A 72089-nucleotide genomic window follows, 5' to 3' on the forward strand; every position below is an offset into this window, starting at 1 on the left:
CCCACTGAGAAAGCAAGCATAGTGTTGCAGCCTTTAAAAAAAAATCAGTAAATTACCTAGGTTTTCTTTCACTAGATGATATTCAGACAACTGGAATGAGAAACTAAAATCCCCACCTTGGCATAATTGTCATTTATATTTAAAAGAGAAAAGAAAGGAAATTTCTCAATTGTTTGAAAGATGTAGCAAGTGCAGCCTGATGTTTTTATGTGGAAATGTCTGGGCTATAGTGTGGACATTTGCTAAAAGTTACACTCTGTTTATTAAGATGGCAGAGAGCCAACCGTATTCTGAAAGCTTTAACTATTCGATTTCATCCAAGTTATTGAACTTGGCTGATCTTTGAGTGGATTGGATGGTTCCTTAGATTTAAAGCCTTAACATAGAAAAATTCTCACACTACTGTTCTATGATGGTATTGGGTAAACCAACACCACCCAGAATGCCAAGAGAATACTTTGAATGACAGTGTTATGCCTTGTGTTTAGATGTTCCCTCAAAGCTTCACGCAGTCATATGTGGGGCTTTTTCAGAGGTAGCTGGATCTAGAGTGTGTGATGCTGGATTATTCGTGGTGCAATGCTAGGATCATGGGCACTAGGATTAAGGGTGTGAGTGCTAACCGCCTTAAGTAGCCTGAATAAGTTAGAAGGGATAGAAAGAGCTGTGGTCGTCCCTTGTTGCTTTGCTACTTTCTTCCTGCCACAAACTGTTTCTCCTCTGGGATGCCTGTCTGCCACACCACCCTGCCTTGGAGCCAGCTGATGATGGACTGAAGCCTCTACAAACTGTAAGCTAAGTAAACCTTTGCTTCTTTTACTTTGGGTGTCAGGTATTTTGTCTCAGGAATGAGAGAAAAATAACTATGACAGATAGATTGCAAAAAAAATGGTAATATTCCATTAACAAGCCTTCATTAAGTGCCTTCTGTGTGCCAGGCACTGCACTCTTATGGCAGCAGTGGAAGCCAGATACTGTGACCATTTTGAAAATGAGAGAACTGAGATCCATGAATTTCCTTTTGGAAGATTCCACTTCCAAAATATCATGGACAGTAAAAGGCGGGACTATGACTTAAACATAGAGTTCTGTGGTGCCAAAGCCTGTGTCCTTCCATTCTACCAATCCACCTTTATCGGCACAGAACTTGGGCCCACAGTAAGATGCCATTTCCAGGTCTTCCCTGTATCTGGATGGAGATCCATGTCCACATTTGCTAATGGAATGTGGCCAGAGTTGACTTTATACTTTTCACAGACCTGACCACAGAAGGGCCATCTGACCTCTTCCTCTCTTTCCCCAGCTTGTGTGATAGACACCAAGGGTTTCAAGGTGGTGGCATCACTCAGTAGAAGGAGTCTGGCTCTTTTATTTCACTGCTCAGCAGAAAACTGTCCAAGAAAGTCACTTACCAAGAGGATCCACGTCAGATCCGTGTTTCGTGAATGAGAAATAAATCTTGATTCTATTAGGCTTCTGAGATTTTGATGCTGAGGATTTCAGCAGCTATTGAGAGAACCTCCAAATTGTGTGTGTGTGTGTGTGTTTAGTGAAGAAACCAAATTCATTTTTGCCTTTCAAAAAAGAGCCAAAACTGCCATATGAATTAGCATCTCATGGAATTGCCAAACTTAGCAAATAAAAATACAAGACTATCACTTCAGTTTGAATTTTAGACAAGCAACAAACACTTTTATAGTATTAACATGGTCTGTGCAATACTTGGGACTTTCTTACACTAAAAATTATTCATTGTTTACCTGACATTCAAATTAAATTAAAGCAAGAAGTTAAATACAAGTAGGAAGTGCCTGCTTTTATCTATCTATCCATCTATCTATCTATCTATATTAACAACCACTTTATCAAATAGTTGACATATAAAAAGCTATATGTGAGGCCGGATGATCATGTGTTCCAGGCTGCTTGGGCAATTTAGTGAGACCTTGTTTCAAAATAAAACAAAAAAGACTTGGGGGGCTGGAGGTTTAGCTCAGTGGTTTCACGTCCTGCCTCGCAAGTGCAAGGACCCGAGTTCGATCCCTGGTAACCAAAAAAAAAAAAAGACTGGGGATGTCTAGACCACTTGCCTTGAGTTTCAATCCCTTGGGGTTAAAAATAATAGATTTGCTTCTCTGTATTTGGCCTATTTCAACCAGCATAATGTCCTCGAGTAACAGGAATTCAGGAAAGGCTTTTAAATTGGGCTCAGGGACTGCTCCTCTCAGTGAGTGATGTTTATTATGCTGGGAACAGAAAGCAATGAGAGTAAACCACATGATAAGTCAAGAAATTTCCAGGAAGATGCTAAGTTAGGAGAACATTTGGTTTGTTTTGTTTGAGGAACTGAAAGGAGGCCTGTACCGTATTAGCAAGGCTTGGAGTGAGTAATCCCCTGCATGGGAGGGGGAACAGGGCTGGGCCATCCAGCTGTATCTCCTAAGTCTGGACTTTATCCCAAGTGAAGGAGTCTGAGTGATCTACTGTTAGATGCTTTTCCAGGCTGTTGCGAGTACCACATGGAAGGAAGTACAGAAGCAGAAGTAGCAAGGTGAGCTAAGAAGACATTACAGCAATTCAGGAGAAAGAAATGTTTCAGGATCTATATCTGAAGGGTGCTTACACAGGGTTTCCAGTCCCACACATTTTTCAGAATGCTGTCACTCCCCATCAAGAGGTGGAGTCTAATTACCTCTTAAACTTGGGTGAGACTGAACTTCTCTGACAGGTACAACATGGGGAAGAAGCAGCATGATTTTCAAAGCTAGGTGATGAAAGGCAAGATGGCTCTTGCTCAGCTCTCTCTTGCAGCTCTAAGCCCATGTGGAGAGAGCCCCAGGATCCCCTCCAGAGAGGAACCAGGGTTGCCAAACAGCAGCCACCACCAACTGCCACATACCTGTGAGATTTTAGCTTTCAGATCTTCCAACCAAGTCTTCAGTCATTGGGAAGAAGGGATGAGCCATCTGTGCTCTATCTTGTCTGAGTTCCTGATGCAGAGAGAATCCACAAGCATATTTGTTTCACATGGTTAGATTCTGTGGTAATTTGTTGTGCACGCATAGTAATCAGAAAAGGAAGACAGTGGCTGGAACTTGTGTGGTAACAGTGGACTTGGAGAAAGTGGACTTATTGGAAATGTGAATGGAATGAGAATTAACAAGATGTCATCATGAAAAGGACAGAAACAGTCTTAATTATGAAGATACAGAAGGCCAAAATAGAATACATTTTTGAAAATCTCACATTTTTAATGATGCACGAACATCATCTTGAGAACTTTATTCTTTTTCACAAATATAATTTGACCTCTATTAAGATGTAGATAATTAAGGATCCATCATTAACATGTTAGCATGGATAAATATTGAAATCAAGTTTTCTTTTAGATACAGAAAATGGAGGCTCCTGAGGGATAACAAGGCATCACCAAAGTGGGAAGGAGAAAAAAAAATTAAGAATACAAAATATTGGTCTGGGGATTTAGCTCAGCAGCACAGAGCCTGCCTGGCAAGTGCAAGGTCCTGAGTTCAATCCCTGGTACCAAAAAAAAAAAGACTACAAAATATGAACAGTGCCTTTGTAACTACTTTCTGTAGTTGAGCTCTTCTTCTTGATCTTGGGCTCTGTTGACTGCTATGACTTTCATCTTTGACAACTCAATCTTCTACTACTACTACTACTACTACTACTATTATTATTATTATTATTATTATTATTATTGGTACCAGGGATCGAACTCAGGACTTTACAACTGCCAGGCAGGTGTGGTGCCACTGAGATAAATCCCCAGCCCTCAATCTATTATGAAACCAAAGAAACTCAACTGGTTCTGCTGTGTTGAATGATAGCAATGTTATGTGCTGTTTTCTATGTGTTAAGTGTCATATGTATTAATTCATTTAACCTTCCCAATAAATATAGGAAGGGCCATTGTTACCCCACATTTACTAGGAAACAGAGGTAGGAAATGTACCTTATACAAGGTCACCAGCTGGGTAGTAATAGTGTGGGGATTCACACCTGGCTCTCTGTGGGTACCCAGCTTTTTCTCAGGCCCCAATACCATCTTCATACATTGCTTTTAATGTTCCTTACAACTTAAAGTCTATCAACCGATTATCCTCTGGGTCTTTAAAACTGGAGGTTATTAAACATTGAGGGAGGGCAAGGAGTTGTGATTCCTAATATAAGAAATACAAAAGTGAAACACTGAGATTTTACATATTTCATAGACACTAACTTTGGTGATGGTATAGAGGAATTGAACACTTTCCTATACAGTAGACTTGGGTAGGAATGTGGGCAATAGTGCACATGACTGGATGTTTGTGTAACTCAAGATCTCCCACCTCCCCTTATATGATTTCTCACATTGCAGAAGAAGGAAAGTTATAAGCTACATTTCCCAGGCTCCCTTAGAATTAGTTTTCTGGATATAAGTTATATTCTGCTAAGTATTGTATCCTTATTTGGGAAGCCAGATGAGGAAGCCATACTTCTGCTGCCTCAGCCAGCAAACACTGTCATGAATGTGATTGTTTTTTCCATGCAGGCTTCCTGATTGTTTTGGCTTCCCAACTAGCAGAGATAGCATGTTTTTGCAGTAGGAAGTTGAGGCCTCCACTTCCTCGTTTTTCAAGGATGTTCCTGATTAAAAAGGCAGATCTTTTTGAGGCCCAGGCCTGTGTATGGCTCTTGAAGTTTCTAAAAGTGCAACCTAGATTTGTTCTTAGGACTTTTCATACCTTTGTTTTCTGTCCAGTGCCCTCCAGCAAAGTTCCTTCTACTTTCACTGGCTGGAATGTATTGTTCTCTGCTAACAACTGTGGCTGATATAGCAACAGAAAAAAATGCATATATCCTTTGATCTACTTCTAGGAATTTATCTTCCACAAAGATATGTTCAATGCACCATTGTTTGCAAAAACTTTAAAAACCCTAGAAACATTCTAAATGTCCATAAATAGGAAGTAGCTTAGACAAAATGTGGGGTATTTGAATAATGGAATGTTTGAAAAAAGACACTACTGTGGGACATTAAAAAGAATCAGGTAAATCTTTCTTTTTGGTTCCGGGGATCGAGCTCCGGACTTTGTGCTTGTGAGGCAGGTGGCAGAACCACTGAGCTAAATCCCCAGTCCAAATCTTTCTTTTCTTGAGACAAGGTTTCACTACATAGTCCAGACCAGTCTTGAACTCACTTTATAGCCCAGGTTGGCTGGGAGCTCTGTATTGTCCTGTCTCCGCCTCCTGAGTTCTGGGATTACAGGTATGTGGCACCACATCCAGTTCAAGAATGAAGTAAATCTTTAAGAACTAATGAAAAACAATGTCCAAGATGCCCCGTTAAAGTAAATAGTTGCACAAGTAGGTAATATGTTCCTATTTGAATAGACAGACAATTTTGGTGTTATTTGAAACTTTTACCATGAGAAACTATGAAGTTAAATAAAGCATGAGGGTTTTATTATATATAACTGTTTTCAAATCCACAAGTAATTCCTTGAAAGTATATGTGTAGGTGCTGTATACCTACTGTACTGGCTTGCACCATATGGTATTGTGAAGGGCTTTTGTGGTTTCTAAGTAAGAAATAGTCACTGTCCTCCAGGGCTGCACAATTTGATCTTGACTACTACATACATAAATAGTTCTAACATAAGACACATGTGATAATTGCTACAAAATGCAAAGCAGGAAGAAGGGAGGAGAATCTGTAAGAGGCTCTGCTGGGCTTAGACGGACAAAGTTTATGTCAAGAGCTAATTTTTATTGGATACTCTATATTCCTCTGGTCTTTGAGAATTGTTATCACTTATTATTTACTGTATACCAGATGCTGGGCTACATGGCTTAGATGCAGCGTCTTATTTAAAACTCCCAAGAACTATATGAGGAGTTATTATTATTCCATTTTATAGATGAAGAAACTAAAGCACAGAGATGCTAAGAAACCAGCTCAAGGTCATTTACAGCTGGACTCATGTCTGCAGCAGTTTAAAGCTTAAAGCCTGGGCTTTAAACCATTTGTTGTTTAGTCATATAGGAGGATACTTGTACCTGTGTTGGAAGATTGGGTTGTAGGGTTGGTGCCAGATAATAACGGATGTTTTTGAGCATAGACTACATCCTAGACATGGTGTAAAAGAATTCTTTTGCTCTGCTTCCCTGGCAAAGGGCCCATCTTGATGAAATATAACTCCACCTACTCTGTACCTGAGCAGCTGACTATGGTGAAGAACACAGGACAGTGGACTTCATCTGACCCTTGTGCTGCCTTGAAACCCAGTGGTACTTCCCTACCCCAGTGTTTCTCCAAATGTGGGTTACCTATGGGCAGCTTTCAGGTCAGCATCACCTGCGAACTTGGGGGAAGAGGGTGGAGCGCAAATTTCCAGAGGAGCAGATAGGGGGCTGCTGTTTAACAGGAACAGGTTCAGTTGTGCAAGATGAATAAGTGCTAGACATCTGTTCACAGCAGTGTCTTTAGTTAAGGAGGTACTGTGCATCTAACAATGAGTAAAAAGAGTAGATCTTGTATTAAAAGTCCATACCACAGGGCTGGGGATTTAGCTCAGTGGCGCTGGGGCCTGCCTCGAAAGCGCAAGGTCCTGAGTTTGATCCCTGTCCCTGGTACCAAGAAAAAAAAAAGTCCACACAGAAAAAAAAACAAAACAGGGGCTGAGAGTATAGCTCAGTGGTGCAGTACTTGCCTAGCATTCTTGAGCCCTTGAGTTTAATCTTCAGAACCACAAAAACAAAATAAAAGATGCACAAAGAAACTTCTGGAGGTGAGGGATAGGTTTATTACCTTGACTATGATGATGGCTTCATGGATGTACGCCATGTCCAAACTCATCAGCTTATGTGTACATGGAGTATGTGCAGCTTTCTGTGTACTAATTATGCTTCAGTAATTTGTTAGTACATGTTTGTGGTACACATTTACATTCCTGTGTGGAGTTGGTACATGTACATAACACATCTTAATTCCTTTTTTCATCCCCTTTCCCTCCCCTCCCTCCAACTCTTGATCATCTTCTCATTTGAGAAAGACTCCACCCCAGACCTACTGATTCAGCCCTCTGGCCCCAGCAACCTGTGCTCAATGAGCTTCCCATGAGTCTAAGAACCACTACCCAGGCCTTAGTTCTCCTTTTTCATTCCTCAAACCTCCACACCTAGTCCTCACTTTCAGATGACCACAGAAAATGGAAGTGATCTGAAGACCATTTCTCCCAGAACCTCATCTCTACAATGCCTGCTCTGTGCTCTTCTATTCTGCTTCCTTTCTTCTTACTGGGCAGGAGCTGTTAACAATAACTATCCCTTGTGCAATGGAAGTGACTCAAAATGTGGTCTGCAGAGCAGCAGCAGTGGTGGCGACGGCATCCCCTGGGAACTTGCTGGAAAGGTAAATCAGAATCTGCAGTTAACAAGACTCGAGGTGCTTCCTATGACGTTCAGTTTAATAAGTATTACTAGATCCTGTTTCTTCTTTCTTCCTTTCAGACCTTACCCACCCCCTATGGTGCCTCTTTCTTCCTCATCACTCCCCACCCCCACTCATTGGATCCTTCTCCCTGCATTCAAGCTGCGAACTGTAATCTGCTCCATCAAAGAAAATATGATCCCACATGCTGACCCGCAGCCCTCTCTGCTGCTTTATTTTTTTGGCTCCAGTTTCAGTCTGCCCATTCTCTCTGGAACCTGTTCCAATCACACTTTTGTCCACCATATCACCAAATGGGCCCCAGCAGACATGCTGGGAAGTCAGTCAGTTCTGACCACCCCCTTCACTGGCCTGTGCAGGGTTGGCCAGCTGAACATACGTCCTCCTGTATGTCAAGACTTCCCTCCCACATTTCTGCTACTGTGTCTCTTTGGGGTCCTCCCTATCTTCTGGGGCCATGTGTTGCAATGTCCAGGAGTCAGTTGCAGAGCAGCTTATCTTTGCTCATGCCTTTGGTGATCTCATCCATTTATGCCATCTTGCCCTGATTCACAGAGATGCATCTTCTGCTGGACCTCTCCTCTGAGCTCCAGCCTCTCTTCTCCAGCTGCCTCCTGGACTCCTCTGCTTGGATATTTAGTGAACAGTTCACAGTCCATGAATCTCCAAGCCCACACTCTTGACTTCCTCCATTCCAGTCTTTCAGTAAGTGGCAGTTTTACCCTCCCATTTGCTCAGGTCAAAGGCTTAACCCTTTCCATTCCTTTTATCCTACATCCAACTCATTAGTAAATTTTGTTGACTCTATTTTAAGAGCACATTATAAAGCCAGGCATGCTGGCACATGCCTGTAACACCAGCACTCTGGAAGGCTGAGACAGTAGTATTGTTAAGTTTGAGCCTAGCCCAGGCAAGTTGGTGATATAGTGAGACCTTGTCTCAAAAAAAAAAAAAAAAAAAAAAAAAAAAGACTGGGATTGTAGCTTAGTGCCAAGGTCCTTGTTCCATCTCTAGTACTACAAACAAAACAAAACAACAAAACACAAGTGGTAAAACTTCAGACTCCTCCATTCCATCACTCTTGGTCCAAGCTACTATTCTGTCTCTCAAAAGCTATTGTTACTATAGCCTCCTAACTGGGTTCTTTGCTTCTACCTACACTACCTACACAGAATGATACTACTGTCTTAGCTACTCTTCTTGTTGCTGAAACAAAATACCCAACACCCAGAAGCTGAGGGAGGAAAGGTTTATTTAGCTCAGTTTGTAGAGGTTTCAGTTCATCAGCTGGCTCCAAGGCAGGGTGGCATAGCAGAGGAGAAACAGTTCATGGAGGAAAGAAGGTAGCAAAGCAAGGAAGGGATGACTGCAGCTCTTTCTATCCCTTATATCTTATCCAGGCTACTTAGGGAGGGTAGCACTCACACTCTTAATCCTAGTGCCCTTGATCCTAGCATTGTACCATGAATCAATTGTAGTGTCACACATTCCAGCCACCTTTGAAAAAGCCCCACCTATGATGGCACAAGGCTTCAGGGGATATTTAGACACAAGCGTAACATTTACTCAAAAAAGAGGTCAGATTTAATCACTCATCTGTTCAAAACCCTCAAACAGCTTTCTTCCTCTCAGCAGAGGAAAATGGCCTACAGAGCCTATATGATCTAACTCATCTCTTTCCACCTTCTCTCTGCTTACTCATTTCTGCCACTCTGGCTTCCTTCCCTTTCTGCTAACATGGCAGACAGCCTCCTCTGGGCTCAGGTAGCCACTGCTGGCTCTGGCCAGGATGTTTTCTTACAGCTTACAGGGCTCTCTGCTCAGAAGTCTCTGGTACTTCCCATTCCTTTCCTGCTTAATTTTCTTGCTAGCACTTTTCAACACTTGATGTATCATATGTTTCACCAGGTTTTGGTTTTCAGGCTGAATCTCTCAACCACAATGAGTCAGAAATCTTCATCTAGCACTGAGTCCTCCAGGCCTGCCACACAGTAGGCACTCACAGTATTGAGTGAACATAGATGATCCCATTCAATTGCAGTCACAGGCACATGTGCCATGGAACTACACTTTCATCTTGGAGTTGAGGCAGCTGAGGTTTAGAGACAGTGGAGCAGATTTCTCAAGACCAACTGTAGTGCATGAAAAAGCTACCATTTGAGTGCACAGCTCATACTGGTAACTAAGCTACGTGGATTCTTTCCCATTCTGTGAAAATCTCTAAAAAAGTAAAACCCTGTAGTAAAATAAATTACCTTTGCTGGTTGTTTTTTTTTACAGTGTTTCAAATGTTTTCATGGACCACTCCCCCTTGAAGATGCTTTGAGGCTTTTAAGAGACTGGGAGGAAGGAGAAAGAGATCTAGCTCACAGAGGGCACTGAGCTGGTGGAAATACTTAAATTGAAGTGTTCAGGCCAGAAAATGCACAGAGGCAGAAGCTGGGCAGCTGACTAATGGAATTATTCCCTATTGTTTCCTTGGGAATGCTAGGTCTGTCTTCATTGTTAAGTCAATTACCTTCCTGAGGGATGGTGAAAGAAGTTAGGATTCTGTAAATGCTGAATGATGGGCCTAGTCACATGTGCATATTTTTACTGTCCCAGCTAATGTCAGAGGCCAGGCTCCACCTCTATCTCATTTTCTTTTCAATAAAACTATACCACTCTCTCTAATTGAATCTTGACCCCCTCTACATGTTGCTGTTTTATGAAAACAACTTTAAAAATAAAGACTATAAAAGTGTTACTTTATTATTTATGAGCGTAGAAAATGTAAAATACATACAGTATTCATGACTTACAATGAGGTGCATTCATGACCCTCAATGTGTGTTCTACCCTTAACTTTCTCATCTTCCTGAGGCTTTCTTCTTTTCTAAAGATCTCTGAGCAAGAAATATTCCATGTTTGGAGCCCTCCCAAGGCCTTCTGACCCCATTTCCCCCACCTGTTGCAGAACCTTGCTCAGGCAATGGGCCTCACTCTCTCACTGCTTGTTCCTTCCCTCTGACTATAAATATGCTGAACTCTTGCTCTCTGAAAAAAATCAACCATTGTGTCCAACTGTGTTCTTACTTTTTTCCTTTTTTTTACTACTCAACACATTCAAAGGAGCACAAGTTTGCTCAAGCCCCTTTGTGGCCTCGATTATCCCCCCACTACTTACTGAGCCCCGACCTTCTCGTGAGCAAGTCCAATGGCCTTTTCCCTCCTCCCCGTTAGTCGAATTTGACAAAGCTTTACTGATTACCCTGTCTATATCCTATCTTTAAAAGAAACAAAAACAACTAAACAAATCAATATAGATAATATATTGATTAAAAGCAAAGTTCAGAAACTTTTTAAGAGCATTAGTATTTGTTTGGAGTATTTCTTTTCTAGGGGGAAAACTGCATATATGGCATCATGTTAACCATGTGCATTTAGACACACCAAGAGAAAGTAAGAATGGTTACAACTAGATGGTTGAACATATAGGGTAATTTTATCTTTTCTTTTACTACTGTCTGTATTTTCTGCATTTTACAATAAGCCTTTAAACAAGTCTGGGAGAATAAAAGGGAGATTTTTCTGATTTGCCATCTGCTGGTGAAGTCTAGCAATATGCCAAGATTAAATTAAACTTTGTGCCTGCTCTTTTCCTATTACCCCGGCTCCCTTCACTTACTTATTTCTTTAGCCTGAGTTTTGCCATTTTTAATTTTTTAATCCTTTTTCCATTTTATTTTGTAAATACTCTCTTATCATTGGGGGGGGTTAATATGTTAGGTCTTAACTATTTTCAAGTGATCAAAATCCTTACCTATTTGGATGTCTTTCTGGCAATTTCTGCCCTGATAGTTTAGTAACACATACAGTGGAGGGTGTGCTTTCAGGACCAGCTAATAGCCCTCATGGAACTGGGTCTTAGCTGAGGGGTCAGAAGGTGTGGTGAAAGTATAGCACGTTCTCTGGGAGGAGAGACACATTGGGCCAACGTGGCAATCAGTGCCCATGGCTGAATTAGCAAGGGCTTATGTGGAAGACATGACTAGCATAGGCAGGAGCAGTTAAGAGGCTGCTGTAGCAATGGTCTGGGATGAGAATACAAGAGCTTGGGAAGGGATTCATAGCAGACAGGGAGTAGATTAGACAGACTGGAGAGATATCCAACAGGTGGGAACTGGCTGGGAATTCCCATAGAGGGAGGAGTCACAAGTGACTCCAGGTTTCTAACTTGGGCGGCCTGAAGAATTATGATGACTTAACCAAGGCCAAAAATTTAGCAATGTATGTAAGTGGGTTTGGGGGAAACTAGGTATTGAATGAACTGAAAACATTCATGCAGAATTCTTTAGAAGGCAGTAGAAAATAGAGGTTAAAAAGAGAGTAGAGAGCTGATACAGTACTAGGGTACAGCTGAGACCAGAATGGATAAATTGCTTCCAGAGAAAACACAGAACAAGGAAGACTAAAAACTAAAACTAGAGGTTCCATTTGATCTAGATATTCCCCTTCTTGGTATCTTCCCCAAAGAATTTAAAGTATCATACCACAGTGATATATGCACACCCATATTTATAGCAGCACAATCTGTAATAGCTAAATCTTGAAAACAGCCCAAATGCCCATCAACTGATGAATGGATAAAGATGATATGGTTCTTTTTTTTAAAAAAAACCAAAATGGATCACTACTCTGTCATAAAGAAGGACAAACTTGAGACATTTCTAGGTAAATGGATGCACTTTGAGACCATACTGTTAAGTGAAATAAACCAGACACACATGTTCAAATATTGCATGGCTTCTCTTGTGTGAGAAACCAAAAGTGTAAATAAGGACAAAAATGTTTAATAGATAATTGTGAAATAGGAAGAAAATATTCAAATGGGAAGGGGAACTAAGGAGGGGAAAGGGGGAAAGAAAAGAAGGAAAAAGGATGAAATATAGAAAGAAAATAGAAACAAAGCTTTTGTAAATAAGGAGGGGAAGAGAGGTTGAAGGGAGGCGAAGGAAAGGGGTAAAAAAGAAAAATCAAGACATATCACATACAGGTACAAATATGATGAATGTTATCATTATATATACCTAAAATGTACCAATAAAATTAATTTTTTAAAAAAGAAATTATGTACTAAAGAACAGATCACCAAAAGTATATGACACAAAAACTGACAGAAATGAAAGGAGAAATAGATAATTGAAAATAGCTAGGAATCATATTATCCCATGTTCAGTCATAGAGCAAACAATGAAATGGAAAATCAGCAAGGAAATGGAAGGTTTAACATTATCAACCACTTAGATCTGACAGAAACCTAGAGATCTATCTATGCAAAACAGCAGAATACACATTCTTCTCATATGCATATGAAATATTCTTCAGGAAAGACTTTATGCTATCTTATAAAAAAGCTTTAAAAAATTGAAAGGAATTTAAATCACAAAGTATTTTCTCCAACCACAGTGAAATAAAACCAAAAACAGTAACAGAAGGAAATTTGGGAAATACACAAATATGCAGAAATTAAACAACACATGCTTAAGTAAGCAATGGGCCAAAGAAGAAACACAAGGCAAATTAGAAAAATAGAAGAAAAACAAAAAGACAGCATTTTGAAATTTATGGGACGTGTGGAGAGGAGTTTATAGTTGTAATCATCTATATTAGAAAAGAAGAGATATCTCTAATACATAACCTGACATTTCACTTTAACAAACTAGAAAAATAAGAGCATTCTAAACGTGAACCAAGCACGAGGACAGAAATAATATAATTAAAATGTAAACAGAGTACAGAAAACTCATAGAAAAAAATCAACAAAACCAATGGTTGGTTCTCTGAAAAGATTAACAAAATTGACTTGTCAGCTAGACTGACAAAAAAAAAGGATGATTTAAGGTACAACTCTCAGAAGTTATAGAGGGAATATCATTACCGGATTCACTGAAAACAAAGGGATTATGAAAGAATACTATGAACAATTCATGGCAACAGACTGGCTAACCTGGATTAAATAGACAAGTTTCTAAAGAGATATAAATTACTAAAACTAACTCAAGAAGAAATAGAAGCTGGGTGTGTTGTTGCACACTTATGACCACAGCACTGTGAGAGGCGGAGGCAGGAGGATTGCAAATTCAAATCTAGGCTGGACAATTTAGCTATGTAATGTGAACCTATCTGAAAAAATTTTGTTTTTAAAGGCTGGGGATGTAGTTTAGTGCAAAAGTCCTGAGTTCAATTCCCAGAAGTAGGAAAGGAAGGAAGGAAGGAAGGAAGTAGGGAGGGAGGGAAGGAAGAAAGGAAAGAAGGAAGGAAGGAAGGGAAGGAGAAAGAAAGAAAAAATAAAAAAGAAAGAAAAAGGGAGAGAGAAAGGAAATCTGAATAAACTTACAGTAAGGTGGAGATTAACATAGTAATTCAAAACTTCACACAAAGAAAACCCCTGGCTCAGATGGCTTCACTGGTTAATTGTATCAAAGGTTCAAAGAATTGTTAACATCAGTGGTTCACAAACTCTTTCAGAAAAGTAGAAGATGAGGTGATAACTCCAAAATAATCCTGAGTCTATTACTATCCTGATACCAAAATTATCAAATGTAACAAGAAAACTACAGACTAACATTTTGTATGAATGTAGATGCAAAAAATCCTTGAAAAAGAAAAATAACAGCAAAATGAAACCAGTGACATATAAAAAGTTATAAAATGAAATATTATGAACAAATGCCATTCATTCCAGGATTGTCAGGGTGTTTTAACATTTGAAATCAACCTCTATAATATAGTACACAAACTCCATGCTCATCACAAAAGATACAAAAATGTATTTGACAAAAATCTTCTTATGATTTAAAAAACCAGCAGAAGGGAGGTTCCTCAGACTAATAGAGATATTAATGCTAGACTTAATGGTGAAACACTGAATGTTTTCTCCCTAAGATCAAGAACAAGACAAGATGTCCACAAGAAATGAGTAGGCAATTGCTGGCCATATAAGAAATGCAAATGAGCTGGGTGTAGTGGCTCACACCTATAATCCCAGCACTCAGAAAGTTGAGGCAGGAGAGTTGTAGTGAGTTCAAAGCCAACCTGGGCTACATAGTGAGTTCAAGACCAGCCTACATAGTGCCAACTACACAGTGAGGCCCTGTCTCAAAACAAATTAGAACAAAACAAAACAAAACAGATCCAAACAGAAATGTGAATTAAAACAACATTGAGATTCCATTTCACTCCAGAAAAAATGGATATTTTCAAGAGATCAAATAATAACAAATGCTGAAGAGGCTGTGAGGGAAAAGAAACATTTCTCCATTGTTGGTGAGAATATAAATTGGCACACCCATATGGAAGTCAGTATAGAGATTTCTCAAAAAACTAAAAATAGAAATCCCATCTGTCCCAGTTATTCTCCTTTTAATTATTTTCCTGAAAGAGTTGAAGACATCATATTACAGGGATACATGAATACCCATGTGTCTTAGTTATTTTTCTCACTGCTAAGACAAAATACCCCACACCCATAAATTAAAGGTTTATTTTGAGCTCACAGTTTATAGGGGTTTCAGTCCATAGTTGACTGGCTCCAAGGCAGGGTGGCATGGCAAAAGGCATGACAGAAGAGAAACAGTCGATTATGGGGCAGGCAGAAGGCAGCAAGCAACAAGCATCTCTTTCCCTTTTATACATCCAGGCCTTTTGGATGATGCTACCATACTCCCATTACCCACACCCAGAACTTTGATAAACTAATCAATGGACTAATCCAGTACCACAGACCCTTAATCCCAGTATCACACCCTGAATCCACATTCACACACCTTTGATTCAGCCTCCTCGGAAAAGCTCCACCCATAAGCACATGAGGCTTCAAAGGGACATTTAGATACAAGCCCTGACACCATGTTTATAGCAGCACAATTCATAATAATAAATAGCTAAATCTTGGAAGTAGCTTATATGTCCATCAGCAGAGGAATGAATAAAGAAAATGTGGTATCTACACACAGTGGGGTACTACTCTGCCATAAAGAAGGATAAACTTTAGTCATTTGTAGAAAAATGCATACATCCTGAGACCATCATGCCATGTGAAGGAAATCAGGCACACAAGCTTAAAGTATCACATGGTTTCTCTTTATGAGATACCCATTAAATAAATAAAGTGCAAAATAAAAGACAGATGAAAAAGAGAGAGAAAAATTATTGTAATCCAGCATGGCCAATATATGTAAAAGTGTACCTTGATTTAGTATAACTGTTTTATGTATTTTATATGTTTTTTGGTCTGCTAGTCTGGCTGTTAGTCTGTCTTTATGATAATTAACTTGATAAAGATTTAAACATAAATAAATCTGATACTGGCAAAAAAAAAAAAAGAGGGGAGGGGAGAGGGGGGATTAGGCAAGAAAATGGATCCAGATGCATCCATATTGGACAGGAAGAAGTAATTTTAATTTCTGTATTTGTAAACAATACAATATATATTGACATACACACACAAACACACATACTCGGAACTAAGGAACTAAGAAATGAGTTCAACACAGTTGCAGTATGAGATCAATATATAAAAATCATTTATCAATTGTATTTCTATACTTGGACTGAATGATCCAAAATAAATTTAAGAAAGGAATGTAATTTATAATAGCATGAAAAATATAATACTTAGCAGTGAATTTAACAAAAGCTGCTGAGGATGTGTACTGTATTCTGAAAACTACAAAACATTTTGAAATACATTAGAATTGATGCAAATAAATGGCAAGTCATTTCATGTTTACAGACAAGAAGATTTAATAGTTAAGAAGGCAATACTTCTCAAACTGATCTACAGTTTTAATGGATTCTCTATGAAAATTTCAAGTGCTGGTTTTCAGAAATTAAAACCTAATTTTAAAATTCATGTTAATACAAAGGCTTCAGAATAGCCAAAACAGTCTTATAAGAGAAAGACAAAGTGAAAGACTCATTTCTTGGTATCAAAATTTACTACAAACAAGGCTGGGGATGTAGCTCAGCGGCACCATGCCTGCCTGGCAAGGGCAAGATCCTGAGTTCAATCCCTGGTACTGGAAAAAAAAGAAAAGAAAAGAAAAGAAAAAAGAAAAACTAGCAAAATTTACTACAAAGTATAGTAACCAAAGCATGGTGCAGGCATGGGAATAGATACAGGAAGCAATGGAATAGAATTCGGATTCCAGAAATAAACTCTTGGATTTATGGTTAAATAATTTTTCACAAGGATAGAAAGACAAATAATTTGGAAATAACATTGGTCTTTTCAAATCAGTGTTATTGGAACAATTGGATAAATACATGAAAAAAGAATGAATTTGAAACTCTACCTCACACCATATACAGAAATTAACTCAAAATGAATCATAGCTCTAAATATAAATATGAATATTATAAACTCTTAGAAAAAACCATAGAAGTAAATCTTCACAGCATTGCATTAGGTAATATTTTATTAGATGTAAGAAAACTACTAATGACAAAAGAAGGCAGGAAAGGAGGAGAAAAACACTAAGAACAAAGGAAACAAATAGAAAAAGAGTAAACCCAACTATATCACTAAATGTGTTGAATATATATGTACTAAATACATTACTTAAAAGATGAAGACTGTCAAGCCCAAGTATATGCTAAGTAAGGGGAACATTCTTCAAATATAAAAATTTAGATAGGCTTAAGGCAAAAGTTTTGAAAGTATATATCTGAAAACACTAGGCTTAAGAGAGCCGAAATGGTTACATTTGTGTTGAATAATGTAGATGATCCAGCAAAAAAAAATATTACTACAAATAAAGAGGGACATTTAACAATGATCAAAGAGTTCATATCAAAAAGATACAGTCTTAGCCATGCATACATTTATTAAGAGAGCTTTAATAAGCATAGGACAAAATCTGACACCTGCACAAGAAAAAACAGATCCATATTAATATCTATAAATTGGAGGGGCATGGTGGTGCATGCCTGTAATCCTAGCCCTGAGGCAGGGATTACACCAGTTGAGGCAGGAGGATCACTGCAAGTTCAAGGCCAGCCTGGGGTACATAGTGAGTTCAAGGTTGACCTGAACTACATAATGAGACCCTGTCTCAAAAAAAAAAAAAAGAAAATTCTGTAAATTGACCTTTCTTCCTCAGGAACTGATGAAGTAGACAGAAAATTTAAACATTGTCAAACAATTTGACCTAACTGAAGTTTATAGGAACTTTATCATCAATGTCTGACAAACATATATTCTATTATTGTGTACACAAAACATTTGATAAACTAGATTATATGCTGCATCATAATATAATCATTAATAAATTTTAAAGGATTTAAATAGAGTATGTTTTATGTACATTTTATATTAAATTAGAAATCAACAGCAAACTATTTGGAAAATTTCCAAATACAGTAAAACCTTGGATTGCAAGTACATTTTTTTTTCCCTTGGCACCAGGGATTGAACTCAGGACTTTGTGCTTGCCAGGCAGGCATGGGGCCACTGAGCTAAGTCCCCAGCCCACGACAGGTAACTTGTTATACAAGTGTTCTGCAAGACAAGCAAACATATCTAATAATTTTAACTTGATAAATGAGTCTTGCAATATGAGTAGCATATGACCCTGAATGACATGTCACAACTGAGCCATTGGCCTTTCTCTCTCTGTCTCTCTCTCTGTCTCCTTGTCACTGTGGGATTGTGGATGATCTTTTCCCAAAAGCAAGAGGTTATGGAGGAGATTTTGACTGCAGAGCAGGAGGAGAAAAAGGCAGAGGAATCTCTCACTTCAAATGAGATAAGGAAGATGTGTAAAATGTGGAAAACAGTGCAAAATTTTGAACAAAAGCACCACCCCAATAAAGCTGTAGCAGTGCTAGTGATGAATCTATTTAACATTGCAATGCGACATCCTGTGAAATCCTCAAAAGGAGGCAAAAGCAAGTGTCTTTGGATAGGTTCCTTGTTAAAGTTAAATGAAAAGAAAAGGGTTTCATTGAGCCAATAGAATACAGTGATTCCAGTAGTGATAGTGAAAGTCTTCCTGCACAGTAACTTTTCTTTCTCTTGTCTACCTCACACACCAACCACAAAGGTATTCAAAGGTAAAGTGCAGGTTAATTTTTCTTTATATTTTGTATTTTATTACTTTGTATTATATTGCAGTATTGTAATCATTTTGATATTAATATTTTTGGGTTGTGGAACAAATCATCTGAGTTTCCATTATTTCTTATGGGGAAATGCACTTTGATATATAATTGCTTTGCATTACAAGCATGTTTCTTGAAAAACTTATGCTCACAAATGAAGGTTTTACTGTACAGTAAGTCCCCAATTTATAAACATTCAAGTTGTGAACTTTCACAGGTGTGCTGTATAAGATTCATTTTGTCAGCTTATGAACAATTCTCCTGGAACAGAACTCATACTTAATTTGGGGAGTTACTGTATTTGGAAATAAAACCATGTACATCTAAATAAGCTGTGAGTTGATGAACAGGTTGTAGAGACATTAGAAAATATTTGGTACTGAAAGAAAATGGAATCATAACATGTTAAATTTGTGTTATGCTGCCTGTTATGGTTGGACCTTAACCCTTAAAGCTCACATGTTCAAGATTTGGTTTCCAGCCTAGGTGACTGGATCATGAGGGCTCTTCCCTCATGAATAGATTAATCCATTTATGGATTCTTAGCTCAGTGGGCTATTTGGAGGTGATCAAAATTGCAGGAGGTGGGGCCTTGTTGGAGGAAGTAGACCATGGGTGGTGTGCCCTTGAAGGGTGTATTTTGCTCCCGCCTTTCCTCTCTGTTCTCTTCTCTCTGCCCTCTTCACTTTCCTTCCTTACTGCCATGAGCTGAGCAGTTTTCCTTCACCAAGTCCTTCCACACACAGCTTTGTCAATAGGGCTAAAAATAGCAACTGGGATATGTGACTATGGACTGACATTTCTGAAACCAGAAATTAAATTAAATTAAATCTTTCCTCTTTTAAATTGATTTTCTCAGGTGCTTTATCACAGTGATGCAAAACTAATCCAGTTAAAACAGTGATTAGAAGGGAAATTCATAGCTTTATCCATTTAATCTACATTTCTTTAAGATGGCTAAGTAACAGAAGAAGCCAGTGTCCTTTGCCATGGAGCTACATACACACGTGGCTGAGGACTTTGAGAAGCTAAAACTAGAGATCCAGTGTGAGCTAGTTAATGCTTATATTAGAAAATACATATGTTTAAAGTGAGGAATATATTGCATCAAAAACCCAAGGAAACCTAGTTAGGATCATGGTCCTTTCTTAGTGAGTGGAGGGGTCAGTCACTTTCCTAGAGGGGGGGTATCATGACATGCCTCAGGTAACTAGAAATTTCTCTGAGGTGAATGGTATCTGAATTGTTGTGGCATTTATCCCCACTTCTGACATACATCTTCTCAATCATCAGATCCAATCAACGTAATGCCATTAAAATAATGAACTAGAGTGATGAACGGTTGAGTGGAACAGCAGTCAAGATTCCCAGAGGCTAAATTATGACATAGGTTAGAATGTTGATTAAGTTCTGAGGTAAGACAGTGAAGGTGAATTGCTGCCCCTACCTGCTGAAAGCAAACTATTTCTCTTAATAAATGAAGACAGAGAAAGCACTCATCATATCAGTAGCTGAACACCAGCAATGAAAACATTTCTGAAACAGAAGTGGCAACTGGAATTACCCCTGGTGAAGTTTATGATAAACCAACTGGCTTTCTCCAAGATCCATCTGTCTTCTCTCCATGGATCAAACATGTGAACCCAGTAGAGATGTCAGAGCAATCTCTGTCTTCCATCTTTCATGTGCTTTGTAGTGGCACTAATCTCTGCAATCCCTCCAAGAATGAGAGAATGCTTTTTCCTATTTTAGCAGATAGAGGTCTCAGTGGCTTCTGCTGAGCATTTCCTACCTCATGGCCTTCCCTCTATGCTTTATGGAATCAATGTAGGGACTCTGCCAGTTACTAGTATGCCTATTGAAATTATGAATTCTGGAATTGTAGAAATAACTACAGGATTCAGGGACCTACAGAGTCTGTGACATGGATCTGAGTCAAATTCCATGGTTCATTTTCTCCATCAGCCTGTGTTCTGACTGATAGACCTTCTAGCTCTCTAGAAATTAGTGTTAGTTTGGATCCAGAGACTGCTAACTCTTTTTTTTTCTATATCCTTTTATTGGTACATTTTAGGTGTACAATATAATGACATTCATCATTGGAGATATGCATCTTTACATAATCTCTTGGTTCTTAGTTTTCCTCCCTTCCCCTGCCCTCCCTTGAACCCCTCCATCCCTCCCTATTTACAAAGACTTTTTTTCCATTTTTTCATTTTCTCATATTAATTCCATTCCCTTCTTTCCTTTCTCCTACCCCTCCCACTTCCCCTTCCCCTTTCCCTTCTTTCTTCCTATTTCACATTATCTATTATACCTTTTAGTCCTTATTTACACTTTCAGTTTCTTAAACTAGAGAAACTATTCGGTATTTACATGTGTCCTGTTTATTTCCCTTAAGAGTATCGCAGAGACTGCTAGTTCTTAAATAGTTTGATTATTTCTCTCCTTAATGTACAAACTTATGGCCAAATAGCCACAAGATTCTTGAGAAATTTGGAGGGAGGTTGCAGTATAAACTCTGTGTGTTAGTCCTTCCTCAAGTGGACATGGCTTCCCTTAATTCAAGGAACTCTGGGTGTGTGAACTGGCTCAAATCTGTGAATTGGTTGAGAGTAAGACTTCAGTTGGCTGCTTGTGGATTTCAGATTAGGTACCCCATCATCTGTTATTTAGGGCCAAAACTCTGAGGACAGACCATTTTAATTACTGTACTAGTTTTGCTGCCCAAGATGGTAACTAGTCCTATGTCATCTTTGGCAGTTAAGTGCCACCAATTGGCCCCTGTAATCATGGTATTCTATCATTCCCAATGAATTGAGGGAGCCCAGCTTAATTCAGTGAACTAAGAGCAGGATTTCCCTTTGCCATTATTAGCATAGAGACAACAGCCACCACATAGTTTTTCAAGGATTATGGGTTCCCCCATACATGGGCTTCACACAGTGAAAGGATGTTTTTTGAACCCTTCTGAGTCAAAGTCAGAGGGTGGCAGGTAAGTTTGAGATAATAAATCCACTCTAGCATTTGAACCTCTCGAATCCTAGAATAACATTCACCAAGGTATACCAAGGAAGCCCTGGCATTTCAACTGTAAAATTATGCCTATGCCTTGGAACTGGCACATTGAATTTGGAATCTCTGTACAGGAAACTCAATAAACACTTGGCTTTTCCAATGTTATTGTCCTTGAACTCTCGTCTACTGCCCCTTTGATTCATTCCCATATATGTTCTTCAGATTTCTGCCTAGGTAAATTAGCAAAAGGCTGTTAATTCTTTTAGCATATGTTATACCTCCTTATTCCTCAAATGTTTTTGTAATTGGTAGGTCTTGTCTGGGTATAGATCTAGAAGCAGTAAGAAACAGTAGGAGTAGGTCCTACTACCTTATAAGGACATTATAGGTTCTTTAGATAAGATAAACCATCTCAGTAAGCACAGGATGAATTCTTACTATTGCAGAGAAGGCTTGGCAGAATTTAGAGGTATAGGGTCTCCAGCTTTGTTGGAATCTACCCATCTGCTCTTATTGCGTTTTCAGTTTACTCCCTTTCAATTAATGTCTTAACTTTGCCATAAGAGACTATGCAAGATGAAGAGTACTATCTGCATTGTTTTAGTCACCTGTAAAATTATACTTTATGTTTAGTTTTCAGAAATTTTGATTCTATGGCTACAAGGAATAAGAATTTCTTTTATGGTAGTTATTTATATCAGATTTATGATCCCTTGCCTGAGTTTTGCGCTGGATAAAACCCTAAGCATATAATTTTTTCCCTTAAATCCTCCCATACATTTGGAAGTAACCATACAATACACTTCATTATAACCTCTATTCTCACCCCAAGCCTTGACTTCTTTTTGGTGTCTACAAATGCTAATTTTAGTAATTGCTTTGCCACTGCATTATCACACTACAGGTGTTCCCCTTATTACCAGCAACAGTGCCTTTAATGCCTTAAATCTAATAAGATTGGGGCTAGCTATGCCAGCCAAGGGGGATTTGGCCTACTGTAGTCCACATCTCTCACTGCTTGCTGTGGTTTGGATCGTAAGTATCTTCCAAAGGTCCATGTGTTAAAGGTTTGCTTTCCAGGATGGTGCTACTGGGATGTGGTGAAGACTCTAAGGGGTGGGGTCTGGTGGGAAACTTTAGGCCATAGGGCATGGTCTTGAGGGGATGGTGTACCCCAATCTCCTCTCTCTTTCTTTTGCTTTCTGGACACAAGGTGAATGGTTTTGCTCTATCAAATACTCTCACTGTGTTATGCTTCTTTGCAACAGGCCCAAAAGCAAAATATATATGGGTTCTTAGTGGGGAAATACACCCTGAATATTGAATGAAAGGAAAATATTTTCAGGGAATATATACAAAATTTGAAATGAGCTGGGGTGTATAGCTCAGTAGCATGTATAACCGCCTGGATTAAAGCCCCAGCTCCACAAAAACAAAACAAACAAAAACACAAAAATGACAAAAATCCTCCAATACCCCTTCAACATTAAAAAAGCTTTTCTGCAACAAAATACTGAAATGAAGCAACAGAATAAAACACTACAATATAAGCAAATGAAAAATAAATACTCGCTTTTTAATATATTTAGCAAGCACTTGGATAAAACACACACTCACACCATATGGTGTATACTCAGATCTAGACAATATATTTTTTAAGGAAGGAATACTGGAGAAAATACAAGCATACAAACATATGGCACTGGCATGGGGGAAAACATAACATCCTATGGAAAATATATCAGTACAAAAATCTATTACATCTAGTAAAAAAAATGCAGAAAACTTGTAAGAAAAATGCCACGAGCCAAATTTTGAAAGACAATACAGAAAGGGAACAGTAAAGTCACATTGCTAACAAGCTTGAAAGGTCACTCTTGGGCCTGGGGCTCCGAAAGGAGCTTGGGCTTTCAACAGTACAGTTTAATGCCTCCTAAATCCAGTGCCTGTTTTCTCAGAATTGGGATGCTGAGATAGACCTTGCCTGGAGTGAGGGATGAAACTGACAGCTCTTTCTAGTCCTTGCCTTTACCCTCATCAGATGACCCTGATATTTTTATTTTCTAAGCCAAACTTCTTCACTCAGGTTCAGTATAGTTCCGAGTGAGTGAATCTTGTGAGGCGCCTGCAGCCAAGTTTGGCAAGGTTAAACTTTTTGAAGTTTGGAAACTGTTTTGTTGTTGATTTGGAAACTGTCAGGTAAAAGGACCGAAGACCAAGACCAGACCAGGCCACAACAAGCCTTTATTAGGGGAATAGATCTGCCGGGCTGCCTCTGAACAAAGGAGCGACAAAAGCCATATGGCTGGGTCAGGGAGAGTCTTTTATAGAGACTGGGGTGGGGTTTGTAGGTGCTGAGGTGGGGTTGAGTGAGGCAGTGACTAGGGAACGGAGGAGCCGGTGATGTCACTAGGTGGTAGGAGGTGAGCGAGTATCAGGTTACTTTCTAGGTGGGAACAGGGGCATACTGGGAAGAAGGGTTTATTCTTTGGTGGGAGCAACCATCTTGGCATGATGTCACACAGGGGAGGGGGCAAGGCACCATAGGAAGAGGGCAGCTACTATACATAATAGCTGCTGAGGTGGTGGGAGACCTATCAGAAACATTTAGAAACGTTTCTTCATTTTTGCCAGGCCCTGTCTCGGCTTCTATCTGCTAAGTCTCTTAGGAGGACATTGGATTAAAAACTGTACTTAAGGAAAAGCTGTTTTTCTGTAATGGATTTGAACGTCTTGAAATTTATGACATCTCAAAAGACAAAGAGACAAGCATTAGAAACACCAGCTCTGGTGGGAAGCACTTCTTGCGCGTTCAGCGTTCAAGGATTCAGGTTTCTCCAGAGCACCATCAGTGCAAAGCAGCAGTTTTGGCAACTGGCCCTGCTTTGTACATGGACACGTTTTATTCACCAAACATGATTTTCACAGGACACAGACATATTTTTCCCAGGAACACAGAGATCAATGCTTTGCAAATGGGCACGTTTTGCACAAGCACATGTTTTGCATAGGGACACACAGACACATTTTGCACACGGACACGTTCTTGCACAGGACACATTTCTGCACAGGGGAACATATTTACTCAAGGACGCATATTACGGACAGACATAGGCTTTGCACCTACAAGCGTACACACTCTGTCGTGCGCGGCAATGGCGGCGGCGGCAGCCAAGTGGGGATTCGAGGTGGGCTTTAGGCGGCCCCAGCTAAGGAGGCACCGCACCAGGGCCGCAGGAACTACAACTCCCGGCAAGCAGCCACCTCCGGCGGACACTGGCTCCTGACAGGCTGGTCCTGTCCCCCCCCCCCCGCACAGGTCCCAGCGCCCTGAGTCGCCGGGTGGCCAGGCGGCGGTGCCCGGCCGAGGGGCCGCATGGAGCCGCGGGCCGCGGACAGATGCTTCCTGGGTGACGTGGGTAGGTGCGGGGCGCAGCCGGAACAGGGCAGGGAATGGGTAGCAGGGACCACAGGAGTTGCTTTTGGGGACGGTAGAAACGCATCTGATGGCTTTCGTCCCGGAGATGGGGGCCGCGCCCTGCTTCGAGCAGGTCGTCTGGGGCGTTTAGGTGGCGGGGCGCGGGTGGAGTAGCGGCCTGTAATTTCGAACATCTCAGACTCACTCTCTTGTCCGGCCAGCACCTGGCACCTGACGCGCGCATTGCAGGGCCGCTCAGCCGTGTGACACACTCGGTGTGGGGATTCAGAACGGCAGCCCAGCAGAGTGCAGCGCGTTGGGGAAGATGCAGGCACGAGACGGGTGGTTGCCCAGTTGAGGGGCAGAGCTTGGACAGAGACCACAGGGACCCATTGGCTGGGCAGCGCCCGCACGAGCCCACTGAGGGAGCGGAACCGTCTCCCGGGCTCCTGCGATGCCCGAGGCGGTGTCTTGAGCATCCTTCGTACACACTAGCCGACAGTGTCCGCTCCAGAATGAGGACACCCACGGGACACCGTGGCACACGCGGTGAGAAAGGTGATCTCAGTTTTACACAAAGCCTTCTCTACCTTTTAGGTAGCCCAACAGAAAAATGGATTCTAAAGCAAAAGGACATTCTTTGGGGAAAGAAACACGGTTCTGCCTGGGAAGTAATAATATGGCAAATGAAATAAATGGTGATAGCGCTTTGAAGCTTGGAAAGAAAGAAAAAAACCTTGAAGTGTTTTTACACTGGTAACACTAACACAAACAAAAGGAAAGCATCTTAAGTGGTAAATTTAGCCAAGAGGAAACTAGTCATAGCCAGGCAGAGATATTTTAATTGATCTTACAAAATAACCTCCTTCAAAATGATCAAAGGCATGAAGAAGCGTCTGTTCACTTGGCTTTCCACTCCGGGCTGGCACAAGACTTTGACCCTGACAGTGTGATCTCTATTCAATGGCCTTGGTTGAATATTCAAGGAACAGCTAATCACTGAAGCCTATTTAAACACACATTTTATTTTGTTCAGGTTAAGGGGTCAAAACAGTATGGTATCACTTCTGAATATGTTTTCGGCATAGCTTGTTAGAGAATGTGTCTATACAGGAAAGCACTTCTAATTAATGCATGAGCAATTTCTGGGGTATTCTCATGGGTATTTTTGAACTTGTCATTTTTTATTTAATATATTTTTCCAAAAATATGTTCTGCTGACATTTCATTTTCAATCCTAGCAAATAAGCTGAATGTGTTGAATGCAAAAATAATACTGTTATCCCAGCAAAAGTGGAGCTTGCAGTAGGTGCTTTAACCTGTTTTGACATTCTGACCTCAATTTTTATTTATTTTTTGATACTGGAGATTGAACCTAGAGCCTTCTCACTGAGCTACATCCCTAGCAAATTTTTTTTAGACAGGGTCTTGTTAAGTCACTAAGTCTCTCAGGTTGGACCCAAACTTGTGATCCTCCTGTCTCAGCCTTGTGGAGTCCTGGGATGACCTCATATTTTGTATCTGTAGTGTACTGTAACCAAAATGTGTAGATTTTCCATTTTTTAACATAAGACCTCACAGAAGTAATGATTTGCAGAGTCTTACAATGTGGCTTTTTCAATTTAAGGAGTCACATGTCTGCTTTTTAGCTCCCCAAATTTTCCTGAACTCACCCCACAACTGTTGTCTTCCAGTGTACTTATTTTTTGTTTGTTTATATGGATTTATTCTTCCTTTCCCTCTTACTCTAATTTTTTTTTAGACCAATGACTTTTTCTTATTGGAAATTTGTACCTTCACATAATCTCGCGAAGATTATTCTTATTTTCTCTTACTCTAAATTTAATAAGATGTTTGGTGAGGGAAACAGAGAAGATCCATGGTGCTTAACTGGAAATGTGCCCAAGCTTCGACATTCTTTACTTATGTACAGAAAAAACCCCTGAGAATCCAATAGGGCCAGAGCATTTTCTAAGGGACAGAGCGATACTGAGAAGTTATCCTAAAATAGGAATTCAAAGAAGACTTTTGACAAATAAATCAGAAAAGCCTATGGAGAGTTGAAAAAGATATCAAAGGTAGTAATAGTTACAGACAGAGCACTTTTTAAAGGTGAAACATTGAACATAATTTTCTGATTATTTCCATAAAGTGGCCCTGTGAAACATTACCTCTGATTGTAGGAAAATTGAGGCATAGATGGTTTAAAATGAAAACCTTCCCTTATGTACCTACAGGAAGACTAGCAAGAAGGGGATGAGAGCTCAGGCCTTTGTAAGGCAAAGCTCAGCGGTGCTGTACTTTGTCTTGGGACTTGGAAACCAGGGAAGGGCATTTCTCTACCCTTTGGTCATAAGCATCTTGGGATGGGTAAAGGCAAGGGAAGGAGTCAAGATTATTGGGTGACTAAAGAGGAGAGGGGAGGAAAGACTGGAGGTTAAGGGATCCAATTCTGTATATTTTCAACAAGACTTGCCATGGAAGATGTCTGTTGTTCATTAAGCAGCCACTTTCGTTCCTTTCTCTTGGTTGCCTTGCACTTCTTAAGCAATACACTTTCACTTTTCTTTGTCTTTCACTTTTCCTTTTTCTTTTTGTGGCTCATGATGTTTTGACTGTTTTGTCCCTCTAAGAAGTCTGTCTATGGGGCTACTGTTCATTACTTCTGGGAGGGTCACCCTTCTTGAATTGATGCAGTATGGAGAATCGGGTGTAGAGTTGCAGGAGGCACTGATGAATTACACGTGAGTTCACAGAGGTGAGCTAGGCCCACATCACATACACTCTTTAATGCCCTGCCAAGCATTTTGGACTCCACTCTCCAAGCAGTGGAGATCACTTGAGTATTTTAATAGGAGTACTGGGATTGTGTATTTTGTGTTGGGTGTTCTCAAGCGTCCTTGGAGTCTTATGTGTGCTCATTTGTCCTAGGTAGAAGTGTCGAGGTCTTAGCACAACTCTGTTTCTTCTGCAGGTTTCTGGGTGGAGCGCACTCCCGTGCACGAGGCTGCCCAGCGAGGTGAGAGCTTGCAGCTGCAGCAGCTGATCGAGAGTGGAGCCTGTGTTAACCAGGTCACCGTGGACTCCATCACACCATTGCATGCGGCTAGTCTGCAGGGCCAGGCACAGTGTGTACAACTGCTTCTGGCAGCTGGAGCCCAGGTAAGAGGCCCTGTAGGACAGAGCCCTCCCAGCCTGGGTGTCACTGCAAGAAAGGATGAGGCTGACTGGGGAGACCTCTAGAGGGAGGAAAAGGAATGACTTGGGCTTCACTTTCTGTGATGTGCAAATACATGGACAGACTGAACACACTGAGGGAGACTAGAGAAAAGGTAGGAGGATTGCAGCAGGATGGAATGTGCTGGAAGCTGAAGGAGGAGGGAAGGGCGGCCACATATGCTCTGCACATTGAAGACCAGAAAGCGTTCATAGATTCGGCAGTTTTTTTGTTTTGTTTTTGAGACAGGGTCCTGCTATGCAGTCCAGGCTGGCTTTAAACTCATTATGTAGCCCAGGCTAGCCTCAAACTCACAGCAGTCCTCCTGGCTCAGCCTCCTGAATGCTGGAATTACAGGTGTGCATCTCCATGTCCTGCATATTGGGTGTTTTTAAAAGGCAAAATTCTGGTGGAGATGGTGCTCATTCTGCAGTGGCAGGTTCATGACAGGTCAGCTACATCCTAGGTACAGGCTCTCTGGGAGGGCGACAAGGTTTGAGGTGCACAGCTGCTTCCTGGACTCAAGAGAGCAGCAGGATGACTAATTGGGTCCTGGCAAACTGACTCTCTGAAAGTAAAAAAAAAAATGAAGTAAAGAACAAATCCAAAATTCTGCCAGTGGTTTCAACTTTCACAATTTCTGGCTGTTTAGCAGATGGTTCTGGGGAGCTGGCAGGACCTATCCCCCCAAACACTGGATAACTTATAAGGAATGCAGGGCTCTGGTCTCAGAGTTCACATGATGGGAAAGAAGGGAAGGCAAAGAACTATTTACTCTTTCCAAAAGCTTGGAATGGAACAAGTTTCAGAGTGTACTGACCTACAAGCTGAATTTAGACCAATTGTCTTCCTTCTTTTCATTCTCTCTTTCTGTCTCTTTTTTTTTAAGGAGATGTTACCGCAGATTTTACAGAATTTAAAAGGATATAGAAGGCATATTACCAAAATCTTTTTTGAAATAAATTTGACAACTTCTAAGAAGTACCTTGGAAGACAAATTAATGAAACTGACTCTGGAGGAAATATAAAATTTGAATAGCACCTATTAAAGAAAGTACATTCCTAGCTTGAAAACCTACCTATATGACAACAGGCTCATATACATTTTAACTGATAAATTATATCAAACATTTAAAACAGAAAAAAGAAGGAACACTTCTCCCCTCATTGTAGGAAGTCAACATTGTGCTAATACTAAAACTGGATAAAGATAATAGAAGAAAATAGATAGAAATTTGTTTAACAAACTCTTAGAAGTCAGATCTGGCAGTAGGTAGAAAGTGGTTTTGTCATAGGGATGGCAGTGTTGGTTCAGCATTGGAAGATCCACCTCCAAAAGTCATCATTTTAACAGAGGAAAGGAAAAAGCCATATGATCCTGTCAGTAGTTGGAGAAAAAGTATTGGACTAAATTCTACAGCTGTTCATGGTAAAAGCTATCAGGAGACTAGAAGTAAAACAGAACCTTCTCAACAGATCAAAAACATGTACTCCATACTTCCAGCAAAAATGCCTTATATGAATGGAGAAGATAACAATGCTTTCTCCTTAAGGTGGGGAACAAGGGCAGATATGCCTACGCTTCATCTGTCCATTAAACTTTGAAACCTAGGCACAACCAAAATAGTCTGGCAATAAAATGACACAACTAGGATAGGATTGACAAGGTAGAAACAAAATCTTTATATGTAGATGAAATGATCATCTACAGAGAAAATACTAAGAAATCTCTAGGCGCCCCTAGAACTTGTATTTGAATTTAGCAGGATTAGAAAACACTAGGTATATATAAAAATTCAGGTCTGTGTATACTTGCTATAAATGAAGAATTGGATATTGAAATTTAAAAGTTATGTAGAAGTACTAAGGACCTAGAAAAGTAAAAAGCAAAAGCAAAAGCAAAAAACAAAAGCAGTGTTGGAAGACATTTAGTACCTAATTTTAAGACTTTCTCTAAAGCTACAGTAATCAAGCAGTGTTGGTATAAGGAAAGACATATAGATCATTGGAATAAAACAGAGAATCTAGAAATAGAACCACACATATATGGTCCACTGAGTTTTGAAAGATTATTTAACATTAACATTTTATAGAACATAAACTCAATTCAAGAGCAGAGAAAAAGATAGTGTTTTCAGCAAATGGCACTAGAACACCTGTTATCCATTTGTCAAAAATTAACCTCAACCCTTTATTTCCATACATAAAAATAACTTGAAATGATCTATGAACCTAAATATGAAAGACTAAAAGTATAAAACTTTAAGAAGAAATTATAAGGGAAATGTTTATGAATTTAGGGTAGCCAAGAATTTCCTAGGATATAAAAAACATGATGTATAAAAGAAAAAAATTGATAAGTGAGATTCCATCAAAATTTAGAACTTTAAATGTCATCATTAAGAAAATGAAAAGTAGTCCTTAGACCATATTTATAATGCATATAACCTATGACCAGAATATATAAAAAACTCTTACAGCTCATTAATGGACAACCCAATTAAAAAGTAGACACAAGAAGATGATAAATAGCCAGTACAGCACAAGGAAAGGTGTGCAACTCTAGAATCAGAAAAATACTAATCAGTACAATAACAAGATTGAATTATACACTCATTAGGGAGATGAAGTTAAAAGTTTTAAAAGAACAAATGTCAGCTTAGGTATGAACCAGTTAGAACTTTCTAATACTGCTAATGTGAACATAAAATGATAAAACCATTTTGGAAAACAGTATAGATATTTCTTGTGTTACTGTTGAGAACCAACAGTCCTGTTCTTAAGTTTTTACTTGAGAGGAATGAAAACACATGTTCACAATAGATTTGTACGTACAAGTTGAGTATGCCTTATCTGAAATTCTTTTTTTTTTTTTGGTATCGGGGATCAAACTCGTGTCCTTGTGCTTATGGGGCAGGCGGCAGAACTACTGAGCTAAATCCCCGGCCCCCTTATCTGAAATTCTTGGGACCAGAGTGTTTCAGATTTTCATTTGAAATCCACTTGATCTGCAAAGAGGATAGCTACTCCTGCTTTTTTTTTTTTCGGGTTCCTGTCACATGGAGTATTGTTTTCCACCCTTTAACTTTCAGACTATGAGTTTCTTTTTGAATTAAATGTGTTTCTTGTATGCAGCATATTGTTGGACCTTGCTTCTTAACCCATTCTGCCAGTCTATTTCTTTTGATTGGTGAATTGAAACCATTAACATTGATGGTTATAACTCATACATATTGACTTATTATTGTCATGACTTTTTCTCTTTATTGGATTCACCCATTTGCCTTTAATTTCTTGTTGCACCTGATGGATTCATTCTGCTGGGCTTCCTGGAGTTGTGATCCTCATAGTCTTTTCCTAGGATATTGTCTAAAATATTTTGGTGTGCTGGTTTGGTATTCATGAAGTTCCTAAGATGCTCTATGTCATGAAAGTATCTTATTTCTCCATCAATTTTTCAAAGATAATTTTGCAGGGTACATCAATCTGGGTTGGAGGGTGTTTTCTTTTAGGGCTTGAAATACATCACTCCAAGCTCTTCTTGCCTTGAGGGTTTGCAGTGAGAAGTCTGCTGTGATTCTGATGGGCTTTCCTTTGTATGTGATTTGTTTCTTTACTCTAACTGCTTGTAGAACTTTGTTCTTCTGTTGGATTTCTGGAATCTTAACAATTATATGCATATATGTAGTTTTTTTTTTTTTATCAAGGCTAGTTGGAGTCCTATATGCCTCACTTATCTGTATGTCAAGCTCTTTTCCCCTGCTTGGGAAGTTTTCTGCCATCACTTCCGTGAACAGTTTTTTTATGTGTCTCCACTCTTTCCTGTTTCTTCATTGACTCCAATCAGTCTTATGTTATTCTTCTTTGCATCGTCCAGCAGCTGCTGGATTGATTTCTCATGGTTCCTTACAGTTTTAAAGTAATTTTTCTTTTCCTGGTCACTAATTGCAGTCTTATCATCTATATCTGAAATTCTGTCTTCACATTGGCTCGTTCTGCTGCATAGACTTTCAATAGAGTTTTTAATTTCCTGGAAATCTGTTTGCATCTGTTTTATGGATTCCATTTGTTTCCTATGTTGGGATTCCATCATGTTCCTGAGCTTCTCTCTAGATTTATTAATTATGTCTTGCACTATGAGCACAATCTCTGCTGTTATCTGAGAAATTATTTCTGAGAAATTATTTTCATTTTTTCCAGATCCTCTTTTGTTGCCAGTTCAGGGAGTCCAGGTGGTTGAATATCAGAGTGTTCCATCTCATTTCCCTTTGGGGTTGCTGAAGGTTATCTGGAAGTCTGGTTTTGAGACTTGCTTACATGTTTTCTCATTTTGACGGGAGGGGGTAGTTGCGCTGCTGGCGCCTGCATGGCTCACCTCCTGTGTGCTGGCAGGGATGGTATGATGGCCTGGAAGCCTCCTCTTGTGCACTGGGAGTGGCTCACCCCCTGTGTGCTGGTGTGGTTCTCTGTCTCTTTTTTTGTCTTTCTGTCTCTTTTTTTTGTCTTCTTTCTTTCTTTTTTTGTTTTTTGGTACCAGGGATCAAACTCTGGTCCTTGCACTTGTGGAGCAGGTGGCGAAACCACTGAGCTAAATCCCTGGCACTTTTTTCCTTGTTGAAATGCTGCCTTTATTACATGCAGAGTTTTACAAATCCTTAGGTTTGTTTTTTTCTTTTTCCAGTATTTTTACCACTGGTGTATCTTTGCAATACATAATCATATTCATCTTGGGGAATTGGTACATATACAGATCACATCTAGATCATTTTTACTCCCCTCCCACTCTCCCATCTCCCCCCTTCCCAGAGCCCCTTCCCATCTTCACAAAGTCTACATCCTTGTTTCCTACAATCTGTCTTTTATTTTGCTCTTTAAATTATTTATATTTTGTATTTCTCATGTAAGGGAAACCATTTGATATTTACCCTTCTGTATCTGATTTATCTCACTTAGCATTATGGTCCCAAGATCCATCCGTTTTCCTACAAATAAATTTTTTTATGATTGAATAATACTGCATTGTATATATATATCACATTTTCTTTATCCATGAATGTTGATGGACATATAGGCTTCTATACTTTAGCTATTGTGAATTGTACTGCTATAAACATGGGTATGCATATATCACTGTAATGTGATTGCTTTAATTCTTTCAGGAAGATACCTAGAAGAGGTATAGCTAGGTTAAATGGACTTTCTATCTTTAGTTTTTTGTAGAATCTCCATTCTGATTTCCCAAGTGGTTTTACTGGTTTACATTTTCACCAACAATATACTGTAGAAGGATTTCTTTCTCCCACAACCTCAACAGCATTTGTTGTTTTCTGAGTTCTTGATGACAGCCATCCTTACTGCACCAAGATGAGACCTCACTGTTTTTTAAATTTGCATTTCTTTAATTGCCAAAGAGGCTGAACATTTTTCATGTACTTATTGGCCATTTTGTACTTTTTGAGAAGTGTTTATTCATTTTATTCATAGTTTTTTGATTGGATCTTTTATGTAGGGAGTCTAATTTTTTTCAGTTCTTCTCAAGATATCAGTCCTCTTTCTAAATAATAGGTGGTAAAAAATTTTTTCCCATTTGGTAGGTTATCAGTTCATTCTTGGTTGCTTCCTTTGCTATTCAGAAGCTTTTTAATTTGATTCAATCCCACTTGTTGATTCTTTGTATTATTTCTGTGCAACTAGAATTCTGTTTGTGAAGTTCTTGCCTGTGTCTGTGTCTTCAAGAGTTTTACCTATTTTTTTCTTCCATCAAATCAGTGCTTTTATATCTAGGTCTTTGCTCCATTTTGATTTGATTTTAGTACATGGTGAGAGGTATGGGTCTATATTCATTCTTCTGCATGTGGATAGCCAGTTTTCCCAGCAACATTTGTTAAAGAGGCTGTCTTTCCTCCAGCGTGTATTTGGCCTCTGAACTTTAACCAGTTCTAAGTAGAATTTGCCAGTATGAGGGGGGGGACCTTTTACCGAGCCTATGATTGGGCCAGTACAGAGGCATGCTAAGCAGGCTTCCACACTTCTTTTAGCTGAGGCTTGAGTTAAAACCCATTTTAGATCTTGTCTCCCCCAGCTTGCAACTTTATGGTCTCATTTCCTGGTCTGTGCTTTTCAGTTTTGGGTGGTGGTAAGGGTGAGGCTGAGCTGATCTGCCCTGAGTTAAGAACCCCAAGTGAGACACCTGTACTTAGGAGGCTGAGCGGGACCCTGCCCCAGCTGTGTGTCTTTCTTTTTGAACTGCCTTGCCTAGCTGATGCCTTAGTAAATAAGAGGAAACTGGTGCATCTAAGAAGTGCCTTTTCAAAGATGAATCTGTAGGAAGATGAGAAAGCAAGTTGCATGGTGTCTACCCCACCCTTTGACATTTGTTTCTTCTCCCCCAACCCAGGTGGATGCCCGCAACATTGATGGCAGCACCCCTCTCTGTGACGCCTGTGCCTCAGGCAGCATCGAGTGTGTGAAACTCTTGCTTTCCTATGGGGCGAAGGTCAATCCCCCACTGTACACAGCATCCCCACTTCATGAGGCCTGCATGAGTGGTGAGTTGATGTATTAAAGGCCATTGAAATGGTTCAGGTGCAAAGCTCTCAGAGCCTGAAGTAGGATGGTGGCTTGGGAAGGGTTCATTCAAAATGTCTAGGGGAAAATCAACGGGACTTGGTATGACAGAGAGCTACAAGGGCTCAAAAACAAGTCAGGTTGAAACTGGGAGTGATGCCACTGACTGAAAGAGATGAATCATGAGCAGGGATCCCTAGGAAGCGGAAAGAAAGGACCATGTGGTGGTCACAGTATCCAGATGAGCCTAGCCAGCAGACAGTTGTAGGTGTGGAGCTGGATTTCAGGGCTGGAGGTGGAAATTGAGTAGCTACCAACAAAGAAGAGGTAATTATGTGATGAGAGAATATTTGAGGAAAAGAAAGGAGCAGGCCATGAGCCTTAATCCAAAGCTGCACTGAAGATGCAGGAACAGAAGCCAGGCAAAAGGTGGGAAAGGCACTGAAGGGTGACCTGCATAGTGAGAAGGCCTGGCCAGGAGGCGGGAGTGGGATGCCAGCAGCTGTGTAATTCCCATGGGCTGGACATCCCCCAGAAACAGTACAGGGACAGCCTCAGAGAGGGGAGCGGTCAAGAGAGTCTTCCTCAGCTATTCCTACAGGTGTCCCAAATGGGCAGCCATGCCCTTTTTCTCTGGCTGCCTAGTGGCCAGGAGTGATTCCATCCCTCAGGGGAAAAGAGAGCCATCTGCTGGCTTCCCCAGGTCTGTGTAAGCTCCCAAACTGTTCTTTAGTTTGGGATGTAGGCTGTGGCTTCTTCTGTTCCTTGAGGCCAGACACAGGCAACCTATTCCAGCTGCCATTTGTCGTGCTTATTATTTTGAATAGATTCTAATCCATCATTCATGGATGTTTTCATGGCTTTCCATTTATTTTAAGGGAGTTCTGAATGTGTGAGGCTTCTTATAGATGTTGGGGCCAATCTGGAAGCCCATGATTGCCACTTTGGGACCCCTCTGCATGTTGCCTGTGCACGAGAACATCTGGACTGTGTCAAAGTGTTGCTCAATGCAGGTGCGTGGTTGTTTACCTGAGCTGTTGTTTACCTGCATGTGTGGGTTCCCTGTGCTGTGTCTGGCAGAGACACACAGACCACCAGGATTAGAAGTTGGCTCCCTGACTGGCCAGGTAGCCCTTGACCTCAGTTTCTATATCTTATAAAACGGGAAAAGTAAAAACTATAGTAGGTAGTATATAGCTGCTGCTCAATAAATGCAAATGACTGCTTTTAGAGGACACTATCCACAATACCAATGATTTTGCTGTCTGAATCCAAGAGAAATGAGGGTATAATGGGACTAGTCAGCACCAGTTAGGAGAATGGAGCATTTGGAATCAAGCCATTGTCAAGGTGTATGAAAAAGGCTCAGTATAGAAGGTAGAAAGTGGTCTGCACATGTTCAGCACAGAGGGACTTTTCTTTTGAGTCTGATCCTCCATTAATTGAATCCATGAATATAGAACCTATGGAAGGTTGACTGTAATTAAGAAACCAGATACAACTAAGTGAATAATGAAGGTCATTTAGTAGAGCAGATTTAGAGTCAGTTTAACTTAATGGTTCAGTAGTGTCACTAAGACCTCCATTCATTTGAACTTTCAATTTTGTTTTCTTCAGAGTTAACTATTCTGTAAAATTGTGGTTAAATGGCTGCAGCAGATTCAGGCTTAAAACCCAAATACTTCACTTTTTAAGGTTCTGGTAGCTTCTTCAGAAGAGCGAAACTATTCTTCTAGACAGTGTCTGGGATACCTCTCCCATTGTTCCATTGGCCCAAACTGGATGTCATGCCTAAGCTTAAATAGATTCTTTTGGCCCCAATTTTTCTGATTGGCTCAATCCTGGATTGTTTAAACCAGTTACTATGGTAGAGGAAGGAGGCCGAACCAGTCAGGGCCCACACCTAAAGCTGAGGTGAGGTAGATCCACTCACCTCACCTGGCACCCCAATTCTATGTTGTCAGGTGACCACACAGTGTGAAGAATCGGAAAGGAACAGCAGACAACCGTAATGTCCATTATAGCTTTAAAAAAGATTATGCAGTAGTTTTAAAAGGGAGTTTCCATATAACTTGGGAAGTTAAAGATGATTAATCCTTTTGGAGAAATTTCCTTTGTGATAGTATCAGTTTCAGCCTGATGCTTTTTGATGTGAGAAGCTGTCAACTCTATGCATAATCCTCAATGGCTGTTCTAGTCTTCTCAACAGGTTCTAGTCTTCTCAGCATCTCTTAATAGACCCTGTTGGATCAAGTGGATTATCTTTTTTCTTTTCTTAGAAATTACTTTTTCGTTGTGGAACATTTCACACCTACAGAGAAGTAGAGAGAAGAGGTAGCATACGTACCCTTATATACTCACAAATGGGTTTTTATAATTAGTGATTCTGAATTATTGGGTTTGTGTCACAGGCCCCTTGGAAAAATGAGGAAAAGTTGTGTTTCCTCTAGAAAAATATGCCAGCAGGCACTCTTTCGTGTGACCTCTGTGAGGCCCTGCTCTGCTTGAGAAGCCAAGCTGTGGAGCAGCCACATTATACCCAAGGAGTGGACACAGAGACCTTTGCTCTCTCTTTTCTTTTCGTAGGCAGTAAGGTTGAGTCAAAGAACTATATTATGTTTGCTGATGAGGAAGGCTGGTAGGCTGGAAGTCGAGTTTATTCAGTGAAGTAATTTTTAATCTGATCACTAGCAGTAAATATTTAACTCTGCTGGAAGCACTCAGAAGCAGCTAGTTGAGGGTTGCTATTTCCGCTTTTCCAGCACAGTCTTTGTCACATATTTTCCCCCAGTTTCTCATTACAAAAAGCATACATTGAACTATTTGTATTTATGTTCCAGGATTGTGCCTTGTCTTGGCATAGGCTAAGGATGATTTAGGGAGTCCCTTCACTTTGATGGCCATGGTTCTACTGAATCCACTTTAATCCTACTTTCTTTTGAAATCAGGAGTTTGGTAATAGTCCAAATTTGACCCTTTTCTCTTAAGCTTTTTAGAACTTTACTCTTAGAGCTTTTTCCAGTGCCTGTGTTTTCCTCTGACCTTGAGAGAGTAGCTTTGCTTCACTTATGCCTCTTTCTCCTCTCTTAACACAGAGAAGATTGCTTTCATTCCCAGTTGGCAAGAATACTGCCAGAATTAATAATATGATAAAAAACTATCCGAACTTTCAAGTCTGTTGATGTTGGAATTTATTTTTCATTACAAGTATAAGTTTAGTGGTAAAATTTACATTTGCATTATGACTGCAAATACTTTGAAAATTATTTATCCCTGTAGGCAAGTATTGAAACAGAACCTCTTGATGTGTGCCAGTGGTTGGATTGTGGGGAAACTATTTTTTAGTTAATTTATTGCTTTTAAATATACATCTTGTGTTTCATTTTGTCAAATTAAATAATTAGGTGATCCAGGCTTTGTCCTGGGTGAGAGATCTTCTTTTCTGACTGGAGTTCTGAATTTTGGCGGGAGAAAATGAAAGTGCTTTCATTCAACCTAAGACTAGGTTGGAGTGCTGACTGTATTTCCAGGGTCACACTGTGAACACTATCATGAACATAGTTCTTATGTTCCATTGGGGCTTAAAAATATTTTTAAGCAGAATTTTTCAAATATTTTTGAGCAGTAAGACTACTAATGGAATAGCCATATCCCTGTTAATTTCCCCCTCTCCTATCTTTCTAAAATTACAGCTGTTGGCATATTTTATGATTGTGGTTTGTATCTGTTGTTGGAGCATTACTTTATTGAAGTTGGGCTATTTTCAGGTTCTTTAACTTTTATCTCCTTTTATAATCACCTTATGTACTTAGGAGCAGACTTCAAAGCAGTTGGTATTTTTCTTCCAATAAATTCTGAGGCCCAGGAAATCTCACTGTGTGTAATCAGTGATGAATGTGGCCTAAGCATGACATTTTACACAAATAGAACTTTTATCAAAATCTTCATTTTTTAATGCTTTGAAAAATACTGTACTTAGCTACTAATTCTTTATCTTTCTGAATATTGCAAGAAAGATAAGGAGGGCAAAGCTGAACTCAGTTAACCTTTTGGGACCATTACCTATTTTCCCTTTGTTTCTCCCATTTTGTAAAAGAACATTTATATGTAAGGAATATCCATTTTTTTCACTCAGCCAGTGCTTTTGGAGTCTAGTGTGTCCACAGTAGGAAGAAGCTCTGTGTGTCTATGTCTTCAGACAGGCAGGAGCACTTGGGTGGCTCAGTCTGAGGTTCCAGAAATCTAAGGATCTCTGAAAGCAGTATGTGTAGGATGCCAGAAGTGATGTTTGATCCATGAGGAAGCTTTCTGTTTTGTTTCTCTTCTTTTTGGTTCTGTTTGAAGTTACATTTCTTTATTATTATTCCCCTCTCTTCTCATAAAAAAAATAATCACTCCTCTTGGATTTTGAAAAATGTCTTGAAAAGCTACAGCAGAGTCAGCCTGTCTTGATTTTGTTTTCTGGGTGGGGATTGCTTTTGCACGCTGTACTGAACAGAGAAGTGTGAGTCTGTTTTTCTCTTGGTTTTAAGTTTTGGTTTTGGTGAAATATGTTCTCCCCTCTGGACCTCCAGGGGCCAATGTGAATGCAGCAAAACTTCATGAGACAGCACTTCATCATGCAGCCAAGGTTAAGAACGTCGACCTCATTGAGATGCTCATTGAGTTTGGAGGCAACATCTATGCCCGGGACAACCGGGGGAAGAAGCCATCAGATTACACATGGAGCAGCAGTGCCCCTGCCAAGTGCTTCGAGCACTATGAAAGTGAGCTTGCTGTGCAGATATTCTGTGTGCCAGGCTGCCAGGCAGCTTCATCTTTCAGCTAGGCTCCCTGGTTTGCTAGTTCTTCCTGAGTTTCCGATGACAGCTTAGTGCTTAGTCCTGGGTTCCTGTCTTTTTCCACTAAGATGTTCACTTGAGCACTTTGTCCATAGGAGCTGTTTTATGCAGATCACCAGTTCTTAGGACTCCTGTGGCCTGTGGTATCATGGGTGAGAGTGGAGGCCAGAGCAGTAGGAGCCAGCTACTAGCACCTTGCTCTGGCACACATTTGGCTGCATGATGACAAATGAGTCTTACTAACTCCAGAGTAGTTTTTGGCTGACAGACCTGTGTGCTGAATGATAACACTATGGCTCAAAAAACAAAAAAATCCCAACAAAACAGAAAAAAACCAAATCCCCTCCCCTAGGCTGAAAACTCACAAAATGGAACCTGTGGCTATCATCTGAATTCTATTTCCTAGGCTTCCTTCCTCAGTCCCTGGCTGTCCTTCTGTCACCTTCCAGAGGAGGCATGCTGGTGCATCTTAATTTCAGAGCAAAGGGAGGCCTTTCCTATTTCATCTTAGTGCAATTAGGTTGTAGGATGTGCTCCTTCCTGTAACTCCTCTAACCTCACAGACTTCCTTTTTCCCTTTTTCCAGAGACACCTCTGACTTTGTCACAGCTCTGCAGGGTAAGCCTGAGGAAGGCCACTGGTGTTCGAGGGCTGGAGAAAATTGCCAAGTTAAACATCCCTCCTCGGCTCATCGATTACCTTTCCTACAACTGAGCTGCAGGAAGGGAGCCCAGTTCTCTGGCGACTAACCTGGCTGCTACCCTTGTTGTGCCCAGCCTTGGCTGCAGTGGATTCTGACTGTCTGAAATGCTGGTGTTACTATAAATAGAACAATGCTCCGTTAATTCCCTTTTGGTTGTCCCCTTTGTTTTTTTCTCCTGAATTATGGATAAGATCTCCAAAGCCTCAGTGAGGCCAGTGTTTCAGGTCACAACCATGAGTGTGACCCTGTGCTGGTCCTCCAGAAAAGATGTTTTCACTCTGGGATGGGCCCCCTGTCCAGTTTTCCTTTTTTCACTGACCTCCCTCAAAAGTACTCTCAGGACAGATGACTCAAAGACCATAGGGGAGGCCACATGGGGCTGGGGACTTAGGGCACTGCTGTCGATTTTCATGTCTGGGTATTATGGCACAGAAGCACCAGGTCCCAGGCACCTCACCCTGTAGCCTGGGGTATTCACTCATCTGACATTATCTTGCCACTTGGACACTATTTCTGGGGCAGCATTTGACACTTTCCAAGGTCTACCTGTTCCCAGGTATATCTATCACTCAGGGGTCTTAGTGGGGGAAGATTCAGGCTTTGTGTCCCCACAAATAAGTGTTTCTTAAGAAGTGTGTCTTCCATGGTAGGTCTCGACTCTTGAAATGCCAATGTAAGATGAAGAACCTTTAGAAGATGTATAGGCTGGAACACTAAGGGTTTGTTAATAAGCCATGCAAACAATAGGTAATATGAAGGTTGCTTGCGTATTTCCAATGTCAAGGGCTGTTAGAGGACTGTTTAGAGATTGTTTTTCTCTGTTTCTGTAGTTGCCAAATGAATTCTTCCCACAACCTTTTTTGATGACTCCTCTAAGCTTAAAACTAGTTGGAGGTTTTGGCAGCACCTGACAGGCACTAGCACCTGTGTGTTCACTCCTCTTTCAGGTGCTTATGGAACCTCTAGTATGCATGGCATTGATCTGGGGCTTTGAGCTGATAAGAATGAGACTTATCAGCCAAGGCAAGAAAAGAAAGCGTTTTGCAGTCTTTCCTGATAGTAATAGAAACAAATCCTTCTATGTTATAAGCCAGGAGCTGAAATATTAGTGTATTCAGATGACATTTATCTAACATCTGTATTTTAATTTTTTAAAAATCCACATATAGCAGGGAGAACCAGAGGATTTTGCATATTATTTCGGGTATATTTGGTTTCTGGAGAAATGGAGAAGGCAGCATTTGTGAACACTCATGTAAGTCATCCCTGTCCTGAAGCCAATGTGCCCATAAATGGGGATAGGTTCATCCCAGATCCTGCCAGGACTGCCTGAGCCTCTCATCCAAAAGTGTGGAACACAGTGAGACTGAGCACGCCAAGGTGATGCTGACTGTGCCACCTGATGTGTGCATCTCCCTGCATGGTTACTTGTGGGGCCACAGGTCTGGTGAAGAATTTCATGGTAGTTGTATTGGACATTTGGATCTCCAACGTTTTAGCTGTTGTTGGGATGGATAGGGATTCCTATTACATTGAAAAGAGCCACTTTCCTTAGGTTACAATCTTTGACACAAGTTCTGATATATCCAATGTTTCTCCATGTAATGATAACAATAATAATTTAAAATAATTTGATTCTGCTCCCTTCATCTTTGCAACAGAAACTGGCCTCTAGCAATGAAATCTGATAACATTGCCATACTATTGAATCAGATCCCTATACTCTTTTGGGTTTCTTTTTGGTACCGGGGATCGAATTCAGGTCCTTGCACTTGCAAGGCAGGTGGCGGAACCACTGAGCTAAATCCCCTGCCCAGATCCCTATACTCTCAATAATCAATAAAAGTGGTTAAATAAAGTTCATCTTGTGTGCAAGTGACCCTTTTATTAGCAGGAGAGGAAATATTGGAATAAGCTTCAACCTGTGGGAGTAAAGGGTCACTCCTTGTATAAAGGATGAGATGACTAAGATTTTAAGTCCTCCACCATCCTTAATCAGGTCCATGATAATAGACAAATCTCTTTATATTTCTGAGCCTGGATTGACCTACCTGCAAAATTGGAATGTCATGTCTGACTCAGATCATAAAAAGGATCTTGATCAACCACTGTCCATCCCTTCACCCCACAAATGAGGAATGAGCCTCCACTAGCCTCATAGGTTTTGGTGAGGTTGAATTAGGTGATTAAAAGATGCTTTGAAAAGTATAAAGTACCCTCCAGGTGGCAAAGTTACATGGTTATGACTGTTCTGTTGTTTTGTCAATGTTGGTAGATCTTACAGCTATGTAAATTATTCTTTTCTGCCTTTGGGACAGTACCACATCTTTCAAGAGTACTGTTGTCAGAAGATTTCTCAGTTTACATTTTGAAAATCAATATAGATGTCAATATAAATGTTAAGGTGACTAGAGCCACATTTTAACATAAATAAATCTAAAAAATGTAAAAGTAGACGAAAAAAGCTGCCAAATCTTATCTATGTATAGCATGAATCTGTTTGTATAGATTTAAATATGAAATAGCCTAAGCATCTAAAAATATCTACGTATGCAACAAATGCATAAGATTATAGAAACCACGCACCAGTGTTCTGGTTACTTCTCAGAAGTGTGTGTGTGGGGGCACATGACTAGGGGGAAGAGATGAAGGGAACTTTAGTTTGGCAATATTTTCTACCTTAAAAAGTGATATGAGGACCGAGGATTTAACTCAGTGGTACTGTGCTTGCCTTGCAAGTGCAAGGTCCTGAGTTTGATCCCCGGTACCAGAAAAAAAAAAAAAGTGATATGAATTAAACTTGATGGAATGCTGCATTCATGTTGGGAGGCAAATAGAAACATGGGATTAATATTTTAATGAAAATTTAATGAACCAAAGAGAAACAAAGGGCAAATATGTCTTAAAAACAAAAAAGAGGGAAAGATCTGTGTGACTATTAACCAGATTCTGTTTAAAAATACCTTTCAGCTTCTATTGGCCCTGAGGCTGTGGTTTGGGCTATAAAATCTATATTCCACAATAGGTGCAGACACATTTTTTGCATCTGCTCTTCTTACATAGGCTACACCTTAAAAGCCTTAGGTTGTGTTGCTTGGATCAGATTTACCTTCCTCTCTTCTGAAGGAACGTGATGGATAAAATCCCCTTCATTAATCAACCTCACCTGTTCTAGTACTGCTTACCCTCTGGATGATGATAATCCTTCTAGATGTGGCTCTGGACAAAGTCCCCAGTTTCAAACCCTACCTTTGGAGATAGTAGAAGAACACCTCTAAAGAAGGGACCATTGTACAACTGTATCAGCTTCCAGACTGCCCTGAGCCTGGGCGGAAGGAATGGGGCAGTGGAGGGCAGGGGGAAGGGGCCCAGTGGAGTCCTGGCAACAGCTGTTAGTCCCTGGGTTCCCTATGGTCTCCTGGAAAGGAGTGGAGTCTCATCTCTTCTTGTACCACAGAAATACTACCTGCATTATCCCATCCATACTTCTAAATGAATGTGTAGAGAGCTTGGAAGTCATTTGGGGCGAAAAGAATGTCTTACATATCTGTTTCCTCTCCTGGGTTCCTTTGTTAGAAGGACTGCTCATGCTTTCTTTCTAGGGACAACACCCTTTCCTCCTAAGCAATTGGTAGCCTTGATTCACCAAAGTGAGCAAAAACTGGCTCTGAGAACAAAGCTCTTCAGTTCTGTCATATTGAGATCAGCTGAGCTGTCCTACAGATGGAGATGGTGCCACAAAGAACTAGCAGGCTGTGGACTGCGCCCCACCCTCTGGGCAGCCCTATTCTCTCTGGAATGGCCTGGAAAATATTTCCAGACCTTGGAGTCTTTGGCTTTTCTCTTTTCTCCATCACAGTACTGCATGGCATTGACAGCTAGGACAAGTTATGTTGGTGTGAAAGTCTTGTGATCCCTGGCAATTTGAATGGAGATATATGTCTTAAGTTGGTCCAATCTAAACAGTGTGACTTCCCAAATCCTAATGTCTCCAAACTATGAATAAAGGAAGGAAAGATTCATGAAAGATCTCTCTCTCTCTCTTTCTCTCTCTCTCTCATTTAAAAACAAGTTTATTTCCCAGCACTGCTCTTATGAACACAGATTTTGAAGCTGGTGGACAATTTGCTCCTGAACCCTGAGCCAGGATATACCCTTAGTTTGTCTGTCTTTATGCCAACTGATCAACAAAGACAATTTCTACTGCCTCTTCATGTTAATTTGTATCCTGAAGCTCATCTGCTGCATTGGGAGCAAAGGACTAAGACAAGACAAGAAGGAATGCTTACTCATTCATTGGTCCATTTTCCCACTAATTTCTACTCATTCTTTTCCTTTCCCTTCCTCTTCCTCTTCCCCCTCCCCCCCTTCTTCTTCTTCTTCTTCTTCTTCTTCTTCTTCTTCTTCTTCTTCTTCCTCTTCCTCTTCCTCTTCCTCTTCTTCTTCTTCTTCTTCTTCTTCTTCTTCTTCTTCTTCTTCTTCTTCTTCTTCTTCTTCTTCCTCTCTCCCTCCCTCCCTCCCTCCCTCCCTCTCTCTCTCTCTCTCTCTCTCTCTCTCTCTCTCTCTCTCCCTCTCCCCCCACTTCCTTTCTTTCCTTCTGGAGCAAGCACAGGAACAAATATTCATCTAATGATGTACAGATTAGGAACTGGCAGTGGTCTGAGATCATAGGATGAAATGATCCCTAGTGGAACTGTACTAGGAGGTAGGGATTTTGGGAGGGATGAGATGATAAGGGTGAAGCCCTCATGAGTGGGATTAGTGCCTTTCTAAAAAAGAGCTCAGAGAATTGCCTTCTGCGTTACCCCTTCTTCAAAGTGAGGACACAATGAGAAGGTACCATCTGTGAACCAGACCACATTTATGCATGGAAATAAATATTGCAAATGATATTTGGGTAATTAGGTCAGCCTACAATAATATATTCCTTTACATTCAAGAAACATTTAGTTGATGTTAATTAATTGTTAATTGATGTTAAATGTTTAATTGACATTAACAGACCGATTGCCTGTGATGAAGCATAGATTCTGCTAGGTTCTGTCCAGGTGACAGAGGCATAAAACCTAGAATAGCGACTGTTAAGTGCAGACACAGGGGCTCTGCTCAGGGCTGCAGAGAAAACTATGTGGGAGTGAGCAGCCACATCCCACCCAGGAACTATAATACAGCTGAAAGACTGAAGAAACATGATTGTATGTACTCAAGATTAAACACAATACAGTTTAAAATATGTGCTGATATAAATTAAACTTAAGAAAAGCAGGAGGAGGATTGGGGACGTGATTGGAAAGTTTTACATAGAGGTTGAAGGTGCTTCTATTACTTGAAAGGGCTGTGAAAGTTTCTATAAATGGGTTATTCCTCAAATTTGACTTTGAAATACAAGCAGTTCCTTTTCCTTGGCACAGGTATACTCCCAGAACTACTAGAAAGGAGCACTAGAAATGCCAGTTTGGGGAGAGAATGGGAAATGAATGTGAGAAAACAGATGAGACAGAAGAAAATAAGTTTCTCCAGTTATTGGGAAAAAGTTAGATGAAAAGAGGAAATTGAAATGGGTGCTAGGAATTTGACCTTTGATCTTAGATACAGTTGGGAGCCTGATACCTTGGGGGTTGATTGAGAGAAAAGGATTCTATGAGTAGAGTGTATTTTGCAAGTCTGATTGTCATAATTCAACAAGGCAATGTCTACAGATAAATTTATGATCTGTCACTTGCTAAGCAAATTTGCTTAAACTTTGACATTTATTAAATTTGGTAGTACAGTCTAGTACCTAGTAAATGCTGTTGTCAGGGGATACTGTAGGAAAGTAGTTAGGTTGGGATTCCAGGGTCTCAAGGTTAGGTTGACCTGATCTGTCACACACTTTGATGTACCAGTGAGGAAATTTGGAGTGGGTAGGGAACTTTCTGAAATCATCTAATCATCTACAGCATTCCAGTTGTTCTTAAGTTTTGGGCATATATCAGTGTCACCTGGAGATCTTATTGAAATTCAGATTGCTGGGCTCCACTCCCAGGGTTTCTAGTGAACATGTCTCAGGTGGGACCGAGGAATTTGCATTTCTAGTAGTTTCCAGGGAGTGCTGGTGGGGGGTAGAGAGGAACTACACTTTGAGAACCACTGTTTGAATCTACTGCATTTTCCTCTGTAGCATCCTTTTTTATTTTAGTTTCTTTACTCAGTTAAAAAGCCTTAAAGTTTAGTGTTTTAGGGAGTCATCTACTCCAATGTTATACTGTTTGGAGTTTTGGGTCACAGGTGAGGTCCCTTTTTCATTGTGGACCCTGCTCTCTGCTAAGCTCATGTCCCTGGAAATGTGCTTTTCAAATATTGGCTGTACAGAATCTTTTTGTGTACTCTTCTCTGCCAACCCTTGTTAAACTTCAGCTGAAACCAAGAATTTTTTCCTTGATAACTGAACACTGTAATGTATAACACTTTGTGTCCAAGGATGACTGCTGGTTACCTCAAACCAGGTATGAACCATTATTTTCCTCATGATGTTTTGAACCCTGGAGTAAATGACTGATGAATGGAAGAGATCTGAAAATGTTAGCTAAATCTGTCCTTTGGATGAATAAGGACAAGCCACCTTGAATTGTGTTACTTTTGTATGTAAGTATTTTATATTTCCAAGCAAATAAAAATTCTTTGTAAAGTTTTGCCCTTGAGCAACTTCATGATATAAACAAGGGAGTTATCTCTACTTCCCACATGGAAATAATGAGAAGTACAAGAATATACAGTAATTTGGAGAAAAATATCCTACCCATCAGATGATCATCTGCAGACAGGGGTAACTGCACATATTGGAATACTTCTGTATTTGGGAAGCCATTTCCAAACAAGTGATAGGTGGGGACAGTTTCTCTCCCTCCTGGGAATACTCTGGCATGAGTTCTTGGGTGTAGGGTATTTTCTCAGGAGGTTCTTTTGCCCAAACTGGGGCATCTAGACCTCTTAGGAAATCAGAGGTGTTCCTAGGTGGGTACTCTGAGGAAAAAAGTTACCTAGGATCAGGACTGCTTCACACAGTGCTCAAGAAGCTATAGGCAGGGTATGAACCCAACTCCTAGTCAGCCAGGGCTTTCAACATGGCCATGACAGCATCCAATCAAGGCTAGAGATAGTAGCTGTGAATACTTTGTCTCTCATCTCTCATCATCATCATCTCTTTGTCTGTCATTTATCACCAACCATCTGTTTATCCATTCATCTATTTCTCTATCATCAAGCTATGTATTATTTGATAGGCATGTATTGAATGTCTAATACATAGTTTTAAACTGGGTCATGGGAAGGGACATACACAGGGTTTAATTTCCCTGTAAGACTTTCCTGTTAAAGAGAGGATAAAAGATTTGTGAACAATATCAACATTAATCTTAATAAAAGCCATAGTGGACTAAATGCCATATAGATGCTTTATGGGGGAAAGGACTTTTACTGAACTTTGAACCTACAGGCAGAGGATGACATGAACCAAGATGCATGTTCTGAAAGATCTGAAGGCTGTGGTATGTGGTGTAAATGGACAGCCAGCAGGAGCTGGAGGCTGAGAACTAAATAAGCCTCATTTACAGTTTGTTTGTTTGCTTGTTTTTTTGTTTTTGTTTAGAGATGCTGGCTTCCCCAAAATAGAAGTTTCCACTTCTGAGAAGAGAAACAGTTGGGCTGGGGATTTAGCTCAGTGGTTTCGCTGCCTGCTGCGCAAGCGCAAGGACCTGAGTTCGATCCCCGGTACCAAAAAAAAAAAAAAGAAGACAAACAGTAACATCCCATACCTAGAAGCACAACCACTCCACTCTCCTTCCTTTTTTGTCCTTAATCCTTCAACTCCTAGAACATTACTGTGCTAAGCACATTGCAGGAAACAAATCCGTAAAGATGCCTTATTTACTTGTTTCTGGTCAACTCTAACTTTACTCCATATTAAATCCCTAGGAGAGAATACACACTTCACAGTCTGAATGTGCAAAATGATGACTTTTCCAATTCTTTTTTTTTTTATTCAAATGGACTAAGGATTTAGCTCAGTGGTGCCACTGCCTGCCTCACAAGCACAAGGCCCTGAGTTCGATCCCTGGTACTGAAAAAAAAATTCAAATACTTCACTCTTGTCATGCTACATAGATTTCCAGATGGGGAATGAAAGAAAGAAAAGAGCAGGAAGAAAAGAAAAGACTATTATATACTGCTTATGCAGTATATAATAGCAGTACTGGTTAGCAGCTTTAGGAGAGTAGAGAGATGAGGGCTACGTGGCTTCAAGGCATATATGATGGGTAACCAGTAGTTATCTGTTATCTCCACTCAAGAACTTGGGAAAGCAGTTTCTGTGATACCCTTTGATCATCTATTTCTTTTTCTTTTTCCTTTTTTGGTACCGGGGATCAAAGTTTGGACCTTGCACTTGTGAGGCAGGCCCTGGAACCACTGAACTAAATCCCCAGCCTATCTATTTCAATTCTCCCTCATTGAAAAGTGTTTTATGAAAAGACAAGTGTTTTCTTCAAAGTCCAGGCTTTGGTCGTTTTCCATAAGTCTTCCCAAACCACAGAACTGAGACCCTGAAGATACCCTTCCAAGTTTGTAAGGTATATGGTGCTGTAGAAAGCCTAAGCTTCCAGGTGCAGGGAGAGCCATGCTCTAGGGACCTACATCCAGTGGAATAGATTCTTGTTTGTTCTCTGTTTTTTTCTCATCACTCTTTCCCACTTTTTAGGATGAGTCTTTGGTGAATGAGTTCAAGATGAAAGAGACTCCAAATCCATATTAGGTCATGGAGAATTGACACAGAAAGGAGTTGGCTATATACCCTTTAAAGGTTTCTGTTTTAGGAGTGGCCCTAGGTAGTAGTCTGGATTCCCAGTCCTCATACATCTTCAGCAGCTCTCTCTGACACTTGTCTTAGCCATGACTTCTTCCTTTCTGACTCTATTTTCACTGGCCTTCTCTCTTTTCAGCTTGGCTTTTTTCCTCCCAGTACTAGTGATGGAACCAGCCTACAGGCTCTCATATGCTAAGCAAGTGCTCTATCACTGACCTATGTCCCAAGGCCTAATTTAGCATGGTTTTTGATGCACTACGGGGCATACCTGCTAGGGACTGAATTTTATCTCTCTAAATTTCATATTTTGAAGCTCCAACTCTCCATGTAACTACATTTAGAGACAGGGCCTTTAAGGAGACAATTAAGGTTAAATATAGTAAGGTTAAATATAGTCCTAAATGTACCCTGATCTGATAGGGCTGGTGACCGTATAAGAAGGGGAAGAGACACCCAAGACTCACTCTTCCCTAGAGAAGAAGTGATGTTAGGACACAGTGAGCAAGCAGCTGTTTGCAGGCCAGGAAGAGAGCCCTGAACAGACCCCAACCATGATGGTACCCTGACCTAAGACTTCCAGCTTCCAGGACCATAAGAAAATACATGTCTGCTGTTTAACAAACTACCAGTCTATGACACTTTGTTATGGCAGCTGGACCTGACTAAGACAATGTCCATCCCACTTAGGAATCTGAAGCGGGTTTGTGTGTAGATTCTGGATATTTGTGGCTTTGGGGACTGAAAAATTTGAATGCCAATGGAATCTGAACACTATTTCCAGACATCCATTCTACCATATTGAAGTTTAAGGTGGGCTTAAAACAACACTGCAACATATGTTCAGGTGTTCACTGTCTATACTGCATATTACTTTTAAAAAATTTCAGACTATATAGCAGCCTTCTTAGATAACAGGGAAATCCATTACATTTTTCAAAGCTCAGCCTATTTATTTTTTTTATTTTTTTTCTTAAATTCTTTTATTGGTACATTTTAGGTATACAACACAATTACGTTTCTCATTGGGAACTTGTACCTTTACAAGATGCATCTTGGTTCTTATTTTTTCCCCATTCCTAGCCCTCCCTTCACCCCCTCCACTCTTCCCTATTTACAAAGACTTTATTTCCATTTTTTCCATTTCTCATCATTTTTCCTTTCCCTTCTTTCCTTTCCCCTACCCCTCCCACTACCCCTACCCCTTTGGACCTTTTCTTCCTATTTTGCATTACCGATTATTCATTCTAATCATTGGTACATTTTAGGTATACAATATAATGACATTCATCATTGGAGATATGCACCTTTACATACTCTCTTGGTTCTTATTTTTTCTCTCTTCCTCTGCCCTCCCTTCAACCCCTCCATCCTTCCCTATTTACAAAGACTTTATTTCCTTTTTATTATTTTCTCATATTAATTCCATACCTTTCTTTCCTTTCCCCTACCCCTCCCACTTCCCCTTCCCCTTTGCCCCTTTTCTTCCAACTTCACATTATCTATTATACCTTTTAGTCCTTATTTACACTTCCAGTTTCTCACACTAGAGAAACTATTCAGCATTTACACATGTGTGTTCTATTTATTTCACTTAAGAGTATCACCTCAATGTGCATCCACTTAGCTATAAATGTCTCTAATTTCTCATTTTTGATGGCTGAGTATTACTCTATTTTATTAAAAAAACACATTTTCTTGATCTAGTCTCCAGTGGATGGGCATTTGGGCTGTTTCCAAGTTTTAGCTATTACAAACTCTGCTGCTATGAACATGGGTGCACATATATCACTGTGGTATGATTCTTTTAATTCTTTGGGGAAGATCCCCAGCAGTGGAATAGTGGGGTCAAATGGGACTTCCAGTCCTAGTTCTTTGTGATATCTCCATACTGATTTCCACAGTGGTTGCACCAGTCTAAACTCCTACCAGCAGTGGAGCAGTGTTCCTCTTTCCCCTCCGCCCTGCCAGCATTTGTTATTGGTTGATTTCATGATAGCAGCCATTCTTTCTGAAGTGAAGTGGAATCTCAGTGTTGTTTTCATTTGCATCTCTCAAATGACCAGTGATGTTGAACATTTTTTCATATGTTTATTTGCCATGTCTACTTCTTTGTGTGAGAAATGTCTTTTCATTTCAGGTGCCCATTTTTGGATTGGGTCTTTAAATTTGGGAGATCTGATTTTTTAAAGTTCTTTATAGATTCAAGATAGTAGACCTTTGTCTGAGGACCACTGGTGAAGATTTTTTCCCACATTGTGTGTTGTCTCTTCACACTGCTGGTGGTTTGTCTTGCTGTGCAGAAGCTTTTTAGTAAGAAGAGATCCCACTTGTTGATTGTGCTAGTTCACAGGCAACTGAGGTTTTGTTCATAAAGTCTTTTCCTACCCCAATGTCTTCAAGAGTTCTACCTAACCTCTATTCCACCTGGTTCAGTGTTTCTGTTTTTATATTTAAATCTTTAATCCATTTTGATTTTACTTTAGTGCATAGTGAGAGATATAGGTCTAGTTTTAGTCTTTGTTAAGTTGAAACCCAATTTCTCCAGCACCATTAATTAAAGAGACTATCTTTCCTCCATCGAGGGTGTTTGGCTCTTTTGTCAAAAATGAGGTGGCTGAGCATGTCTGGAGTTGTTTCTGCACCTCCTAATCTGTTCCACTGGTCCTTGGGTCTGTTTCTTTGCCAGTACCATGCTATTTTTATCCCAGTAGGTTTGTAGTATAGTTTCAAGTTGGAGGTTGTAATACCCCCTGCCATGTCTCTGTTACCTAGAATTGCTCTTGGTATTCTGGGTCTCTTCTTGTTGCAAATGAATTTTTGGATTGTTTCCTCAAGGTGCATGATGTATGCTGCTGGGATTTTAATTGGGATTGCATTGAATCTATATAGAAATTTTGGAAGTATGGCCATTTTCCCTGTTGATCCTTACGACCCAGGAGCAAGGAATGTCTTTCCATTTTCTGATGTTATCTTCAATCTCTCTTTTCAGAGTGCTATAGTTTTCAGAGACGAGGTCTTTGATTTCTTTTGTTAGGTTGATTCCTAGATATTTTAGTTTTTTGCATGCTATTGTGAAAGGAATTATTTGCCCTATTTCTCTCTCAGTGAGTCTGTTGTTCGTGTAGAGGAAAGCTATTGATTTTTGTGTGGTGACCTTGTATCCAGCTACTTGAGTGAATTTGGTTATTATGTCTAGAAGACTTTTGGTGGAGTTCTTGGGGTCTTCTACATAGAGCATCATGTCATCTGCAAAGAATGACAATTTGACTTCATTTCCTATCTTTATTCCTTTTATTTCTTTCTCTTGCCTAATTGCTGTGGCTAATGTTTCCAAAACTATATTGAACAGGAGTGGTGATAGTGGACATCCTTGTCTTGTTTCTGTTTTTAGTGTGAAGGATTTCAGTTTTTGACCATTTAGTATGCTATTGGCTGTTGGTTTTTCATAGAAGGCTTTTATCAGATTGAGGTAGAGACCATCTATTCCATTTTTTTGTAGAGTTTTTATCATAAATGCATGTTGGATTTTGTCAAATGCTTTTTCTGCATCTATGGAGATAATCATATGGTTTTTGTCCTTGGCTCTATTGATATAGTGTATTACATTAATTGATTTTCATATATTGAACCATCCCTGCATCCCTGGGATGAATCCTACTTGGTCAGGGTGTATGATCTTCTTAATGATCTTCTGCATTCTATTTGCCAGTATTTTAGAAAGGATTTTTGCATCTATGTTCATTAGTGAGATTGGCCTATAGTTCTCTTTTTCATTTGGGTCTTTCTCTGCTTTGGGGATCAAGGTGATGCTTGCTTCAAGGAATGATTTCGGGAGTATTGCTTCTTTTTCAATTTCATTGAAGAGTTTAAACAGTAGTGGCAGTAGTTCCTCTTTAAATGTCTTGCAGAATTCAGGGGTGAAGCCATCAGGGCCCGGGCTTTTCTTAGTTGATAAGTTTTTAATTACATTTTCAATTTCTTTGGTTGATATTGGGTTGTTCAGAATTTTAGGTCTTCTTCATTCAACTTTGGTAATTCATATGTATCTAGGAATCTGTCCATTTCTTCTGTGTTGTCCATCTTATTGGTGTATAGGTTCTGGAAGTAGGTATTGATGATCCTCTGGATTTCTGCTGGGTCTGTTGTCATTTCACCCTTTTCATTCCTAATTGCATGGATTTGGGCCTTTTCTTTCCTTTTCTGACAAGGTTGGCTAAAGGTTTGTCCATTTTGTTGATTCTTTCGAAGAACCAACTCTTGGCTTCATTGATTTTTTGTATCCTTCTCTTAGTCTCCAGTGCATTGATTTCTCCTCTGATCTTTATAATTTCCTCCCTTGTATGAGCTTTGGGGTTGTCCTGCTCTTCTTTTTCTAGAAGCTTGAGGTTCAGCATCAGGTTGTTTAATTGGGCTCATTCTGTTTTCCTAATATGCGTATTCACTGCTATGAATTTCCCTCATAAGACTGCTTTCATTGTGTCCCATAGATATGTTGTATTGTCATTGTCATTTAATTGAAGGAACTGTCTGATTTCTTCTTTAATTTCCTCTGTGAGCCATTGGTTATTCAGAAGTGTGTTGTTCAATTTCCACATGTTTATGAAATTTTTTGAGTTTCTTTTGCTATGGATCTCCAATTTCATCGCACTATGGTCTGATAATATACAGGGGATAACTTCAATTCCTTTGCACTTACTTAAACATGTTTTATGTGTAAGTATGTGGTCTATTTTGGAGAACGACCCATGTGCAGCTGAGAAGAATGTGTATTCTGATTTTGTGGGGTGGAAGACTCTGTAAACATCTGTGTTGAGGTCCCCCACTACAATTGTATTAGTGCTTATATGACTTTTCATGTTTGTTAGTATTTGTTTTATAGAGTTGGGTGCACTAGTGTTTGGTGCATAGATATTTATGATTGTCTTCTCTTCCTCTTGGATTCTTCCCTTTACAAGGATGTAGTGTCCTTCTTCATCTCTCTTCATCAGTGTTGGTTTGAAATCTACTTGATCTGCCAAGAGGATAGCTACTCCTGCTTTTTTTCGGGTTCCTGTGGCATGCAGTATTTTTTTCCACCCTTTAACTTTCAGTCTATGAGTTTCCTTTTGAATTGTGTGTTTCTTGTATGCAGCATATTGTTGGATTTTGCTTCTTGACCCATTCTGCCAGTCTATTTCTTTCAATTGGTGAATTGAGACCATTAACATTGATGGTTATAACTGAAACATATTGACTTGTCATTGCCATGACTTTTTCTTTTTGTTGGGCTCTCCCCCTTTCCATTTAATTTCTTGTCATGCCAGATGGGTTCATTCTGCTTTGCTTCCTGGGGTTGTGATCCTCAATGTCTGTTCCTAGGATATTGTGTAAAATTCTTTGGAGTGCTGGTTTGGTATTCACAAAGTTCCTAAGGTGTTCTTTGTTATGAAAGTATCTTATTTCTCCATCAATTTTGAAAGATAGTTTTGCAGGGTACATCAATCTGGGTTGGAGGCTGTTTTCTTTTAGGGCTTGGAATATGTCACTCCAAGCTCTTCTTGCCTTGACGGTTTGTGTTGAGAAGTCTGCTGTGATTCTGATGGGCTTTCCTTTGTATGTGATTTGTTTCTTTTCTCTGACTGCTTGGAGAACTTTGTTCTTCTGTTGTGTTTCTGGAATCCTAACAATTATATGCCTATGTGTAGATTTTTTTTGATCAAGGCTATTTGGAGTCTTATATGGCTCACTTATCTGTATGTCAAGCTCTTTTCCCCTGCTTGGGAAGTTTTCTGCCATTATTTCTGTGAAGAGATTTTTATGTCATCTGCACTCTCTCCTGTTTCTTCATTGAGCCCAATCAGTCTTATGTTATTCTTTTTTGGATCATCTAGCAGCTGCTTGATTGATTTCTCATGTTCCCTTATAATTTTGAAGCAATTTTTCTTTTCCTGGTCACTAATTGCAATCTTATCTTCTATATCTGAAATTCTGTCCTCACATTGGCTCATTCTGCTGTGTAGACTTTCAATGGAGTTTTTCATGTCCTGGAAATCTATTTGCATCTGTTTTATGGATTCCTTTTGTTTCTTATGTTGGGATTCCATTATGTTCCTGAGCTCCTCTCTAGATTTATTAATCATGTCTTGCACTAGGGGCACAATATCTCCTATTATCTGAGAAATTATTTCTGATTTCATTTCTTCCAGATCCCCTTTTGTTGGCAGTTCAGTGGGTCCAGGTGGTTGAGTATCAGAGTGTTCCATCTCATTTCCCTTTGGGGTTGCTGTAGGTGACCTGAAGTCTGGTTTTGAGACTTATTTACATGTTTTCTCATTTCAACTGGGGCGGGGGCTGTTAGTGCCTGCACAAATTACCTCCTCTGAGCTGGGTGAGGTGGGACGGGGGCCCAGAGCAGCAGTAGGGATGGTGACCCAAAAGCCCTTTCCTGTGGGCTGGGAGCAGCTGGAGGGATGGTGGCCGGGAAACCCCTTCCTCTGGACCAGGAGCAGTGGGATGGTGGCTCAGAAGCCCCTCCCTCTGGGCCAGGAGTGGTGGGAGGGATGGTGGCCCAGAAGCCCCTTCCTCTGGGCCAGGAGCAGTGGGACAGAAGGTTAAGGTGGCCCAAAAGCCCTTTCCTCTGGGCTGGGAGCAGCAGGAGGGATGGTGACTGGGAAGCCCCTTCCTGTGGACCAGGAGCAGTGGGATGATGGCTCAGAAGCCCCTACCTCTGGGCCAGGAACAGTGGGACTCAGTACCTTGGTCTGGTGGTCTGGTGTCCTCTGTGTCTTTGTAGTGTGGAATCAGGTGGCTGCCTGTCTGCAGCAGGGTGATTCGGTGTCTTCTGCGCCACTCAGCACCTCAGTAGGGCATGCACAGACCTGCCTGTCTGCAGCGGGCTGATTCGGCGTGTGTTCCATGCGACTGGGGACCTTGGTAGGGTGTGGGCAGACCTCTTATCTGTGTTTTTTGGTAGGAATCTTTTTTGGTTTATGTCTTGTTCTGAGTAATTAAAGATAATGATATGCAGTATCACTGTTATCCCTTTTTTTTTGGTACTGGGGACTGAACTCAGGTCCTTCCACTTGCAAGGCAGGCAGCGGAACGACTGAGCTAAATCCCTGGCCCAACTGTTATCCTTTTATATGGTTATGAAAATGTTTTATTTTTTCATAAAATAAATAATTTAATTAATTGTTATCAATTATAGTTATCCTACTGTGCTGTAGAACATTAGGAATTACTCCGTCTATATCCAATGGCACCCCTCTATTACTGAAGTCAGCTTTCTTTTTGAGACAGCATTCTCAGTAAGCTACCCAGGCTGACCTCAAACTCTTGATCCTTCTGGTACAGCCTCCCTAGTGCAGGCTTACAGGTGTGCACCACTATGCCTGTTTAAGGCCATCAATAATTTTTTTTTTTTTTTTTTTTGGTCCTGGGATCAAACTCTGGACCTTGTACTTGTGAGGCAGGCATGGTGCCACTAAGCTAAATTCCAGGCCCACCAATAATCTTCTTTACTTGTAGTCCTCTGTGTGTCCTAGTTTTCATGAGTGACCAAGGAATCACCTCCAAATATGTCACCCACTAGCTGGGCACAAATTTATGCCTTTGAGTCATTGATACACAGAATTCCTTGATATCATTGGCCATGACTGTCTTGGGGAAAGGGGCAGAGGTATAGCTAGAGGTCAAATTCAGGACAGGCTGCCCAGGAGTGATTTTTTTTTTTTGTTAGCAGATTGACATAGTGCTTTATTTAAGCTGCCTGTATGAAGGAAAATAATGTGCATCCCTATCATATATGTGTAAAAATACTAAGGATGTACAGTGTACAAAAACAGTTTCTTATAGTTATTTCACATCCTTGTGGGTCATATACTTAAGGAAAGAAACAGTTTTAGTATGACCAACAATAATAGTAATACAGTCTCTTGGGTTCATAGTTGCGTCTGATTAAAATCCTTAACCAGATGACCAAATCTTTGGCAGATCTAATGAAAGAGCTAGCAAGGTCAAGAAATGTCACAAACTATAAAGCTACAGGGAGGCAATTCAATTACCAATTTAGAGGTTTTCTTTTTATTTAAATAAATACTTTACATTTCATGCTTGCCTGTAATGCACTACCAGGAGCAAGATAAGGAAGCTCTACTGTAGACAGTACAAGTAGTAGCAGCAAGTGTGCACTGAGGTGTAGTATAGAGATCCTGCAGTTAGTAAGCAAGTGGCCCTGCAAGAACAGTCAGCTTTGAGAAGCCAGAAATCAGGTGTGGGAAATGGAAAACATACTGGAATAATGCTATGTAATTGGTGTGGAAAGCACAGTTGTGAGCAACCCTTGCCAACAATCCAAGCAGAAGGGGCCAATTTCCTCCAAGTTGGCTGCCTTGTGACAATGGGTCAGACTTCATGACAGTACAAGCTGGAATCTGCAAAGTTAGAATTGTATTTGGATAGGAGGATTCCAGGTTTCTGGCTGTTCTACCTGTTCTACCTTCCAGAATCCAAAGCTACAGCAATGGGCAACTCAGGGAAGTTTCACGATTTCCCTCTGCACACCTTTCTGTGCTGTCTTTTTTTTTTTTTTTTGGTACCAGGGATTGAACTCAGGACCTTGCGCTTGCAAAGCAGGTGCCGGAAACACTGAGCTAAATCCCCAGCCCTTTCTGTGCTGTCTTAAGCCTTCATGCCAGATGACTGAGATCTGGGAGTGAGAGGGAGGGATTCTTGAAATTGAAGCCAAGAATACACTTTCAGTGACACCAACTGCCTTGGAGGGGATAACTGGGCCTTGTGTGTGGCTGGGGACTGAGGGCCAGCTGTGAGGAAGAGCCAGCTGAGGGCACTGCCAATTCCCATCATTAATCTTTATGAAGTATCCTTGGCCAAGGTCATGGAAATCACCTTAAGATTTTTTGGGAAAAGAAAACAACAAAAAGCTATGTGCTTAATGTAGAGCATCATGCTTTCTCTCTAAAGGAACAAATGCTCTGAACATTAGCCAGTCTCAGCTTTCTCCTCTTCTCACCTGTTTCTTTCTTAGAAAATGGATGCAAGAAAACTTTAAGGACATACCTTCCACTTTCTTGTCATTTTGAAACATTCAACATAATTCCAAGTGAAAAAAGTTAATCTATAGATGTAAGAATGAACTACCATTTACTATAACTTCCTACTTAACACTAAGGATGAATGTCACTCAGGAAGAAATAGGAAAAATTAGGATAAAATCTATGTCTGAATATGTCTTAGCTGCCTTAATAAAATGCCCTTTAACCCCCCAATCAGTCCCAGTGGCCCACCCACTGCCAGCAGTGGTTTCAGAGGTATAAATCCTCATGTCCAGCAACAAGAGGCTAAGACATCTGCATATGGATATGATTCACCCTACTAGAAAGTCACTTGCTCTCTCATACAAAGCAATCTAATACTATGTCATGATGCAGTCTTCCATTTGGGAGCTGTCAGAGTTGAACTAGAATACATCTCCATGATCATTCCAGAGAGCAAGAACTCTCCTGCTTGTCACAGGCAAGGCTCTTGCCCCTTGGACTTCATAGGCTGCTTTGGAAAATGTCAACTCCTAGCACCAAAGGGTTTAATCTGAAGATCATCAGTAATGAAGGAGAAAGATGAGGTTTGCATACATGTCCCCTTTCAGTGAGAAAGGTTGGGATTTGGAGACGAGTAAGTACAGAAAAAGAAAAGATAGAGGTGTTCTTTCTGTTTTGTTTTGTTTTCCCTGATGGCTTAGTTCAGTGATAAATGTACCTTGATCAGAATAAACACAGCAGGTTTTTATCTTTTACTGACTACTTCATAATGCTCAAAATGTGTTCATTTTGCCATGTAAAGTTCACTTCTTAACATCACTCAGGTCTCAATTTTCTGCATTATGTTATGTTGCCAGGTCATCCTAATATTTTAATTCTTAAGTGAGCAAATATCAACAACTATTTGTTTCCCTAACCCCTTGGCATGAGTAGCTGATTTTCTCACTTTCAGCACCAAGGGATTAAATGATGGCAACTTTTCTCCCAAAGCCAAGTTTTAATCAATCTGTACAATTTCAGAGCCTTATCAAATTTTTTTTTTACACAGGAGAAAAAGTACATGATTCTCATTGGTGTGTACATTTCTTGCACATGGGTCAAAAGAAACTGCAGTAAGTCTGTTTCATGTAAGTTGGAGCTGCATTTGCTAACATGACATACAATTCTCATCGCTAAAAAATAAATACTACTGCGATATAAACAAAATCATAAAAGGACATTCAAAGTTTTAACATCTGAGAAAAAGCTAATCACCTAGAACTGAAAAAGTAAAATATTAAAACTAATTAAGGCAAACACCTGTTGGTTTACCTTGTTGTACAATTTTGGTTAAAGCAGGATCATTATACTTGTCTACATTCTTCACCCATCAGAGGTGATAAACATCAAGAGTGGAAAAGGTTCTCAAGCACAGGAAAGAATGCTCTGGGGCAGAGTGTACCCTAAGACCCTGTAAGTGACCCTGATTCCGGGCATGTGCCGTTTCTTGGTAGAACAGTATCCACTTGTCCGTGATTGCCTGTGACATCTGGACGTCCATGTGTGATACTGGGCTTCCTCTGCAGTATCCAACAGGAATTAGGAATACGTATATATATCTCAGCTGTTGTTCAGTCCTCTCCAACACTTGCTAACAAATTCCAGCCACATCTTAGCGACACACACTTACTTTCTGCACTGATCAGATCTGCTTTATGAAACCTGTGCATAAGCGTATTACCACCCTCCCACAGTTGCTTGTTTGGATATAGAAACTAAATCTTCTTAGTCTAATTAGTTTTTGATTTATCTTCTAGAAAGTTAAAAAATGTAACTAGAATCAGTGTATCTCATTTAGCCTTCACTGTTAGGGAAAAACAAAAAACAAAAAGATCAAGATGTCAATTTGTGCACAAATGAACAATGGTGGGCTCATGACTTCCACAGATTGTAAAATTACTCCTTAAAGTTGCTGTAATAGTAAGACAATAGTACCAACAGCATGACACCTTAGACTGAAATAGAATTTCATGCAAAAACAAAAATGGGAGTACATCTGTGTATGTGTGTGTTCTCATGGGGTGAGAGGTGGTGAGGGGAGACCATGGGCTGGTCTGGGAGGTTGGAAGGTGCCCTGCTGTCTGTAAGAGCCAGGATGGTGGTGCTGTCCAGAAGTCATTTTCAATAATAAATCTCAGGTGACAGTGAAGTAGCAGAATGAAAGAGGCTTATTCTCATCCACTTGCAGAATAGGAAAACTGAGGGAAATGGGGCCACCTCTCATGCAGTCATGTGGACATGCAGTCCATATGAATGGTATGGACATGCAGTCCATACCATCTTCATTGTATTTCTCAGGTGGTGTTATTGTAATAGTCTGAGCTGTGAATTCTTCGACAAAATATCTGGTGTCGGTCTCAGATGTTACCTGAGGCTTAAAAAGAGGCATAAACTTTTTATCATATACATCTTGCAAGTTTACTCCAGAGAAGAAACTGTCTTGTAATTTCTTTTGCATCATCTGGTTCTCCACCAAGGCATTTATTTGGATCCTTTATCAAGAGCCCTGAAAGCAATGATTTTGCATCTGAAGAGAGTGCTCGAGGAAATTTAATGTCTTCCATTAGTATTAGTTCAAAAAGCTTTTCATGGTCCTGGTTGTAGAATGGTAACCTTCCACACATCATTTCATACATAACAACCCCCAGGCTCCATTAGTCTACTGCTCGGCCATAGTCATTATCTTCTAACACTTCTGGTGCCAGATACTCTGGTGTGCCACAGAATGTCTTCATGGTGGCTGCATCTGTGATCCCTTCTTTGCAAAGTCCAAAATCTGTAATTTTTATGTGGCCATCTTTAACCAGCATCAAATTCTCCAACTTGAGATCATGGTACACAATCTTTCTGGAATGTAGATAGTCCAAAGCTGAGACAATTTCTGCACCATAGAAAAGTGTGCAGTCCTCAGAGAACACCTGCTCTCTTGACAAATGGAAAAACAGCTCTCCCCCATTAACATATTCCATCACAAAACACAAATGGTCCTTTGTCTGGAAGGAATATTTCAAGGAAGTCAAAAATGGATGTCTAGTGTTCTTTAATACTTTGCTTTCAGTTAGTGTATGCCACTTCATCCTTTGCAATAATGACTTCTTTCTTAAGAAACTTCATAGCATAGTATTTCCCACTTGCTTTCTCTCGAACCAAAATGACTTTCCCAAAAGTGCCTTTACCTAGTAGCTTCAAATAGTCAAAATCATTCATTGTCTTTCTTTTATGATGGGTTGTAGAAGGGTCCATCTCTTCCTCTCCTACATTATCAATTTGTGAAGTTGGACTGCAATTCATTCTCTCCTCTTGCCTCTGCAGTCTGCTACAGCCTGGATAGCCTCTGTCCATTCTTCCCTTTCCTCTGGAGTATCTACATGAAATGTTCTTTCTATAACAGTGGTCCACTGGAGACATCTGATAATAAATGTGTTTGGCTTTGGTAGTTCTGTTTTCATTAACTGGCATTTTGCCACTGAAAAGTTGTTGAGGGGATAAGGTAAATCCACATCTTGAGGTTTCTCTTTATATCCTATGAATGAGCCATCTTGTCTTCAAAAGAAGTATCTTGGCCTCCAGTTTTTTATATATTCTCCCCTCTTCTGAACCCAACCTTCTTTCACAATGGTAACTGATAGGTCTCCCATTACCTCAGCAGCTATTATGTATAGTAGCTGCCCTCTTCCTATGGTGCCTTGCCCCCTCCCCTGTGTGACGTCATGCCAAGATGGTTGCTCCCACCAAAGAACAAACCCTTCTTCCCAGTATGCCCCTGATCCCACCTAGAGAGTAACCTAATACTCCCACCTAGTGACATCACCGGCTCCTCCATTCCCTAGTCACTACCTCACTCAACCCCACCTCAGCCCCTACAAGCCCCACCCCAGTCTCTATAAACGACTTTCCCTGCCCAGGCCATATGGCTTTTGTCTCTCCTTTGTTCAGAGACAGCCCGGCAGATCTGTTCCCTAATAAAGGCTTGTTGTGGCCTGATCTGGTCTTGGTTTTCAGCCCTTTTACCTGACAGTAACATCGCTCATGATGGTTCCCCTCTGAGTCCCCAACTTGGAGAAATGGTACTTTGTGCTATCAGCTTTAGGGTTTGGATTCTCTGCTGCTGCTGCCCTTCCCACTCTCTGGTGATGAGTCATCCTTGCAAAGGCGGCTGCGGCGGCTCGGGCGGTGGCAGAGGAGGGAGCTGCGGGCGGGGCAGGGCGGAGGAGGGAGCTAGGGGGCGGAGGAGGAGAGGGGGCCACTCGGGGGTCCCCCCTCCCTCCTCCTCCCCTCCTTTTCTCCCCCCACCCCACAGAGCCTATGGCCCCCTGGAGCCCGGTGCAGCTGACGGGCGGGCAGGCGAAGCTGCCGGGGAGGAAGGGAGGAAGCCAGCCGGCCGGCCACGGAGCCAGAGCTGGAGGCGGCGGCGGGAGGAGGTTCCCAGGAGTGATTTACACCCAGGCTGCTGTTTAGATGATTGGCCACAGGGGAGCACCAATGCATCAGGCTGGTGCTTAAGAAAGGGTCCTGTCTAAGCCAGGTCTGGTGTGGCTGGAAAGAGTGACTCCCCCAACCTTGGTAACTCCTGTAACTCTGAGGGCACTGAAGGCAACTTAGTCCCAGGAAAAGTGGTTTAGAAGTGGATCTCGGCTGCTGTGTTACATGTCATTACTGAGCTGGGGGCTGTAGGGGAGAGTTGCCTCTTTATCTGAAACATTAAAGGGTTGCACAAGAAAGATCTGTAAGAATACTTTTTGCTCTCCAAATTTTCTTAAATTCTCGTTTAAATTTTATATTTTTTCTGGTTTTATAGAGATATAATTGACAAATAAAAATCATATACATTTAAGATATACAATGCGATGTTTTGATACACTGCAAATGATCACCACAAATCAAGGTCAGTAACATATCTATCACCTCACATAGTTGTGGTTTTTTTGTTTTTATTTTGATGTGTGTGCTGAGAACATTTAAGCAAATTTCCAGTGTGGAATATAGTGTCATTAACTATGTTACTATGCTGTAATTCAGATCTCAAAGAGCTCATGCATCCTGCTGAACTGAAATGTGGTGCCTTTGGCCAATTTGGATTTTAACTGTTCAGGAAATACACCAGGGATGAAGCTTATGTTTCATAACACTGCTGGTTTCTGATACCTGGTTGGCCTTTCCCTTGGCTGGGAAACTTTAGGCAAGTTGCTCTTCTCTTGATTTTTCTTTCTTTGTTGTTACCTGTGTCCTTTCAATAGTCCTACAGGGCCCCTGGGCTGTCCCAGTGTGTTCTGGGGGACAGGGAGGAAAGCAAATTCTCCTGACAGAAAAGTCTGCCTGGGGGCTGCCTCAGAGGATTGTGGCTAGGCACAGGCTACTAGGTGATCTCAACACCCAGAGACTGGAATCTTCCACCTCCTGCTCCTGAGGCCTGGAAGAGTGGCAGCCAAGTTTTGGTAGGAAAAAAGCCAGGAAATAGAGCTCCAGTTCCACTCATTCATTCCAGGTACCATAGCCTTCCAACAATAATTCTCAGATGGCTTTGTTCAGACCCATCTGTGACAAGCAACTTTGATTGGTGACTTTGAGTGAAAGTGCTTCTGTAGAAGTGCTTATGATTCTCTTGAGTTTAAACCTCTGTGCCTCAATGCCTGGCCCTAACCAGTGGTGTGGACTGTCACCTGAATGCTGACTGGAAACAAAGAGTTCTAGGCCCTCCAGCTCTTGGATTGATTTGGAAGGTCTGGGGTGGGGCCTCAACATCTGCATTCTTTTAATCCTCTGTCACCCAGGTGAAATAACGCCATAGAAATATGTTGAAGGAATGAATAACTTTCATTAGTGGGTAGCCTTACTGCCACACCCAAGTCTTTTTGATTACTTCTTTTTGTTTTAAATCATATCTTGGTACCTTGGGGGTGTAAAAAACAGCAATTGTTTTTAACCAGTCTTTTCCCATCTTCTGTTTAGTCTGAGGTGGGTCCTTGGCTTTTCCCAGGCTGTGGTCACTGTGGAAAGCTGGTGGTGATCATTCCCTAGAACTCCTCAGCTACCAGGTCACACCACCCTGGCTGCTTTTGCCCATCAGCTGGGAAAGCAAGCAAGAGTGGGGTAGTATGGCTACCATGAAGTGTGGGCTTCCTGAAGGTGTCCAGAGGCCAGAATCTAAATTTTGCCTTTCATTTGTTCCAAGTATATAAGAAACAATGAACTCAGAGTGGATGAAATGCTGTCTGTGCTCAGTGTAGTCCAGAGCACAAATCAAAAACTGCTCTCAACTGGTCCTTTCCCTGGGATCTGGAGCCTCTCCTTCTCTCTCCTCCTGGCTCATCAACCACCTAACCCTGAGCTAGTTTCTAGGTGGCTCCTTTCACCTTCCAGGACTCTGTGGCCCATGAACCACCCAGCTCCCTGTCCCTGAGGGCAGTGCATCCAGTCTGTGGGCTCCCTCTAGGCTGTGGCCCCCTCATCAGGACACCATTTGCTTCTCCTATGGTATGTCCATCCTCTTTAAAAACCAGTCATAACAAATTCACAGAAAAGGAAGGTGAGGGGTGTGATAAGAGCTTGTATCTTGGCCTCAAAACAAACCCAGAAACAGATTTACTCCAAAACACTTAAAGCAATGATGAGACTGTCTGATGCATGGCTGTGGGGCTCTGCTTGAGTAAGGTCTTCCCTAGCTTTGGAGAGAAAAGGTCTATGTTGGGTGGAGCCTGGGAAGGGGGGTATGACAGGGGAGAGGATGTCCCCTTGGAGCAGGGCTGAAAGTTTAGCCTCTAGAGAGACCTTCCCACCAAAGTGCCAAAGGGAGGAAATGGCTGTCTGGCTGAGGAGGCTGCCTCTCTTGGAGGCTGATTGTCAGACTTGCTTTCATATGTCCTGCTCCTCTCTTCCTCTTACATAGCCCTTCAGGCAACTGGCCTCTTCTGGGATGGCCTGGCTTGAGGTTTTCCTGTTAACTCTTTCCACATGTTCTACTCTGCCTGTGCAGGTTAGCCCTTTCCTCCCAGCCTAGGGTGGATCCAGCCCTGGCCCCAAGTCCTGCCTCATTCACTTCCTTCTAGATAGAATTTCTTTTCACTTCTTTCCATTTGCTCCTGTGTCTTGTCCAGCCACAGTTATGTTTGGTCAGCTGCCTGCTGCTAGGATCTGTAAGAGTTCCTAATTCTGAACAACTCCCTAATCCTCAGTGCTGGAAAGCCCAGTAGGTTGGGGCAATAGCTGCACCGAGACTATCTTTTATGGTAGAAGATGTAGAAAGTTTCATTCATTCACTTACTCAGTCATCCTTTCAGCACTGAAAGGGGCCCTACACTGTGTTCCAGTTTCCTTCTGTGGATTGACAGGTGGGCTGTTCCAGACAGCTGGCTGGAGATAGAATGGGGCTTTGTGTATGGGGCTCCAGCAGCAGTTCTGAGCTGTAGCCCAGACAGGCTGCAAAACCACACAGAGAAGCACAGTGCTGGAGCTTTGACCCCCAGCCAGCCAAGGCTGCAGCTGTTTCTGATTACCAGCCTGTCTTGCCTGGAGGGCTGGGTGTCCTTTCTCCAAAGAGGAAATGCTGATACCTCCCACAACTTGGGGAGAAAAAGTGTGGGCCTGTGGTTTCATGGAGCCAGTCAAGGCCCTGCTTCCACAGCCTGGGCCTAGTGGGCTGCTCCTTCACCATCTGTCCACCAGAGGTCTTGGCTCAAAGGAACTACGCCAAGGACTCAGGCCAATGGTGCTCCAATTCCTTATCATCCTTTCTGAGCACGAGCTGCTTTTCACGGCTCAGTCTTGATCCAATCCCTTCCTTGCCGTGCTTGTCCTAAGATATGGGCCACCATCCCACTTGGGCCTTTCAAAACCAGTGAGGTCCTGGCCAAGTTACTCAATCCTCTGAGGATCTATTTCTTCATCAGGAACATGGGGATAATTGTACCTCCTACTTCCAATTTTTTTTCAAAGGTTATGATTATTATTTGATTTTCTAAACATGGTTTCAAAGAAAAATGTGAGTGTAATATGTGTAAAACACTAAAACCATCCCTTGCATGTTATAACACTACATTATCACTTTATATCCTCACAATATTGCTGTTTGCTAACAAGGGAACCGAGCCCCATTAGCACACTCTAGGTGCCCACCTGACCTGTTAAGTGTTATATCTAGGGTTCCCACTGGGGTGTTCACACTAGAAACTAAGCTTTTTACCTCAGCTCCCATGAGGGAGAGATGATCAGCTATGGACACTGCCTGCTTTGAGAGGGAGGTGGCTTCACCTTCCAAGTGGAATGCTGAGTCCTGGCCTGGCCTCACCTGCCACATTTGGGTGATGACCTGATGAGGTCAATGCACGGAGTGATCCAGTAGGTGAACAACTGTATATTTGCTGTCCACATATAGGGCAAGTGCCTTGCTCAGAAGCACAGCATCCTTGAGGCTTTCAGAAATTTTTCTCTGGTTCTAGCCAGACATCTCAAAGTGTGTCCTTGCTTGAAGGTTTTGGAGTTGGTGGGTTTCTCTTCGCTTTGCTTTGTGTCTCTGAAATGCCTTCCACAGGATGACATGGCAGTCTTCCTGCCTCTGGTTTTGCCAAACTCCTTTAATACTTTGCTAAGAACTCTTGGTCCTCAGGATAAACCCTAAATTCCTTTGCATCATATAGACAGCCCTGCCTACTTGCCTACCTGTCCCTATTTACCTGTGTAGCCTCATCTTTTCTGTTCCTCTGCTAGCAACCAACATGGAGAAGTGAGTCATCCCTGACTTTGACCTTGGCCAGCAAACCTCCTGGTTCTACTGCAGAGTTAGTAACCCTTTGTTGCTCTTATGATTCACATGCCCATCCTCTTTCACCTGCCCTAATGGCTCCTGAGGGCAGCAGTCCTCCTTAAGACTCTTCTCATTCCCATCAAAAATTGTAAAATATCAGATGGGGATGGCTGGCTGATAGAGAGGATTAAAAGTAAAGATGGAAAGAGATTTATCATCCATCATCAAGAAAATCAACAGGAGAGGTGAAATGGGAGCCTAGTCTCATGGCATCTAGGGTAGAGTGAGGGAGCCCCACTCATAGCCACTGAGTACACTGAAAAGCCAAAGAAAGGAAACCATAGGTAGCTGAAGCTGACAAAGTATCCCAGATGCTTGAGTGATGGTACTCCTCAATAGTACATTTTCTAAAATTGAAACCTGCCTTCTTCTTCATTCCTAGATTCTTACATCCAGACAGAGTGAAGGGAATGCATAAAAATGAAACAAAACGAAACTACACATATGCAGCTCCAAGTCTTCAGACGTCCTTTATTACAGTTATCTGAAGAATTAAATGATCAGTGCGGACCACATAATTTCAAACTCTCTTCATGTGGTCAGGCTTGCATCTGGTCCTGAGAGTAGAAACCCAAGAGTATGAGAAGACCAGAGGGCAAGTAAATGTAAATTTGGCATGATTGTGTAGACTGCTGTTGGTGGCTGCAACCAGACAGGAAAACTGAGAAGATGTGAGCAGAAAAGGCTGAAAGGAGAATGCTTTTCCAAGAAATTATGGAGGAATCTTCTTCCAAGGGGCTGGGGGCCTCTGCAGACATGATCTCATTACTCCCCACATGGTCCCCTTGGGATGGAGAGCCTGGGGTCTCTTCCTAGTATGAAATTCAAAGAAAACTCAAACTTAGCTGATTTTCCTAATGAGGCCTAGCTCTGAAGTGGAGGGACCAGAAAATCACCCTGACAGCTGGTGATGAAAGAGTTCCCTTAAGCTTCAGGAATCTGTACAAAATACTCAAACACTCAAGAACAAAAATGATGCAGAGGGCTGGGGATTTAGCTCAGTGGTTTTGCCACTTGCTGTGCAAGCTCAAGGACGCGAGTTCGATCCCCAGTACAAAAAAAAAAAAAAAAAAAAAAAAACATGCAGAGGGGCAGTTATTCAAAGGGAATTGCTTCATTCTATTCCAAGGGGGAAGTGTTTCAACTTGCTTTGGGAGGAGGAGAAGAACTAAGATCTAGTACAATGGAGGGGAATGCAAGGATTCCCAGAGAGGGATACTACATCATATGCACTTTGCTAGACCTTGACCTATGTAAGGTGGGCAGAGCTGGAGCATAACAGCAGGTGGGAGACAGACCTGTACTTATTGTAGGTACTACACGAGGGTCATGGAGTTGGTGCAGAAGAAGAGAGTTTGGCAGCTGTGGGGTGGTATGGGAAGGATGCATACAGCCATTGTTACTAGCTAGTTCCCATCTATTGGGTGCCAACTATGTCCCAGGCACTGTGCTGAGTGATTTAGAGTCATCATCTTACTTAATCTTCATAACAGTATGGGGGGGGGTGTCTTGCAGGACTGCCCATTCACTCCCCAAGCACAGTGTGAGACGAAGGCCAGTGACATTCTTTGAGCAAACAGTTGTCAGCAATACCCATTGAAAACTAAAAGGAAGTAGAAGTCATTAAAGAAGAATAATTATTAATTAAGTTGGTGTTAGAGATTGAAGATAAAGCCTCATGCACACTGACCATGTGCTCTATCACTGAGCTACACCCTCAGCGAGAAGAAAAGAAATTCAACACTAGTCACTTAGTACATGAACAGGGGAATAAGATCAGGATCCTAAGACCCTAGTGGTGAAGAGCCCAGGGCTCTATGCCAGATAACCCAGACTGGACCAGGCTGTGATTTTGAGTGTCCCTGTGGTCTGCTCATGGATTGATTTGAAAATAGAGATAAAAATACTTATTACAGGGCTGAAGATGTAGCTCAGTGTGTTACCAGGTTTTGAGGTGTTGGAGTCTCCCTCTGGAGGTGGTTTCTAGGTTCTTTCTGTCCTGAGCAAAGAACTGGTCAAGACATATTAAAGATAGGAAAAGAAACAGGCTCATCAGAGTGAGTTTGGGCCAAGTAAAAGTAGGAAAAGAAGTATACCCTATGGCATGAGGGTGGGCTACCGTTCAAGGGAGAACACAGTGGCTAAAAACTCAATATGGATTGTCCTTTTTGTTACACCCATTCTTCAGGCTGATGTCAAGTGTAAGCCATCCTATTGAAAATCTGTTTGAGTTTTCTCAAGAAGTCCACCTGCAGGGCCTCGGGGACTGTTCTCATGTAGTCCAGGATCTTGTCACACCTCTTCTCAGCTAGTTTTAGCCATGCCCTACCTTCCTGTCTCAAGGGGTAAAGTAAATGTCTAGTATGTGCAAGAATCTGGGTTCCATCCACAGTGATATAATAAAATGCAGAGGTTATTGGGAGAATAAAATAAAATAATGTATAAACTTGCTTAGCACAGGATTGACTATAGTTATTTTTGAATAAACTATTATTTAATGAACTTCACTCCAGTGCTGGATCTAGGAAAGCCAATTTAACTACTGCTATATCTTCATTAGAAGGTTTTTTTTTTTTAAATGTTGTTGCTGTTTAATCATTCCCACTTTGGAGCGAAATGTGGTTTCTTCCTAAAACTTTGGACTAGGCTTCAAAGTCTTTCTACTTCAATGCAAAATGACTTGTATGGAAAGCTAAGGCTTTTTAACATATAAGTTCATTTTTTGAGAGAAAGTAGGCATATTTAAGCAGATAGAATCTGGATAAAATCTAGTAACTATGGTCACTGAGTGACACTAGAATAAGTGTCAATAAGTGAGGAACTCACCTGTACTTTGGAAAAACAGAATGGACATTCAGACTCAATATTCAAAAAAAAAAGAAAGATATAGCTAAAATACCACAACCAAGAATAAAAACTGGTTGCAATCAGGGTGCTACTTGAATCTCAGTCAAGAATGATAAATATTTGTTAACATAATGAAGATTCTATAGCTTGCATGGGGTTATTATAGGAGTGCACTGGTTGCATTTGAGCTTTGGTTGTTTAACCTGAGGTCTGTCAAACTCCAGCATTTTATCCTTCACAGGATAAAAAGTGAAAGTAGCAGTTTTACCCAAACCAAAGACCACCCTTGACCTTTGCATGTTAATATGCCCTAGATAGAGTCTCTGTTAATCATTTTTCCTTGCTTCTAAGGCTGCAAGGCAGAGAATCCTATCTTTGGCATGGTTGGAGAAAGGGCAAAAAAATCAATTTCTCTATGTCTCTGTTAATCGTGGAGATCTGTGGTCTGAGATACATGAAAGAATATGACATTTTCCAGTGCTGCCGCATCTCAATCTTTTTGGTGCCAGTCTAAAGAAACTTGAGAAATCTTAGCAGCTGTGAGTTGGAGAGAAGTCCTTACCCCAGCTGGGGTGTGTAGCTAAATTACAGGTGGAGACAGGGTGCAACTACTGAGAAAAAGACTGCCATCAGCCACTCCCTTGGAAAAGTCCTCTTCTATTCCTGCCCCCAGTATTTATTTTGGCCCCAGGCAGCAGACTCCTCTGGGGAAAGAGGAACCTAGTGGAACAGGGGCAGGGAGGAGGCAATTGAAAACCACAGGGTTAATGATGAGTTGGTACAAAACACACCTAAACAAAATACTGACTTTAGGGTGGTTCAGGTATTTCTAGACTGTTCCATGACTATCAAGGCCAGTGTGTAGAACTAAACACACCCATATTCCTAGCTCCTGCCAGACCTCAGTTTCTTGAAAAACCTTCCACAAAGTGGTCCCAATGCTTTAGTTTAAAGGCTATAAAAAATCCCCTCTCCCACCTCCATAATACAAGCAGCATCTTTGAAGTTGATGAATATTATGAAAAGCAAGGCTTCGGAAAGACAGACTGGTGGAGTTTTTTGTATACCTGTGAGAGATGGATGCCTCATGCCATTGGCATTTGTTGGACCTACATCCTTCTTTTGTCCCTAGGGATGTCCATCTAAGGGCTCCGATTGGTGGGACAGGACATCCCTCTACTCCAGCTTCCAATTCTTCATAGAATCTGGAGTTCACTTGGAGTAGAACAAGGAGGAAGCTATGTAGTCACAACCTAAACTGAGGACTTTGACCCATCCTGCCTGCAGGGAGGAGGAGAGAAGTGGAATAGAGAGCTGGAAGGATATCAGGGTCAGAATCCTATGGTGTTCAGTACTGCTGAGAACTTTTCCAAGTGGAAGAATTGCGAATGACCAAGGAATGTTGCTCTAGGAGCCACACATTCTACCATAGTTCTATGGGACCTAGCAAGGCAAACCTCAAGGTGCTGGCCTGGCTTATAAGTATGACTTTGCATATGAATTGCCCATTTATTTGCATTATGTTTCCTTAATCAGCAGGGTAAGGAGTCTGCCTGTTCCCTAATTTATTAGGCCCCTCACACATGCTTAGGCTTTGGACTGTAGAACCTGAAATGCGTAAAGAGTCAACAGTTCCATTGCTATAGTTTGGATCTTTAGTATCTCCAATTGGCCCAGGTACTAAAGACTTAATCCCCACTGTGGTGCCACTTGGAAAGTGTTAGAACCTTTAAGAGATGGGAGATAATGGGAAGTTTTTAGGTCATTGGAGGTATGCCCTTGAAGGGGATTGTGAGCTAAGAAGTTTTCCTCTACCACATTTTCCCACTTTGATGTGTTGCCTTTCCACAGGCTCAAAGCAACCAGGCTAATGGATCATGGACTGGCATCTTTATAATTGTGAACAAGACTAAGAACTGAGGAGCCCAAATAAATCCTTTCTTTTTACAAGTTAATTATCTCAGGCATTGTTATAGTGACGGAAAACTGACTAACACACCCTACTCTGTTGTTTACCTCTCCCATCCAATAAATAAGTAAACAAAAACCCTTAGAAATACCTTGGCTGCCAAGAAGGAAAATTATACCTTGGCTAATGGAAAAACTACCAGAATCAAGGAGACTGTGAGTACAAACCTCTCTGCTTCATGACTCTAAATATTAC

General features: G+C 40.9%; 1 protein-coding gene and 1 pseudogene across 3 annotated transcripts; one reads left to right on the forward strand and one right to left on the reverse strand.

Moving 5' to 3' along the window:
- Positions 1–24755: 24755 nt before the first annotated feature.
- LOC101717779 (ankyrin repeat and SOCS box protein 13) lies at positions 24756–42228 on the forward strand. Of its 3 annotated transcripts, none has more exons than XM_004854515.4 (6): positions 24756–25038; positions 28012–28199; positions 34652–34802; positions 35700–35834; positions 39396–39587; positions 40249–42228. In XM_004854515.4, the coding sequence occupies exons 1-6, from the start codon at positions 24996–24998 to the stop codon at positions 40374–40376; spliced, it is 837 nt and encodes a 278-aa protein (XP_004854572.1). In that variant the 5' UTR covers positions 24756–24995; the 3' UTR covers positions 40377–42228. The 3 variants fall into 3 exon arrangements, with proteins under 3 accessions (XP_004854572.1, XP_004854573.1, XP_087038110.1); XM_087181984.1 differs by lacking the exon at positions 24756–25038 and adding an exon at positions 25094–25595; XM_004854516.4 differs by lacking the exon at positions 35700–35834 and having other exon boundaries at positions 24793–25038.
- Positions 42229–59843: 17615 nt separating this feature from the next.
- On the reverse strand, positions 59844–62685 carry LOC101717448 (RAC-gamma serine/threonine-protein kinase pseudogene; annotated as a pseudogene).
- Between the last annotated feature and the right edge of the window lie 9404 nt (positions 62686–72089).

The sequence above is a fragment of the Heterocephalus glaber genome, unplaced genomic scaffold, assembly GCF_053883595.1.
Source record: "Heterocephalus glaber isolate CG9 unplaced genomic scaffold, H.glaber_assembly_v1.0 deba00001472, whole genome shotgun sequence".
NCBI classification, from domain to species: domain Eukaryota; kingdom Metazoa; phylum Chordata; class Mammalia; order Rodentia; family Bathyergidae; genus Heterocephalus; species Heterocephalus glaber.

Bases quoted from the DNA above. Each gene is read 5' to 3' on its own strand.
- LOC101717779 (XM_004854515.4), top strand. From the start codon at position 24,996: ATGGAGCCGCGGGCCGCGGACAGATGCTTCCTGGGTGACGTGG. The intron at 34,803-35,699 runs GTGAGTTGATGT...ATTTATTTTAAG, and splicing joins TCATGAGGCCTGCATGAGTG to GGAGTTCTGAATGTGTGAGG. The intron at 35,835-39,395 runs GTGCGTGGTTGT...CTGGACCTCCAG, and splicing joins CAAAGTGTTGCTCAATGCAG to GGGCCAATGTGAATGCAGCA.